This window comes from Rattus norvegicus, chromosome 7 (assembly GCF_021556685.1).
Source record: "Rattus norvegicus strain SHRSP/BbbUtx chromosome 7, alternate assembly SHRSP_T2T, whole genome shotgun sequence".
Lineage (NCBI taxonomy): Eukaryota > Metazoa > Chordata > Mammalia > Rodentia > Muridae > Rattus > Rattus norvegicus.
This window is the reverse complement of record NC_141540.1, coordinates 142354723-142426811: the sequence shown is the minus strand read 5'-3', so window position 1 is coordinate 142426811 and position 72089 is coordinate 142354723. Positions and strand designations below refer to the sequence as shown.

General features: G+C 43.3%; 2 protein-coding genes and 2 pseudogenes across 3 annotated transcripts; 3 read left to right on the top strand and 1 right to left on the bottom strand.

Annotated features, from left to right (window-relative positions):
- Positions 1 to 4395: 4395 nt before the first annotated feature.
- Positions 4396 to 8841, top strand: Krt6a (keratin 6A). Its single transcript, NM_001427490.1, is given in 9 exon segments — positions 4396 to 4961; positions 5486 to 5700; positions 6009 to 6069; positions 6243 to 6338; positions 6461 to 6625; positions 7031 to 7156; positions 7295 to 7515; positions 7939 to 7973; positions 8078 to 8841. Coding segments are annotated over 9 exon segments (1659 nt in total). The 5' UTR covers positions 4396 to 4454; the 3' UTR covers positions 8311 to 8841.
- A 7853-nt stretch (positions 8842 to 16694) lies between these two features.
- On the top strand, positions 16695 to 21183 carry LOC102553726 (keratin, type II cytoskeletal 6A-like). Its single transcript, XM_087559565.1, has 9 exons — positions 16695 to 17301; positions 17843 to 18057; positions 18363 to 18423; positions 18580 to 18675; positions 18805 to 18969; positions 19376 to 19501; positions 19640 to 19860; positions 20280 to 20314; positions 20419 to 21183. The coding sequence occupies exons 1-9, from the start codon at positions 16795 to 16797 to the stop codon at positions 20649 to 20651; spliced, it is 1659 nt and encodes a 552-aa protein (XP_087415691.1). The 5' UTR covers positions 16695 to 16794; the 3' UTR covers positions 20652 to 21183.
- Positions 21184 to 37737: 16554 nt separating this feature from the next.
- Positions 37738 to 41499, bottom strand: Krt6a-ps1 (keratin 6A, pseudogene 1; annotated as a pseudogene). Its single transcript, XR_015624423.1, has 9 exons — positions 40903 to 41499; positions 40016 to 40230; positions 39718 to 39778; positions 39467 to 39562; positions 39171 to 39335; positions 38640 to 38765; positions 38281 to 38501; positions 38083 to 38114; positions 37738 to 37971 (listed from the first exon to the last, which is right to left on the bottom strand). The product of XR_015624423.1 is annotated as a keratin 6A, pseudogene 1 (transcript).
- A 14081-nt stretch (positions 41500 to 55580) lies between these two features.
- Positions 55581 to 60089, top strand: Krt6a-ps2 (keratin 6A, pseudogene 2; annotated as a pseudogene).
- Positions 60090 to 72089: the final 12000 nt, after the last annotated feature.

Below are 72089 nucleotides of genomic sequence, written 5' to 3'. Positions count from 1 at the left end.
TCCGTTGACCAGATACAGAACCACATCTCATTGGAAAACAGAGACTTCTTCAGTCGTAGTAGGATCTACTCAGGTTTTTTGGTATGTAACCTGGCTTGATTAGAAAATTAAGCAAAAAAAAGTGTGTGTGTGTGTGTGTGTGTGTGTGTGTGTGTGTGTGTGTGTGTCTTTCTGTGTATGTCTGACTGTTTCTGTGTGTATGTTTGTGTCTGTCTCTCTGTGTCTGTCTCTGTGTGTGTATCTGTCTTTGTCTCTTTCTCTCTCTGTGTCTCTCTGTCTGTGTCTGTCTCTGTGTATGTGTGTGTGTGTGTGTGTCTGTCTGTGTCTGCCATCTGTCTGCCTGTCTCTGTCTCTTTCTGTCTCTGTCTCTCTTTGTCTCTTTCTGTGCGTATGTCTGTCTGTCTGTCTCTGTCTCTCTCTCTGTTTGTGTGTGTGTGTGTGTGTGGTAGTTGGGTGTGTGGTTTCTACTACAAGGAGACTGAAGTTTAGTGTGTATCTGGTGTTGTGACGTCTGATACCCTTGGTATGTAACAGCAACCTGCTCGTCCCACCCCTGGAGCTGCTGAGCTGTGCTCACACATGCCTGCAGCTGTATGTGTATTTCTTTGTCTTGGATACTCCTGTAGGATTGGCTGTGGGATTCCCTGGGAACAGCATCATCTGCCCTGTGGTTTGTGGGATTATGTGCTTAGTCCTAAGCTTTCCATGGTCATTGACGGGCTCCACCCGGGGAGGCAGAAAGACAAGGCAAATCATCTTGAGGCGACTTTCCCTGAGCCCAGGCTTCAACACCTCCCTCTCACCCACCTTTGTGCTGGGAACAAAGTGAGCAGTGCAGGCTACCATCTGGCCAAGAACTGGGCATTCTACATTCCATGGCCGCCAGAGGCAGCTGCGGGCTGGACTCTCTTCCAGCACAGAAAAGAGACTGGCTTCAGCGGCTTGCCAGGGAGGAGGCATCTGCCATTGAGTTACTCATACCAATGCTTCTCCCCCACATATTTGCCTGAACTATCACCCTTTGTTCTCATCTTATTATGAAAGGTCCTCACCCGACTCCTCTGGGAAACAGAACTGCTTGGGGTGACACTGTGGAGCGTGACTCAGGGCCACCAGGGAGAGCTCAGGCAAGTCTTTATCCATTCAGGAGTCCCTACTGCCTAGAACTCCCATGGATGATAAAGCAGGGGGGTGAAGTCAGGTGTGTTGGCACAGGCCTTTAATCCCAGTATTGTGAGTTCAAGGCCAGCCTGGTCTCTACAGCTTTAGATCAACCAAGGTTACATAGTGAGCTCCTGGTTTTTGTTCTTTGTTTGTTTGTTTGCCTTAAGGAAGGGGTAAAGACTGGAGTCTAGGAAGACAGAGAAACAGCTCAGTTCTGAAACTCAACAGGGCACTCTCAGACAATGAGGGCACAAAGGACCAATGAGAGAGCCAAGTGTGAGAGCATGAAGGACCAATGAGAGCCAAGTGTGAGAGCACGAAGGGCCAGTGAGAACCAAGTGTGAGAGCATGAAGGACCAATCAGAGTCAAGTATGAGCTTATCCTTGAAGGCTTGTGGGTTTGAGAATAATCAGAAATGGAGCTCCTGGTGTGTGTGTGTGTGTGTGTGTGCGCGCGCGTGTGCCTGTGTGCATGCACACGTGCATGTGTCTATGTATGTTCTTTCTTCCCGGAGCCTCCTCTCAGTCTTAAAGCCTTCACCATTGCCCATGAGCCCTCTCAGACAAGGCCCCCAGAACTGGTGCTCAGAGAGCTCTCTAGCAGTTGACTAAGAAAATTTGAATTAAATATTTTCAACAGAATTACTTTATCCTACTTAACCCACCAGTAAAGACATCGTACAGCCGCCAGCTTAAGGGAACCACTCAAACACTCGGCCCACTGATGGGATTTTACATGAGAATTATGCCTTAACCACCAACCAACAGGAAAGATTGTGTCTGGAAACCAAATGGCACTTTACACTTCTAGTGCCATTGGGAGCACATGCCAAGCCTGAAGTCAGATATAAGCCCAAACTTCGATGGGCTCGAGGACTAAAAGTGAGGTTCCTGGTGCAACTAAAGGACATACTTTATTTGAGGACACCACTCTAAAAAAACAATACAAAGTGATGTAGTTGCCTGTGCTGGTCAGTGGTAGCATGTCCCTGCACATGTAGAGACAGAGACCCAGTAAAGGCGAGCAGGTATCCCGGCTCCAAAGGAGGGAACGCAGACTACTAGGGTTGTGCCACACCCACGTTCTCTGTCCACACAACACAGCTTCTGCAGGAATCTTTGTCAGCTGCATATCTGGCAGACACAGGGACATTCTCCTACATGTGGTTTCCAGGTCCACGGTAAATACGGCACAAACTTGCAATCATGGCTTTGATTCTCCCACTGTCTTCCAAAGACCCCTCCCTCCACCCCCTACACATTATACACTGTACCTGTGATCCAGTTCCCGAAGTTTCTGGATTTCTATACATCACACTCCTTCATGCTCCCTTTTTCTAATGATAGTAGCTCATCCCCATTGAGAACGTCTGTGTCAGATGCTACACCAGGACCTTCATGGGAAGGAACTTTCTCACCCCAGCTTCATGACACTGAGGTAGGTCCAGTTCCCATCTTGTTTATGGGCATAAAAGTAAGCATGAAGGGTTGGTTCAGCGGTCTGCATTTGAACACATGGAAACCTGTTCTGTCTGACCCCAGGACTCAAGCTCTGTACCAGGGGTTGGCAAAGGATCTCCACGAAGGAATGTAGAGTGAATTCTCCTGGCTTTGCGAGTCAGTCTTGGTTGGCATGGTGTGGAGCAGTTACAGACACTGAAATAGCCACAGACTAGGGAAGTGGGAAGCCACGTGATGCATCACCTACCTGGCTTCCTCACCTAGCAGCCCCACCACACCTTCAGCCCCTCACCGGGGAGAGTAGAGAATCAGAGCTCCAACCCACAAGGACACTTGTTTCCCAGAACTGGGTGGAAGCACATTCTTGGCGAAGAATTGTGCAACAGGGTGGAGGGAGGGCAGCTGTTTCCGTTGTCTGAGGAAGGTATCTCTTTCCTGCCAGACGCTGAGTTAGCACCTTTGATGGGTAGGGAGCTTCCTACGTTCCTGGATGCTGGGTCCTAGTATGTCTGAGAACTGCAACTGAATTCAAAACAGTAACAGGACCTTACTCAGACTCTGCTCAGTGTGGGAGCTAGCCTTTCCTCCCACAGTGGCTTCTCTAGCTGCATCTTCTCAGAGAACACCACACCTAGAATTGTTCTGTTTCCCTCACGCATGGTTCCTAACACGTAGACTGGAAAAAGTAGAACCTCACTCCCTTGGAGAGCAAGCTTTCCTTTCAAACTTGGCTTTTCAGGAAGCAAGACTAGAAAAATAAATCACGATATAACTTGTGAAATCACCACACCTGTAAGGGCACATCGCAGTGATTCACTGCTGGCTTTTAGGCCCCTCAGCGTTCTCTGCACACCCTACTAGTATTTTCTGATTCGCGATCCCTAAGAAGTGTCCAAATAGATGGTTAAAAAAAGAAAAGCTCCAAGAAAGTCTGGGAACCTGTGGTCCTGATTATTTGGGCCTCTAGGGTTTAAGTGCTAAGGAAACATTGTAACACAGTGCAGAGGACAGTGTCTGTGAATGTGAATGTGGAATGACTACTTTACTGAAGAATCAGACTGATGGGAAAGCAAATATTGGGAGGGAGGCGCCAGCTGGGGCAGAGCAACTACAGAGGTCAGGTGCTGTCTGCCTCTGTCCTCTGGGAAAAGTCAAGAGAAGCTGAACACTTCAGACACAGACAATGCCAGTCTTACAGTGGGAAAGGATCAACTGCTCTACTCTTATACCTTAGAGAGGAGGACTACATGGGCATTGAGTGCCTCCTGGCCATCTCAGACCATCGGAAAGGGCAGCCGAGAGCTAGACAATTAGTTCCGAGCAGCAGGCAATTTCTAGATTGGGATGTTGGACAAATGCAAGTGTGACTTCAGGGAGAGATTTAGTGGCTGGGGAGGGAGAAGCAGGTGGAAGGGAAAACTTGTGTGGTGAGGGGGCACACAGGGAGTGTCTACATGGGCAGAGGAAGGGACAATTATCACAGATCAGCTCCTTGTGTCTTTTGTTTGAGAAGATGACTAACTCATGACTTAAGAGAATTTACGTCCAGGCTCATTGTGTTTGGATCAAGTCAAGGCTGGAAGGCAGGAGAATTTGCTCCGTGACTAAAGGAATCCAAAAGCAATCTTCATGTATCATGCCTTTCTAGAACTTGGGGGTGATCTCATTATTTGTAAAGCCCTGCCCTACCCACTCTGCAAGCTCACCTTCAGGACCCAGCCCAGCCCATTTGTACCATATATAAGCCACTACCTGAAGCTCAACACAATCATCTCTTGAGCTCTGCCCTGCCATATCTCCACATCCCAGCCTTCTCAGCACAAGGAACCATGTCTACTAAAACCACCATCAGGAGCCAAACCAGCCACCGTGGCTTCAGTGCGGGCTCAGCCAGACTGCCTGGGCTCAACCGCTCTGGCTTCAGCAGTGTGTCTGTGTGCCGCTCCAGGGGCAGCGGTGGCTCCCGTGCAGTGTGTGGAGGAGCTGGCTTTGGCAGCAGGAGTCTCTATGGTGTGGGCAGCTCCCAGAGGATCTCTGTCGGAGGTGGCAGTTGTGGCATTGGAGGAGGCTATGGCAGCCGATTCGGAGGAAGCTTCGGCTATGGATTAGGAGCTGGAGGTAGCCTTGGCTTTGGTGCTGGAGCTGGCTTTGGTGGTGGCTATGGGGGAGCCGGCTTCCCAGTTTGCCCACCTGGAGGCATCCAAGAGGTCACCATCAACCAGAGCCTCCTCACACCCATGAACCTGCAAATCGATCCCACCATTCAGCGGGTCAGGACTGAGGAGAGGGAGCAGATCAAGACCCTCAACAACAAGTTTGCCTCCTTCATCGACAAGGTGAGACATGGTGCTTCCTAGAGCAGCCTGTGTGTCTGCACTGAATGCTGAACGGAGGTGGGGGGAAGAGGCTTCAGGCTTGGCTCAGATGTTGCCTTTGTTCCTAGTTGATCCTCTGTCTTGTTTGTGCTCCCTTCAGTTACATGGGGATCTGGAAATCAGGGTCAGAGTTCCTCTCCTCCAGAGGTTGCCACATAAAGGTGTCTGATACATTTGGACATAGATGACCTAAAGACTCACAGGACAGATGACAGCACTCCATCTACATGGAGAGCAATGCTAGTTCTACTAAAGCTGCCACACAATATAAAAAGTCACATTTGGCTCCCATCACCCTGCAAGGTGCCTTCCTTAGAGAGATGGTATTTGGAGCTTCAATCTGGATTCTTTGTCTCAGACCCAGGACCAGCTTCTAGCTACACTGAATGGGTTTAAGCAGAGAGCACGAGAGGACATACACACCAGTCAAGGCGTCACAGAAGGAGGAAACTGAAACTTCTTCCTCTTACATTCCACCCATCCAGGTGCGGTTCCTGGAGCAGCAGAACAAGGTCCTGGACACCAAGTGGGCCCTGCTGCAGGAGCAGGGCACCAAGACCGTGAGGCAGAACCTGGAGCCTTTGTTTGAGCAATACATTAACAACCTCCGCAGACAGCTGGACAGCATCCTTGGAGAGAGGGGTCGCCTGGACTCAGAACTGAGGAACATGCAGGGCACAGTGGAGGACTACAAGAGCAAGTGAGTTACAAAGAAGGAAGAATCCAGTCTCCAAACTTTATAAAGATAGAAGTCCAGATGTAGACAAGGGCTCTATAATTTAAGAAATCATACTAACAGAGGAAAGTTATAATTTATTGGGAGGGAGCAAAAGCCTTGGACCAAGGTGTGTTAGAGCACACTGGGGGACAGAAAAGGAATGAAGTATTTAATAAAAACACACCTTTTAATCTCAATTGGATATGTGATAGAAATGGCATCTGTGTGAGGGGCCGCCATTGATGCCATACACGAACTGGTTCCAACGTGATGCACCTTTCCTCTTGTAGGTATGAGGATGAAATCAATAGGCGCACAGCAGCAGAGAATGAATTCGTGACCCTGAAGAAGGTGAGCTCACCAATCACAGGGAGGGCTTTCTCTCCTAAAGGACAGACATGGCCTTGCCTGTCCAGGCCATTCCAGAGGAATAATGAAAGGTCTTTAAGAGAGAGGTGAATGAGAAGACAGATGTGAGGTTAAGAGGGTTGACCTGATTCTAATGTTGTTGATGGTTTCTTCAGGATGTAGATGCTGCCTACATGAACAAGGTTGAACTGCAAGCCAAGGCAGACAGTCTGACAGATGAGATCAACTTCCTGAGAGCTCTCTATGAAGCAGTAAGAGCCCTTATCTCCCCAGCTTCTCTCCCCTCTCCACTCTTTCTTTCTTTTCCACGTAAAGCATTGGACCTCAGTGGTCTTCAAAGACAAAGATGACCTCATGTCTTTCTGTTCTGCAGGAACTGTCTCAGATGCAAACTCACATCTCAGACACATCTGTGGTCCTCTCCATGGACAACAACCGCAGCCTGGATCTGGACAGCATCATTGCTGAGGTCAAGGCCCAGTATGAGGAAATTGCAAAGAGAAGTCGGGCTGAGGCTGAGTCCTGGTACCAGACAAAAGTGAGTCCTGGGTTAGAGGCAGATCAGGATGTGTGGGAACCATCCTGGACTCCATAAGTTTCTGATTTAATATTGGACACCCATGGAAGAGAATCTGGGGTGTTCTCACAGCAAATGTACTATACTTGGGTTATAGAATGATGATAAAGAACACAGAGAAGAACTGAAGTTCCCATTAATGCGTTCAATACTCTCTCTTTCTCTGCTTGAGCTGTTCTCTGAACACCAGTCCTCAAGAGACACTAGAAAACATTTCCTCTTCCTGAGGGAGCTATGGAGTCTGAGGTCTCCTAAAGCTTCTCTTGAGGAAAAGTCAACTCATCCACGAAAGTGCGTGACACTTAGAGGTGGATTTGCTTCTGCATGTGACAGTCACACAAATGTTCTCTCTTCCATTGACTTCAGTATGAGGAGCTGCAGATCACAGCTGGCAGACACGGGGACGACCTGCGCAACACCAAGCAGGAGATCTCTGAGATCAACCGCATGATCCAGAGGCTGAGGTCTGAGATCGACCACGTGAAGAAGCAGGTGGGTACTCAGAGAAATGGAGGGGACGCTGGCCCTGTTGCTGTCCTCTAGCCCTTGCTCACTGGAAACCGATGGGTGTGGCTCAGGCTCTGTAGAGATGCGCTCTCCACGATTGCATTTGTTGCTGTCTCTGCCCAGATTGCCAACCTGCAAGCTGCCATTGCTGAGGCTGAGCAGCGTGGGGAGATGGCCCTGAAGGATGCCAGGGGCAAGCTGGAAGGGCTGGAGGACGCCCTGCAGAAGGCCAAGCAGGACATGGCCAGGCTGCTGAAGGAGTACCAGGACCTCATGAATGTCAAGCTGGCCCTGGATGTGGAGATCGCCACCTACAGGACGTTGCTGGAAGGAGAGGAGTGCAGGTGAGTATGGACTCCAATCCCTGAGGACTCCTCCATGATGCCATCACTGAGCAGGAGAGGAGGGAGCACTGGCTGTGGCCACCCTGGTCCCTTCAGGAAACCGTTTGCTGGGCTGGAGAGTTGGGCCAGTGTTTAAGAGCACTGAGTGCTCTTCTGGAATTACTGAGGGAAATTCTCAGCTCCTACAGGGTGGCTCACAGCTGTCTCTACTGGGATCCAATACCTTTTCCTTGAGTATCTGAAAACAGTCGAACTCAAATGCATAGAATCAGTAAAGAAATATTAAAAAGAAAAACCAAAACCACAGCCACAAAAAGCTCTTTCTAAGGGATTCTCCCTGAATCTTCACCAGATTGAGGTTTCCCATTGGGTCTAAGGTGATGTCTGCCCATTTCTCACTTGCCTGCTGCTTTCCTCTCCTAGGTTGAATGGTGAGGGCGTTGGACCAGTCAACATCTGTAAGTATCCTCCATACCAGCCCCCACTTTCCCATCCTTTGTGACTGCATCAGCTGGTCACACTGTGCTCACCATATCTGTGGTTTCCTCTTCCTCCTTCACAGCCGTGGTGCAGTCCACCATGTCCAGCGGCTATGGCAGTGCAGGTGGTGCCAGCAGCAGCATAGGCCTGGGAGGAGGCAGCAGCTTCTCCTATGGTGGTAGCCACAGCATTGGAGGTGGCTTCAGTGCTGGCAGTGGCAGAGGCATCAGCAGTGGACTCAGCTCCTCTGGTGGCAGCTCTTCCACCATCAAGTACACCACCACCTCCTCCACCAGGAAGAGCTACAGGCCATGAATTCTGTCTCTAAGAGCTTTACCCTGATCCCAGACATCATGGCTGCAGAGCCCTGTGCTCAGAGCCCTGTGCTCAGGGCCTTCTCCTTGCTAGACACCAACCTCTGCTGTCTTCTTGTGCTGAGGAAATTGTGTCCTTGTGCCCATCTCTCTGTCCCCACTGCTCATCCCTTGATAGTCATGCTCTGAGCTCACATCATGATTCACACACACTTGGTGTTTCATGTTGTATTTGGTTTCCAGGCTCCTGCCTCTCTACCTCTAACACTGAGGCTGCCTGTGAAAGGGTGTCTCTGTCATTTTAATTCTTGGAATCATTGTCTGGGTCCTACTCAAGAAATGAGCACCTCTTTTTTAGTTTTCAATGGCCTGTGAAACCCCATTTTTCAACATCATAAACCTTTTTGTAAGTAACTGTGACTGCCCAGTCACTGGTCCTGTGATGTAGAATCTGTGCTCATGTGATGTCTTTGCTTTTCTTGATGCTCTTTGTTTCCTTATATTTGCTAAATAAAGCAGATTTATAAACAATGACCTCTTGTGTGTGCATTTTTGTTGTCAATATTTTGTATACACAAAATCTGTGGCCTTTCTAGACAAGGTGCCTTCACGGTTCCCTGTGCTAGCCGTGTATGTCTCCATTTGTTCACACATTGCTGTTTAAGTTCACACCTTAAATTTATTTTAATATTCTTTTAAATAAAACAGTATTTCATCACATTCCCCCTTAAGTTTCCACGCACTAGTCCATCCAAAATGTCTTCTCTCCAAACCCTCACCTATTCCTCCACTCTCGAATCGAAAGACTTTTGGTGGAGCCTTTGTTTCCTTCATTTACCTATGGATAATTTTAATGCATCCATTTCCAAGGTGTTTAACTCCCTTTCTTTAGAGATTTTCAACAAATGTCAGTTCAGCTTGCCTTGCCCCATGAGTAGCTTTCTCTCAGTGAGAACATAATCTCCAGCTGTGACCGGACCCTCCTTCCTAGCCGCCCTTAGGAGGAATTAACAGGGAGGATCCTCTGATGTGATCACCAGCAGATCACAGAGCCACTGCATGTGGGTGGAGAAGCTTACAGCAACCGCGAGGGCTTTGACAAGAGAATAAGGCATTTGTTTTAGAGTAAAAGTTTCCTCCATGATGAAGAAACTTGCCTGACATGCAGCCACAATTGCAGGAAACATTTCCTCCTTCTGACCTGAAATAGCATTTCTGGAAAAATGCTCTAAAAAGACAGCAGAAAGTCAAGGAAGTGTTCAGGCGCTGCTAAGCATTCCAACAATAACATCTACAACTAGGAAATACTGCAAACACACAAGCTAGTCAAAATCAGGGAGGTCAGACGCTTTCAAACCTGAGATTCTCATTTTATAAATTGTACATGCATCACGATATTATTGTCTTCCTTCTAATACATTTAGTCCCCCATCATGGATATGCACAGTATTTTGGTTTGCATGAGGCTGACCAGGTGTGTTAGTTTCACTCCTGGTTTAACTCCTGAGAGAGCAGGTCAACCTCAGCTCTAGTGTGAGGTTTTCTGCTTGAATCCTTCGCAGGACTCCTTCAGCACATTGTCCCCTCAAATATCATCCAGCATCTGACCCACAAGTACACAGACCAATAGATGTTTTCCTTGGTTTGCTGCTGTTTCTGAAGCCGTAGGCATCAATCTCTGCTTGTTACAATGTTCACTGCTCTGCTAACAGCACTGGAAGCTTCCCACCCTGGTTTCTCTTCACTCTCTCCCAGAATTCCTCAACATAAACAAAAATAGTTTCCATATCTGAAATCTAAGCCTTCTTATGACAAGTGCATACATGGGAGATAACAGAAAAATCACTGACAGGGAAAATAGTATATAGAAAAGAGCACAACAGGACCATGTGTAGAGTGGGTTAAATAAAATTTAAATCATGTAGTATGTGTGCATTACATATGAAATAAATGAAAATGTAAATGTAAAATATAAAGGGGCTGTAGTTGTGGTTCAGTTGCATGACTATTAAGTTCACAAAGTGGACTCTTATGGTGGCCCACACAGTATTCTATCCTTCTGGAAATAGAGACAGGACTACTTGGGGCAATGTGCAAGAAGATTAGCCCAACTGCTGCGCTCTTATCATGTGTACAATGGTCCTATTACGTCGAGCAAACATGTTTCTGATAGAAATATTCATAAATTTTAGCTATTACAATCTTACCTCTCTTCTCTGCAATGATAGCTGAGCCTTGTGAATATTGAGGAGTTGTGATATAGAGTTTCACTTAGAGCTGAATATTTCACAGTCCCTTGCTCTCTAAGAGATGACTAGCTGTGGGTGTCTGTATTAAGCATTATCTGAAATAGAATACGTTTCTCTGGTTTGGTTTGAGACATGAATTAATCTTAAAGTTAATAACTTAATGAACAGCTTATTACCATGTCCATAGCAAATCATAGTATTAGTTTCTCCCCTAAGGCCTGTGACTGAGGCAGTCACCTGCTTTTAGCTGTTTAAATACCAGCCATGGGTTCTATCTTTGGAGTCTTAGATGCAATCAGAGGTAGAAATGCCTCAGTAACAAATAAAGTCAGGACTGTCAGTATTTCACCTGATTTCTCAACAGAAGCTCTAAAAAACCAGAAGGCCCTGGGAAAAGGTCTTGCAGAATCTAAGAGATCAAAAATATCAGACCCAGCAAAACTTTCAAATACCATATGTGGACAAAGCAAGATATTTCACAATAAATTCAAGTTAAACAACGTGTTTCCACTATTCTAGGCCTACAGAGGATACTAGAAGGGAAAGTCCAACTCAAGGAGGGTAACTACATCCAAGAAAACAAGAAATCTATCATTTCTCAACAGCAAAACAAAAAGAGGAGAATCATACAAACACACAATACACTACCATTACTACCAGCACCACCCCCACCAAGACCAACATAAAAATAACAATATTTAACAATCACTTGTTACTGATATCTCTCAACATCAGTGAACTCAATTCCCCAATACAAAGACACAGGCTAACATAGTAGATGCATAAATAGGCTCCACCATTCTGCTGGATATTAGAAACACACCTCAGCACAAAGGTAGACTTTACCTCAGAGTAAAGATCTTGAAAAACATTTCCCAAGCCAATGGATCCAAGAAAGAAACTAGAGTATAAACGGGAAACTTAAGAGTTCTTTGGAAAGTGTTGGATGGTATTTTGTTTGGGTAAACAATTGGAGTGTTTTCCTGAAGCAGACACATATGAAAGGATGTCTTACTAAAATCAGTACATGAAAGGAAGCACGATGAAGGATTTTATGGTAATGGTACACACATATATTGGTCAGCCTTACATTATTTAATTTAGCTCTATTTGTTATGACTTCATATCAAAAAAGACCAAAAAATTTATGGTTGTATGCTATAGTTTCTTGCTGCTTCCATGGAGTCAGGCTGTTTGGCAGATTGATGTTGGCTGAGACAGACTCCCATGCTGAAGCAAGACCTAGGAGGACACATGATGATTAGAGGGAGTATAAACACTACTTCACAGACATGACAGAGGTTGGGTTAGACTTCCATATGGAGAAAGTTGTGCAACGCTTGTTGGTCTTGCTTCTTTGCTGATCCTCACTTCACTGAGAGACGTATCGCTGAGAACGTCAGGCATTTCCAATGGTGCCTCCTGTTGACTTGGGCCAAGGTTGAGGCTTGGCTGACTGTGCTACGCAGTGCCACTGCTGCTGAATTATATTTGCTATCCTGACTCCACTGAACTGGACTTCTTGTATATCTGAGAAGTGTTTACACGTAGTTCAAGCCGCCTCTGCTGACCTGAAAATTGAAGTGCTGAGTCCCTGACAAAAGAAGTGGGAGTTGTTCCAAAAAACAAAACAAACAAAAACAAAAACAAAACCCCATTTCTAAACAGATTCTCTTCCCCCACATCCTTCCTTTTCCTCTACCTGTGGTGGGTGGTTGCATTGGAGGGAAGTCAAAACATTTAAAAACCATAATTAACGATAGCTCTTGAAAAAAATTAGTTACTGGGGTAGCCATTCTAATATCTAGTAAAACAGACTTTCAACAAAAGCAATTATTAAAGATGAGGAAGGACACTTAGACTCATCAATGGAAAAATCCACCAGGTTGACTTCTTAATTCTAAACATATTTGCCCAAAATTCAAGGGCAACTATTTTTGTAAAAAGCAAACAAACATACAAAACAAAACCGTGGCCAAAGCCTAAAGTGTACAACAAACCCCACACGTTACTGGTGAGAGAGTTCAACACCCTACTTAACAGATCAGAGTTTATCAAAACAGAAACTAAACAGACAAGTAATGCAACTAAAGACATTATGAATCAAATGGACCTGAAGATATCTACAGAATATTTCACCAAAACACAAAAGAATACACATTCTTCTCAGCACTTCATGGAACATTCTCCATAATTGACCATATTATTGGTCCCACAGCAACCCTAAATGGATACAATACAATTGAAATATACCCTTGCATCTTATCAGATAATCATGGATTAAAGGTAGACTTCAACAACAACAGAAACAACAGGAAGCCTACAAGTCAAGGATACTGAACAACTCTCTATTCTCTGACGACTGGTTCATAGAAGAAATAAATGAAGAAATTAAAAACTTTTTAGAATTTGGTGAAAAAGAAGGTCCAGGTTCCTTAAACTTACAGAACACAATGAAATTATTGCTGAGGAAATTTCATAGCAATAATGCCTTTGTAAGAAAATCAGACAGATCTCATACTAGCAACTTATCAGCATACATGAAAGCTCTAGAAGAAAAAGAATCAAAAACACCCAAGTGGAGTAGACTGCAGGAAATACTCAAACTCAGATCTGAAATCAATAAATTAGCAGCAGAGAGAACAATAAAATGAATCAACAAAAGCAAGAAAGGATTCTTTGAGACAATCAACAAGATAGACAAACCTTGAGCAAAGTAACTAAAAGGCAGAGAGACAATATCCAGATTAACAAAATCAGAAATGAAAGGGAGACATAACAACAGACACTAGGGAAATTGAAAGAAACATTAGGTCTTACTTCAAAGGCCTTATTCCATAAAAATGGGAAATCTCAATAAAATGAAAATTTTCTGGTAGATTCCACTTACCAAAGATCAATCAAGATCAGGTAAACGATACAAATAGTCCTATAACTTCTAAGGAAATACAGTTAGCCATTAAAAGTCTCAATCTACCATCCATGACCCCAAAAAGGGGAGGGCCAGATGGTTTTCAGGGCCAGATGGTTTTACCATAGAATTCTACCAGACTTTCTAAGAAGACCTAATACCAATACTCTTCAAACTATTCCACAAAATAGAAACAGAAGGAATATTGCCAAACTCATGCTATGAAGCCACAGTCAGCCTGATACCCAAACCACACAAACACTCAACAACGAGAATTTGAAAGCCATTTCCCTTATGAACGTTGGAGTAAAATACCCTGTAATAATTGCAAACTGAGTCAAAGAACACATCGAAAACATCATCCACCATGAACATGTAGGCTTCATCCCTGGGATACAAGGGTGGTTTCACATATGAGAATCCACCAAAGTAATCCTCCACATAGCAAATTTAGCTTAAAGATAGAATGATCATTGCATTCAATGCTTAAAAATGCTTTTTGATAAAATCCTATACCTGCTCATGTTTTGGAGAGATCAGGGGTACAAGGCACACACACACAATAAGGGCCATGTGCTGCAAGCCATCAACCAACACCGAATTAAATGGAAAGAAACTTAAAACATCTATAGTAAAATCAAGGACAAGACATGGCTGTCTTTGCTCTCTGTATCTATTCAGTATAAGACTTGAAGTCCTAGCCATGGCAATAGGATAATTAATGGAGATCAAGTGGGTACAAATTGGAAAGGAAGAAGTCAAGGTATTGCTATTCAGAAATGATATGATAGTCTACATAAGTGACCCCCAAGACTCTACCAGACAACTCCTACACCTGATAAACACTTTCAGCAAAGTAACTGGATGCAAAATGAATTAAAAACAAAAAGAATCAGTTGCCCACATTTGTACAAATGAGTAAGCTGAGAAGAAAAAAAATCAGGAAAACATTACCCTTCACAACAGCTACAAATACAGCAAAATATCTTGGTAAATCTCTAACAGGCAAGTGAAAGGCCTCTATGAAAAGAAGTTCAAGTCTCTGAGGAAAGGAATTATAGAAGACATTAGAAGAGGGGAAGGTCTCCCACACTCAGGGATAAGTAGGCTTAACAGAGTAAAAATAAACATCTTACCAAGAGCAATTTTCAGATCAATGCACTTCCCATCAAAAGCCCAATACAAGCCTTTACAGGCCTTGAAAGAACAACTTTCACTTCATATAGAAATACAAAACAAAAAAACAGAAAAAACCCCAGCCTAGTTAAAAACAATCCTGCACAATAAATGAACTTCTGTAGGCATCACAATCCCTGGTTTGAATCTCTACTACAGAGCAATTGTAGTAAAAATGTAGGTTATTCACATAGAAACAGAGAGGCTGATCAAAGGAAATGAATCAAAGACTCCAAAACAAACCCACACACCTATGGATACACGATTTTTTGCCAAAGAAGCCAAAACCATGCAATGGAATAAAAGAAAGCATCTTCAACAAGTGGTGTGGCTGTAACTGGATTTCTGTGAATAGAAGAAAACTATCAGATCTGTACTTATCACCCTGCACAAAACTCAAGTCCAAGAGAATCAAAGAACACAACCAGATACACAACATCTAATATAAGAAAATTAGGGAATATTCTTGAGCACATTGATACAAGAGACAACCTCCTGGGGGGAAAAAAGGAAAACAGAACAGTAATAGCTCAGGCACTAGCATGAACAATTAGTAAATGGGACCTCAGAAATGTAAATGCTTCAGTAAGGCAAAGGCCACTGGACATATGGGAGCCTGCAGAGTGTTAGAAGAACTCCCCAGGAAGGGAGGGGATCAGACTAGGAAGAGTAGGGGAGAGAGGACCAGGAGTGTGGAGGCAGGCAGGAATGGAGGTGGAGCATGAGGGGGGGTACATCTCTAGGACAAGCCAGAGACCTGGGTTGGGGGAGCTTCCAGGAAGCCTACGAGGGTGAGTCTAGCTGAGACTCATAGCACTGGGGGATATGGAGCCTGAAGTGGCCCATTCCTTCCTGTAGTCAGGCAGGACTCTCAGTGGAGGGATAAGGACACCAAAACACCCACAAAAGCTTCAACCCCAAGTGTGTGCTGTCCACATGAAGGGCGTGGACAAAGAAGGAGCAGAGATGAGACATTGGCCAGGCAGTGACTGGTCCAACCTGAGACCCATCCCGAGGAAAAGACCAATCCCACCTGCGATAGAAACTTTAAGGTGCTGAAGTCAGAAAGTGAAGGAGACATCAGAGGATGAAAAGACCTCCCAGGCTAGGGAGTCAGTAGGATTAACACAGTCAAAAAAGAAGTCCTACCAAAGGAATGAACAGATACAGTGCAAGCCTTGTCAAAATCCTGACACAGTTCTTCACAGATCTTGAGAGGAAAACTTTTAGTTTCTGTACGGAGACTCAAAAAGCCCGGGCTACCTACAAGAACTTCTGTCAGTTCACAACACTTGAAAGGCTTGCGTAGTTTGTGATTTAAGGAAAGTCAGTTTACAGAAGATGTTGGAAACACAGTGACTTCCAAAAGCAGCCAGCAGCAAGGAGAAAGCAAAGGTAACTCAGTGGAAAAGCAGCAGCTGATGCACTAAAGACTGGATCTGGATTAAAGCTGATCTGGATTCCTGGACACAGAAGGTACTAGCAGAGGGGTCAGAAAGATGGGTCAGTGGTAAAGAGCACTGTCTGGTTTCCAGAAGTCCTGGGTTCAATTCCCACTTCCCACACTATGACTCGGAGCACACAAATCCCTCTCTACGGGATCTGATTCACTCTGCAACCTCCAAGGGATCCAGGTGCACACATGGTTTACACTATTCATCCAGCCGAAAGACCCATGCAAATTTTTTTAATCATACGAGGAGAAAAATATAGAACTAAAAATTACAGTGAATTTTTCAAGATCTATGACTAAAATAGAACAAGAATGAAATGTATCTTCAAAACTGAACAATCAAAACATTAAAGTCAATAATGCTTAATAGGTTCTAGAAAAACCAATTATTTCTGTTGTTACATTTATTTGTATATTTTATGTGTAGGAGTATTTTCACGAAGGTCAGAACATGTACTGCAGCTGTCTTTGCTGCAAAACTGCAACCTGAGTATTTCATAACATTTTCAAGTAATCGAGGTGTGACCTCACTGTCTGTAAAGCCCTGCCCTACCCACTCAGCAACCTCACCTCAGGACCCAGCTCAGACCATGTGTACCATATATAAGCCGCTGCCCGGAGCTCAGCACATTCATCTCCTCAGCTCTGCCCTGCCTCTCTCCACTTCTCCTCTGCTTCCTCTCATCTCACAGAACCATGTCTACCCAAACCGTCATCCGGAGTCAAACCAGCCACCGTGGCTTCAGTGCGGGCTCAGCCAGACTGCCAGGGCTCACCCGCTCTGGCTTCAGCAGTGTGTCTGTGTGCCGCTCCAGGGGCAGTGGTGGCTCCCGTGCAGTGTGTGGAGGAGCTGGCTTTGGCAGCAGGAGTCTCTGTGGTGTGGGCAGCTCCAAGAGGATCTCCATCGGAGGGGGCAGCTGTGGCATTGGAGGAGGCTATGGCGGCCGATTCGGAGGAAGCTTCGGCTATGGATTAGGAGCTGGAGGTAGCCTTGGCTTTGGTGCTGGAGCTGGCTTTGGTGGTGGCTATGGGGGAGCCGGCTTCCCAGTTTGCCCACCTGGAGGCATCCAAGAGGTCACCATCAACCAGAGCCTCCTCATACCCATGAACCTGCAAATCGACCCCACCATCCAGCGCGTCAGGACTGAGGAGAGGGAGCAGATCAAGACCCTCAACAACAAGTTTGCCTCCTTCATCGACAAGGTGAGACTGGGTGCTTCCTAGAGCAGCCTGTGTGTCTGCACTGAATGCTGAACGGAGGTGGAGGGAAGAGGCTTCAGGCTTGGCTCAGATGTTGCCTTTGTTCCTAGTTAATCCTCTGTCCTGGTTTTTTGTTCCCTACCATTAGGCCTACTTCTGGAAATCAGGGTCAAAGTTCCTCTCCCCAGAGGTTGCCACATAAAGGAGTCTGATCCCAATGGACTGAGAGGACCTAAAGACTCACAGGACAGATGACTGTACTCTATCTCTACAGAGTTCTGTGGGGAGCAATGCCAGCTTCATTAAGCTGAAGTTCACCCCAACAACACACCATTAGGCTGCCAGGGCCTTGCAAAAGAGCTCTACACTCCTTAGAGAGGTGGTGTTAGGAGCTTCAGTCTGGATTGTTTGTCCCAGACCCAGGGCCAGGTTCTAACTACACTGAATGGGTTTAGTCAGAGAGCCTGAGAGGACATACACACTAGTAAAGGCGTCACAGAAGGAGGAAACTGAAACTTCTTCCTCTTACATTCCACCCATCCAGGTGCGGTTCCTGGAGCAGCAGAACAAGGTCCTGGACACCAAGTGGGCCCTGCTGCAGGAGCAGGGCACCAAGACCGTGAGTCAGGGTCTGGAGACTTTGTTTGAGCAATACATCAACAACCTCCGCAGACAGCTGGACAGCATCCTTGGAGAGAGGGGTCGCCTGGACTCAGAACTGAGGAACATGCAGGGCACAGTGGAGGACTACAAGAGCAAGTGAGTTACGAGGAAGGAGGAACCCAGTCTCCCAACTTTATAACGATGGAAGCCCAAATGTAGACAAGGGACAAGGGCTCTATGACTTAAGAAATCATACTAACAGAGATGAGAATGCTAATTTATTTGGAGAGAGCAAAAGCCTTGGACCAAGGTGGGTTATAGGACATTGGAGGACAGGAAAGGAATGAATTCTTTAATAAAAGAACACTTTTTAGCCACATGTGGACATATTATAGAATGGTATCTAGGTTGGAGGCACATCCGTTTGATGGCTCCAATGTGGTGCACCCTCCCTCTTGTAGGTATGAGGATGAAATCAACAGGCACTCATACGCAGAGAATGAATTCGTGACCCTGAAGAAGGTGAGTTAACTAATCACAGGGTCCTGTTTCTCTCCTGAAGGACAGAAATGGCCTTGTCTGTCCATGCCATTCCAAAGAAATGGTTGTCATGAAGACAGAGGTGGTGGTCTGGGCAAGAGAGTTAACCACATTCCATGTTGTTTATGGATTCCTCAGGATGTAGACGCCGCCTTTATGAGAAAGGTTGAACTACAAGGAAATGCAGACAGTCTGGCAGATGAGGTCAACTTCCTGAGAGTTATTTTTGAGGCAGTAAGCACCCAAATTCTCCCCTTCTCTCTCTCTTCGTCCTTCCCAGTCCTGTTATTTTTTTTTTTTATCCTTTATAAATTGATAGGATCCTCACAAATAGAGCTGACCCTGTCACTTTCTGTTCTGCAGGAACTGTCTCAGATGCAAACCCGCATCTCAGACACATCTGTGGTCCTCTCCATGGACAACAACCGCAGCCTGGATCTGGACAGCATCATTGCTGAGGTCAAGGCCCAGTATGAGGAAATTGCAAAGAGAAGTCGGGCTGAGGCTGAGTCCTGGTACCAGACAAAAGTGAGTCCTGGGTTAGAGGCAGATCAGGATGTGTGGGACCCACACTGAACTCCATAAGTCTCTGACTTTAGTATTGAAGTCCCATGGAACAGAACGTGGGGTGTTCTCACAGCAAATGTACTATACTTGAGTTATAGAATGATGATAAAGAACATAGAGAAGAACCAAAGTTCCCATTAATGCGTTCAATGCTCTCTCTTTCTCTGCTTGAGCTGTTCTCTGAACACCAGTCCTCAGGAGACACTAGAAAACATTTTCTCTTCCTGAGGGAGCTATGGAGTCTGAGGTCTCCTAAAGCTTCTCATGAGGAAAAGTCAACTCATCCACGAAAGTGCGTGACACTTAGAGGTGGATTTGCTTCTGCATGTGACAGTCACACAAATGTTCTCTCTTCCATTGACTTCAGTATGAGGAGCTGCAGATCACAGCTGGCAGACACGGGGACGACCTGCGCAACACCAAGCAGGAGATCTCTGAGATCAACCGCATGATCCAGAGGCTGAGGTCTGAGATCGACCACGTGAAGAAGCAGGTGGGTACTCAGAGAAATGGAGGGGACACTGGCCTTGTTGCTGTCCTCTAGCTCTTGCTCACTGGAAACCGATGGGTGTGGCTCAGGCTCTGTAGAGATGCGCTCTCCACAATTGCTTTTGTTGCTGTCTCTGCCCAGATTGCCAAGCTGCAAGCTGCCATTGCTGAGGCTGAGCAGCGTGGGGAGATGGCCCTGAAGGATGCCAGGGGCAAGCTGGAAGGGCTGGAGGACGCCCTGCAGAAGGCCAAGCAGGACATGGCCAGGCTGCTGAAGGAGTACCAGGACCTCATGAATGTCAAGCTGGCCCTCGATGTGGAGATCGCCACCTACAGGACGTTGCTGGAAGGAGAGGAGTGCAGGTGAGTATGGACTCCAATCCCTGAGGACTCCTCCATGATGCCATCACTGAGCAGGAGAGGAGGGAGCACTGGCTGTGGCCACCCTGGTCCCTTCAGGAAACCGTTTGCTGGGCTGGAGCGTTGGGCCAGTGTTTAAGAGCACTGAGTGCTCTTCTGGAATTACTGAGGGAAATTCTCAGCTCCTACAGGGTGGCTCACAGCTGTCTCTACTGGGATCCAATACCTTTTCCTTGAGTATCTGAAAACAGTCGAACTCAAATGCATAGAATCAGTAAAGAAATATTAAAAAGAAAAACCAAAACCACAGCCACAAAAAGCTCTTTCTAAGGGATTCTCCCTGAATCTTCACCAGACTGAGGTTTCCCATTGGGTCTAAGATGATGTCTGCCCATTTCTCACTTGCTGCTTTCCTCTCCTAGGTTGAATGGTGAGGGCGTTGGACCAGTCAACATCTGTAAGTATCCTCCATACCAGCCCCCACTTTCCCATCCTTTGTGACTGCATCAGCTGGTCACACTGTGCTCACCATATCTGTGGTTTCCTCTTCCTCCTTCACAGCCATGGTGCAGTCCACCATGTCCAGCGGCTATGGCAGTGCAGGTGGTGCCAGCAGCAGCATAGGCCTGGGAGGAGGCAGCAGCTTCTCCTATGGTGGTAGCCACAGCATTGGAGGTGGCTTCAGTGCTGGCAGTGGCAGAGGCATCAGCAGTGGACTCAGCTCCTCTGGTGGCAGCTCTTCCACCATCAAGTACACCACCACCTCCTCCACCAGGAAGAGCTACAGGCCATGAATTCTGTCTCTTAGAGCTTTACCCTGATCCCAGATATCATGGCTGCAGAGCCCTGTGCTCAGAACCCTGTGCTCAGGGCCTTCTCCTTGCTGGACACCAACCTCTGCTCTCTTCTTGTGCTGAGGAAATTGTGTCCTTGTGCTCATCTGTCTGTCCCCACTGCTCATCCCTTGATAGTCATGCTCTGAGCTCACATCATGATTCACACACACTTGGTGCTTCATGCTGTATTTGGTTTCCAGGCTCCTGCCTCCCTACCTCTAACACTGAGGCTGCCTGTGAAAGGGTGTCTCTGTCATTTTAATTCTTGAAATCATTGTCTGGGTCCTATTCAAGAAATGAGCACCTCTTCATTAGTTTCCAATGGCCTGTGAAACCCCATTTTTCAACATCTTAAACCTTTTTTAAGTAACTGTGACCGCCCAGTCACTGGTCCTGTGAGGTAGAATCTGAGCTCATGTGATGTCTTTGCTTTTCTTGATGCTCTTTGCTTTGTTGTAATTGCTAAATAAAGCTGGTCCATAAATGATAAGCCTTTCCATGTGTATTTTTTGTTACTATTTGTGTCATATAGAAAGTCTGTAGCTTTGCTATGCAAGGTGTCATTACTTTTCCCTCTCCCAGCTGCATATGTCTCCATTTGTTAGTATTCTGTAGTTCACATTTAAGTTCACATTTTTATTTTATTTCAATACCTTTTAAAATACATTGAATTTCATCACTTTACCCCTTCTTTTTCCACCATCCAGCCCTGCCCTCCCTTCCTCACTTCACACCCTCACCTGCTCCTTCCTTCTCAAATTGATAGTCTTTTTGGGGGAGCCTTTATTTCCTTCATTATAAATAAATTTAATGTATGTTCCCTTTGTGCTTTTCTCTCCCTTTTGAAATAGTCAACAAATGTCAGTTCAGTGTTCCTTCCACATGAGTTATCTTCCTCAGAGAGAACACGAGTCTGCAGCTGTTGGTGTCCCCTCCGTGCTAACAGCCTTTGTTAGGAATTAGTGGTGAGACCCCTCTGACGTTATCACCACAGATCACTGTGTTTGCCCAAAGCATTCAGGTGTAGAAACATTCTTGGACAGGGATAGCCAGAGCCTTTTTAATAAGATAATAAGGTATTTGTTTTAGAATTACAGTTATTTTCATGACCAGTGGTAACCATTGACACATCACCTGCACATCCCTGGAAGCCTAGGCCTTCTTTCTGGTTTATATTTAGAAAAAGCATTGCCTTTAGAGAAGCCTTGTTCACAATTTTGTTGCAACTGACAGTATTTCTCACAATTACAGCACTGAACATTTTCATATCTGAGGCCTTTAGCAGCTTGGTCCCGGTCTCTTTGCAAATGACTGTTCTTCCTGCGATTGAATACCACGAAATTTTATGTTGGAGACGTCTAGCCATAGCACGGCCTATGATATTATCAATGGTACACATTACAACCAATATTGGTCATATCACTTATCCAACCATCCATAGGTGCTGCCTGTACCTTTAATGATCTAATAACTTTTTCACATTTAGTATTTGCGTTTTTAAGTGCCAAGGACTCTAACAACATCTGCTTTGCATCTGGGTCTGATATGGTTTTCTTCCTAGCTGAGATGAATCTTTGAAAATAAATCAATGATGTCTTCTCCAGAGCCTAGTATAATCTTTGTAAATGAGGTGGACCTTTTCCAGGGCTGCTCAACTTTGTTCCAAGTTCTTAAAGCTGCTAAGCATCACTGTCCTAGAGTAGTGCTATCAAATTGAATCTGAGTGGGACCAGAGAGCCATGGGAGTGGAAGAAGCCAGTCCAGAGGTAGAGTGGTGTTGAGGTCTATCCAATCCTGAGATCGGCATGAGTAGGACAACTTGCCTCCTCCCCCTGCCCTGGGCCTGCATGTCCTGGTGCAGGTAGTCCTGTCTTCCCCTCAACATTGCCACACCCAAGGAGGTCATCTAGCGGGTAGCTAGATTAAACTTCCTTCCCCTTACCCAGCAGCACCTTGATTTTCTCCTTATGCAAACGAGACATCCCCAGCACCCTGGGCCTGGCCAATGATGAACACTCACTTCATATCCCCTACTCATCTCTAAAAGGTTTAAATAGCCTTTGTCTACCCCCATTCCCCAATTAAATGAGCTGTCTCACCGAAGCCTGCCTTCTGAAAGTCTGTTCTTGGCCAGGCACATTTGCTGCCTGAGGTCTCAGTTGGCAGTTCCCACCTCACTTTCTCTCCCAGGCCATTGGTCATGAACCCAGGAGATTATGATGTTACTGACAGAGGAGCAGACTGGGAAGGACAAATATGTTCTTGTGTATCACAGTACCACCCTTCACCCAGCAACTGATACTTTACTATATTTAACCCCTTGCTCTATTTCACTGTTCAATATGCTCAACTTCTTCCCTCTACCATGTCAACCATTGCAACTGCGGACCAGCCTCTAGCATAGCTGTCAACAATCCCTTCTAGCTCTGGGGAATAATTCTATTTTGAGTAGTTTGTTATTTAGAATTTGTTTGACATAAGGCGAGTGCATCCCATATGAAATCATGGGCTCTCGAAAGTGATTTAGATGCATCGTTTCTATAGGATGCCAACCTATCTTGTCATAATTGAGTTCCACACCATTAGCAGGCATAGGACTCTATGACTACTGAAAGCTGATGGTGATCTTGTAATCCCGGGCCACCCCTCCTCCCACTCTTGCATCACAGGTTTCTTTCCCTCCTTCATCCTTTGGGAAAATCACACTCTCTTGCTCTGTCAACAGGACTGAGCATTTCCGTTCCCTGCTCTCCCTCTGGCACTCCTTGCCTCCCAAGAACTCCACCCATAACTTTTCCAGTTGCATGGCCAACTCTGGAACATATTCATAAATGAGATTTTTCATTTCATGTATATATATAGTTTCTTGGGCCCTTCCATTTTCACCCACAGTTTTGTTTTTCTGGGTTTTTTTGTTTTGTTTTGTTGTTTTGTTTTGTTTTTTTGAGCTGAGGACCGAACCCAGGGCCTTGCGCTTGCTAGGCAAGCGCTCTACCACTGAGCTAAATCCCCAACCCCTCACCCACAGTTTTTTAACTGCTCAGCCATTCTCCCAACATTTTTGAAACAGAATATAGGATGAAAAAGGAACAAAAAGAAAACTCCCTTCAGGAAGCAAAGTGGGAGTTATCTTTTTGCCATCATCTTTAAAAAAAAAATCATCCCTTCATCCTCTCCTGTTTTCTCTGTGGCATTGTAATCAAATTTCCCTTTGGGCCCAGCCCCCTATCTGGATGCCACTTGTAGCCAATGCTTAATACTTTTTGGTTTCTGCCTTTTTCCACCCTTCTCTTTTTCCAGCCCTATAATGTTGGGTAGGAGAGAAAAAGAAGATAGAAAGGAAAGGATCAATGTGATCATTAGACTAATTCCTGCTGATTAGGGGGTTTCAAATTGCTCGGGGCAAGTTCGATATTCACCATCAGGATATTTAATTTCTACTTTTTTTGTTGTTGTTTCTTCTTTGCACACAACTACTTCATAAACCATGAGCAACAACAGGCAGCAGCAACCAACCAACAGCTAGCAGCCTGCCCACATCCATACCTTCTTCCTAACACCATCAGTCTGTTTTGTTTTGTTTTTGCCTTGGGACCAATGAGATTCAGCTTCCAAACTTACGTGAGCCTGTTCCTAACTGCTTTCTCTCTCTGGCTCTATCTCATCTGTCTGTCTATCACGTGTGTGTGTGTGTGTGGTGTGTGTGTGTGTGTGTGTGTGTGTGTGTGTGTGTGTGTGTGTGTGTCCATCCTCTGGCCCTTCTCCTATATTTTTGTCTCTATTTCCCTTTATGTTTGAACAGTTTTAGGTTTAGCGCAGAACACATGTGTTTTGGATTCAAAAAAGTGCTACTTTGTTTACAGAGCATTTTCAGAATTGTTAGTCACAGCTCCATAGGAACCAGTCATGTCAAGTCAAGTACAGCTATCACAATGTAGTTCTTTGCCCTTAAAGGCTCATATATCATACTCATTCACTCCAGGGCTGCTCAGTCAGCCTTTTGATCACCCCTCCATCCTATACTTTAATAAAGTGGCTCCTTTATCTGTAATCTGCTAACATCTTTTGTCTTGTCTTAGTTGCTGTCCTAAGTTACCTTGATCATATAAAGTATTGGTTTTGCTTTCAAGAATTAAGATTCGTTCCAGTGTATAAAACTCTGTGAAGGCTGTGTGCAGGGAATCTTTGGGGGGTCAAGCTACAGACCAGGCAAATGCTGGCATGGAACTTATCTCATAAATGACATAGATTGATAAAATGTACAAAGAACTTTCTCTTTCCTTGAAAATAGATTCTTTATCTCATACAATATATTCTGATTACATGGTTTTCCCTCCCTCTATTCCTCTACGTTCCTCTCCACTTTCCTTCCCATCTGGATCCATCCCTTTCCTGTCTCTCATTAGAAAACAAACAGGCTTCCGAGGGATAATAATTAAGAAAAGCATAATAAGATAAAGTAAAATTAACATATCAGAACAAACCAACAAACAGAAGGGAAAAAAAGAAAAAGCACAAGAAATAGCTTGAGAAATGCAGTCATTCACATACTCAGCAATCCCATAGAAACACTAAACTAAAAGCCAGAATATATACCCAAAGGACACTTTTTTTCGGCTCTTCTTACACAGGGTTCTATAAGCCCCCAGGGGAAGGATTTGATGGAGACATTTTGTTTTGCAATGAAGTTCCAAGATCTCTCCCTCTCTACATATTATCTGGCTTTGGGTCTCTGCATTTGATCCCACCAGCTTTGCTGGTGATAACTAAACATGACATTGAACTATACATGAAGCGGAAAACCATTAGTAGTCATTTTATTACTATGTACTTCTAGTAGGACAGTAATTTTTGGTATTACCCTAGGTCTCCTAGGCTATCTAGTCTCAGGTTTTTGGTTACCCAAGTAGTGCTGGGGATAGATTCCATCTTGTGAAGTAGGCCTTAAATGGAATTAAATATTACTTCACTTTTACAGCATTGTGCCACCAATTGCACAAGCACATCTTGCAGGCAGGACATGGAGATTAAAGTAGCTGTTGCTGGTTTGGTGTTTATATCTCTCCTTTGGGAATCGTGCAGAGTACTTGCCTAAGTAGCATACAGGGGTGAGAGCTCTCTGTGTAGGCACCAGCTGGAATTCTTCATGTTCAATGATCTGCATAGGTGTTGTCTTTAGCATTAGGGCCTTGCCATTGGTTTGTGTAGAGCAACCTATAGTTTTGACAACAAGCTGTGCTGTTTGGGGGTTCCCATGGAACCTCTTTGGATACACACACAATTAGATGTCACTCAATCCTGGCATTGAAAACTTCATTTTCTGATAGGATGTCTAGTGGGGGCTCTGTCTCCCCCATTATTTGGTGATTTAACATCTCTCTCTCTCTCTATATATATATATATATATATATATATATATATATATATATATATATATATAAATATGTATATATGAATTAATTAAATTATTTATTTATTTACATTCCAAAAGTTGCCCCTCTTCCCTGTCCCTCCTCCCCAAGTTCTTCACCTCTTTCTCCCACCTCTCAAAAGATGCTGTCTCACCCATTCACCCACCATCCCCTCACCCCCACCAGCATCCCTCTTTCCTGGGGCATCAAGTTTCCACAGGATTAAGCACATCCTCTCCCACTGAGGTCATACAGGGAAGTCCTCTGCTACACATGCCTGGGGCCATGAATCAGACCATGTATGCTCCTTAGTTATTGGCTTAAACTCTGGGAGCTCTGAGGGGGTCCGGGTTAGTCAACACTGTTGTTTCTCTGGGGTTGCAATCCCCTACAGCTCCTTCAGTCTTTCTTCTAACTCCTCCATATTGATCCCCAACCTTGACTGTGATCCAATGGTTGGCTATGCCCTCATTTGTCTCAGTCTGTATTGGTTTTTCATGCTACCCCACCAATGGCACTTACATTTAGGTGTTTCTCCCTATATCTCTTAGCTCAACTGCCTGTTCCATTGTCCTCCCAATTAAATCCTCCCATTCATACCATAACTGTCTTATCTTGTTTTCTCAGTCATTCTCACAGATGTAAGGTAAAATCTCAAAGTAGTCTTGATTTGCATTTTTCTGACAACCAAGGATGCTAGATGTCTCTTGGTTTACTAACCATTTGAGTTTCATCTTTTGAGGATCCTCTTTTTAGATGTATACAGTTTTTCAACATGATATTTTTATTGGATATTTGGGCACTTCACATCATATAACCTGATCGCAGTCATTTCCCTGCCCTTTTATGTCCACTCTCACCCTTGTGACCTTTCCCCCCCCCCAAAAAAAATTAAAAATAAAAAAAAAAGGAAAAAGAAAAACAAGTCCAATTTATATTATCTAGATACCCAAGAAACCACGGTCAGACTGTCAGTTGTCTTCCCCTTAAATAGAACTGAGTCATACCACTCCCCACCCCCAAAAGCCATTAATTGTGGGGAGCTAAGTTCAAGATCCTTATTACATTTTATAAGAGTTTAAGCATTCTTTGTAATGGCTTCCTGCTACTTTTTGGGAGGGTAGGGGTTGGGGTGGGGTAGAAGTTGTCACAGAAGCCTTCCATGTCTCTTTTTCTCAACTATGCACCTGCATGTTGTTGTAAAAATCTATAAAATAGAAAGAGTATAGTTGTCTTTTACCCTGCTAGGTCCGCACCTCGATGCCCCAAGATATCTGCTAGATATCTTGGCGGAAACACATCCCAGTCGCACACTTTCCTACACTCAAACCCTCACATAAAAGAACACACAACACAATAATCTTTGACCCAATTGGTAAGATATAATTGCCCACTTAAACATACAAAGCCCAGTACTATCCTTCCCTTGAGAACATTAATAACAACCTGTAAATAAACAGAGCAGAATCTTAACATCACCTGCCATCTTGTCCTGCCAAGGCTTCTCAGCCCCTCTCTCCCTCTCCTCTCTCCTCCTCTCTTCTCTTCCTTCAAACTTCTCTCCTGCCCATCCTTCCTTCTCCTCCAATGACAGGCCTCCTTCTATCCTGTACCTGCCCCTCACCTCTACTTTACACATTCAATGGGATGGTGGTTCTGGTGAAGTCACCTGAGTTCTGAGTCCTTGACTAGGCAGCTGTCCTTGGGGCAGTGGAATTAGCATCAAAATACAGATAACTTCAGGGCAAACCACAACACCTGCACTCATGTATATCACAGCAAAAGTACCCTCCTTGTTCTTCACAACCACCAGGAGCATGGATCATGGACTTCCACATGGTATCTGGTGAAAGCACAGACTATGAACACAACATACAGCTGCAATAGGACCTTGAACACAGATATGACAATTGGTGTAAGCATAGGTCACTCACATCAGCCTGGTCCTCACCACTGTCTTGTCTCCAGTTCTACCTCTCTCCACAGTGCACATCCTGCTCTGCCTTTCTATTTTTCTGATCTCTCCATCACATATTTGTGCATCACATTGGTACCCACCTCCCATGCACACACTATGAGGTAGGTGACCTGGTTGGCTTCTGTGTCTGCACTAGGGCAACCTCTATATACATTTTTAAAATTGGTTTATTTGTTTTCTTAATGTGTAATTTCTTGAGCTCTCTACATTTTTGGATACTAGCACTCTATCAGATGTATAGATAATAAAAACATCTTTTCTCATTTGGTGCTTCTTTTGGTGTGATTTCTTCTTTCTGTTTTAGAGTGCTGAGGTGTATTGTTATGAGATCTCTCCAATTTTATTATATAAGCACTTTGTTCTATTCACTTGCCTTCAATGTGCCCCACAAGTTTGAGTATATTGTGTATTCACTTTCATTCAGTTCTAGAAAGTTTTAAATTTCTTTCATAACCATTTTTTAATTCCTAATGGTGACTTATTTCCCAATGAGTTTGTAAGCTTTCTATTGTTTCTGAAACAGTTTGCTTTGTATCCAATAAGTTGTCAGTTTTGGAGAAAGTTACATGAGGTTCCTAGAAAATTATATTCTTTTGTGTTCAGGTAAAATGTTTTATAAACATCTGTTAGGTTCATTTGATTTATAACATTAGTCAGCTCCGGCACTTTTCACTTTAGCTTTTGTTTGGATGGCCTCTCTGTTGGTGAGAGTCAGGTAATGAAGTTTCCCACTAACAGTGCGGATATACATGGCTTAAGTTATAATAATGTTTCTTTAACTAACCTGGGTGCCTTTATGTTTGGTGTATAGATGTTAAAAATTGCAATATCCTTCTAGTACATTTTCCTTTGAGGAGTATGTAGTTTCCTGACCAGAACTACAGAATCTTAAATCAAAATAGAAAATGGCCTGGATAGAGTCTTTAATCTTCCCTCTGAAATGTCACAAGGTGACCAACCGTGTTCTGCACTGCTCTCAAAATTCTTTCCCTTTTCCCATGAAAAGGGGTTAATTGGGGAGAAGCAGGGGAGAGAAGAGGAAGAAGGGAGAAAGGGGGAGGAAGAAGGAGCCTGCTCTCAAATTCTAATCTCCAAAGTTCCTAAAGAACTTCTCACAGAAGTCTCAATCCTCACTGGCTTTTCTAGATCAAAGTTCCAAAGTCTTTTTACAATCCTCTCCAAACATGGTCAGTTATGTCACAGCAATACCCTACTACATTGGTACCAACTTCTATCTAGTTGGGATTATTCTATTAGTTGGAATTTCAATTGCTGCACCAAAATACCATGACCATAAAAAAAAGTGGAGAAGGAGTTCATCTGTCTTATACTTCTGTACTATAATACTATTGAAAGAAGTCAGGACAGGAACTCAAACAGGGCAGGATCCTGGAGGCAGGAGCTGATGCAGAGGCCATGGATGGATGCTGCTTATTGGCTTGCTCCCTATGGCTTGCTTAGCCTACTTTTTGTAGAACCCAGAACTACCAGCTCAGAAAAGACACCACCCACAATAAGCTAGGCCCTTTCTTATTGATCACTAATTGAGAAACTGCCTTGCAGCTGGACCTCATGAAGACATTTCCTCAAAGGAGTCCCTTTTCTCTCAAATGACTCTAGTGTGTGTCAAGTTGATGCACAAAACCCACCAGTATACCAGGAAAGACACACAGAGATGAAATCATAATGCCTGCCCAGTGACATAGAAACCCAAATTCTTTGAATATTCATGAGGGGAATAAAGGTATGAGAATGGAGGAATATTCTCCTAAAGCCATTACACGTCCCACAATAAGAATTTCAGGTTTTGAATGAATCTTGAGTTCCTCAATTTTCAGTGTCTCCAGTATTTCCCAGTTGTAGATGTTACAAGTGGTATGCATAGGCATTTTTGAATAAACTGTTGTGTTTGGGCTGTTTCTTTGAGACACAGTTTCAGAAATGCAGTTTGAGTTCAGGAGAAAGGAATGTTTACTCTATTGATACTGGTTGTCAAGCAAGTTTCTTGGTCATGAAGGCAACTGTAATTCTATAACAAACACCATATTCTCATGTCAAAGGCCCTTGCTAGAACTGTTCAAGAATATATTTCTCTGTCTGAATGCTTTGGCTGAGTACCGTGATCTGCTGATGATTACATCAGTGGTGCCTCACCACTAATTCCTTACAAGGGCTGTTAGTACTGGGTGGACACTAACAGCTACAGATTCTAGTTCTCACTGACAGGAAGGCAATAAATGTGGGAAGGAATGCTGAACTGACATTTGTTGACAATATCTAAAGAAAGGCAGAGAAACACATGGGAAATCTATACATTAAAAATTTTTATGGGAAATAAGCCTGTGCCACAGCTCTCCATACCCAAATCCTGCCTGGAGAGAGCTGGTCTCCCAGGAGTGCTGACACCCTTAAGATCACAGGCTTACAGGCTCACAGGAAGGACAAGCTCCAGCCAGAGGCAGCAAGACCAGCTAACACCAGAGATAACCAGATGGCAAGAGGCAAATACAAGAAACTAAGCAACAGAAACCAAGGCTACTTGGCATCATCAGAACCGAGTTTTGTACTATTGCAAGACCTGGATACCCCAACATCCCAGAAAAGCAAGATTTTGATTTAAGATCACATCTCATGATGATGATAGAGGACTTTAAGAAGGACATAAATAACTCCCTTAAAATAATACAGGAGAACACGGGTAAACAGATAGAAGCCTTTAAAGAAGAAACACGTAAATCCCTTAAAGAAATACAGGAAAGCACAACCGAACAGGTGAAGGAATTGAACAAAAGCATCCAGGATCTAAAAATGGAAATATAAACAATAAAGAAATCACAAAGAGAGACAACCCTGGAGATAGAAAACCTAGGAAAGAGATCAGGAGTCATAGACGTGAACATCACCAACAGAATACAAGAGATAGAAGAATCTCAGGTGCAGAAGATATCATAGAAAACATTGACACAACAAAGAAAATGCAATATGCAAAAAGCTCCCAACCCAAAACATTCAGGAAATCGAAGACATAATGAGAAAACCAAACCTAAGCTTAGTAAGAATAGAAGAGAGTGAAGATCCTCCACTCAAAGGGACAGTAAATATCTTCAACAAGGGAGGGAGTGGGGGTGCATGGGGGAGCACCCTCACAGAAACAGGGGAATGGGGGATGGGATAGGGGGTTTCCGGAGGGGAAAACCTAGAACGGGAATAACATTTGAAGTGTGAATAAAGAAAAGCAACAATCACTGGTCCTTAATATCTCTTAACATCAATGGACTCAATCCCCAATAAAAAGACAGACTAACAGACAATATATAAACAGGACCCAGCATGCAGGCAAATTATCTAGTGACAAAGGCAGACACTATCTTTGAAATTTTTTCAACAAATGATTCCAAGAAACAAGCTGGAGTAGCCATTCTAATATCAAATATAATCGACTTTTAACCAAAAATTAACATAAAAAGATAATTAAGGACACATCAATCAAAGGAAAAATCTACCAAGATGAACTCTTAATTCTGAACATTTATGCTCCAAATGCATAAATGAAACCCACATTCATAAAAGAAACCTTACTGAAGCTCAAAGCCCACATTGCACCTCACACAATAATAGTAGAAGACTTCAACTCCCACTTTCATCAGTGGGAAGATCATGGAAACAGAAACTAAATAGAAACACAGTGAAACTAACAGAAGCTATGAACAAGTAGATTTAGCAGATATCTATAGAACATCCTAAAACAAAAGAATATACTTTCTTCTCAGCACTTCATGCATGGTACCTTCACCAAAATTGACCATATAATTGGTCACAAAACAGGCCTCAACAGATAACAAGAAGATTGAAATAATCCCATGTGTCCTATCAGATCACCACAGACTAGGGCTGTTTTTTCAATAACAACGAAAACAACAGAAAGCTCGCATCCACATGGAAGCTGAACAATGCTCTACTCAATGATAACTTGGTAAAGAAAGAAATAAAGAAATTAAAGACATTTTAGAATTTAATGAAAATGAAGGCACAGCACACCCAAACTTATGGGACACAAGGAAAGCAGTGCTAAGAGAAAAACTCATAGCTCTGAGTGCTTCCATAAAGAAATTGAAGAGATCATACATTAGCAGCTTGACAACACATCTGAAAGCTCTAGAACAAAAAGAAGCAAATACACTCAAGAGGAGTGGATGGCAGGAAATAATCAAACTCAGGGCTGAAATCAACCAAGTAGAAACAAATACAACAAATCAACAAAACCAAAAGCTGTTTTTTTTTTTTTTTTGAGAAAATCAACAAGATAGATAAACCCTTGGTCAGAATAACCAGAGGACACAGAGACAGTATTCAAATTAACAACATCAGAAATGATAAGGGAGACAAAACAATAGAAACTGAAGAGATTCAAAATATCATCAGATCCTACTACAAACTCCTATACTCAAAAAACTGGGAAATCTAGATGAAATGAACAATTTTCTAGACAGATACCAGGTACCAAAGTTAAATCAGGATCAGATAAACTATCCAAAGAATCCCATAACCCCTAAGGTAATAGAAGCAGTCATTTAAAAAGTCTCCCAATCAAAAAAAGCCCAGGACCAGATGGTTTTAGTGCACAATTCTATCAGACCTTCAAAGAAGACCTAATACCAATACTCTTCAAATTATTCCCCAAAATAGAAACAGAAAGAACACTACCTAATTTGTTCTACAAAGTCACAATTACACTTATACCTAAACCACACAAAGACCCAAGAAAGAGAATTTCAGACCAATTTCCCTTATGAATATCGAGGCAAAAATACTCAATAAAATTCTCACAAACCAAAGCCGAGAACACATTAAAATGATCATTCACCAAGATCAAGTAGGCTTCATCCCAGGATTGCAGGGATGGTTCAATATATGGAAATGCATCAACATAATCCACCATATGAACAAACTCAAAGAAAAAAACCACATGATCATCCCATTAGGTGCTGAGAAAGCATTTGACAAAATTCAACAACCCTTCATGTTAAAAGCTTAGAAAGATAAAAAAAAAAATCAAGGCCCATACCTAAACATAGTAGAAGCAGTATACAGCAAACCAGTATCCAATATCAAACTAAATGGAGAGAAACTTGAAGTAATCAAAGAACTAGACCACTAAAATCAGGGACTAGACAAGGCAGCTCACTCTCTCCCTATCTATTAAATATAGCACTTGAAGTCCTAGCCAGAACAATTCAACAACAAAAGGAGGTCAAAGGGATACAAATGGGAAAGGAAGAAGTCAAAATATCACTATTTGCAGATGATATGATAGTATACTTAAGTGACCTCAAAAATTCTACCAGAGAACTCCTACAGCTGATAAACAACTTCAGCAAAGTGGCTGGATATAAAATTAACTCAAACAAATCAGTAGCCTTCCTCTACTCAAAGGATAAACAGGCTGAAAAAGAAAATAAGGAAATGACACCCTTTACAATAGTCACAAATAATATAAAATACTGTGGTATGACTCTAACCAAGCGAGTGAAAGATCTGTATGACAATAACTTCAAGTCTCTCAAAGAAATAGAAAATCTCAAAAGATGGAAAGATCTTCCATGCTCATGGATTGGCAGTGTTAATATAGTAAAAATGATCATCCTGCCAAAAGCAATCAACAGATTCAATGCAATTACCATCAAAATTCCAACTCAGTTCTTCACAGAGTTAGAAAGAGCAATTTGCAAATTCATTTGGAATAACCAAAAACCCAGGGTAGCAAAAACTATTCTCAAAAATAAAAGAACTTCGAGGGGAATCACAATCCCTGACCTCAAGTTGTATTTCAGAGCAATTGTGATAAAAACTGCATGGTATTGCTACAGAGACAGGCAGGTAGATAGATGGAATAGAAATGAAAACCCAGAAATGAACCCACACACCTATGGTCACTTGATTTTTGACAAAGGAGCTAAAACCATCCAGTGGAAAAAAGACATTTTCAACAAATGGTGCTGGTTCAATTGGTGGTCAGCATGTAGAAGAATGTGAATCAATCCATTCTTATTTCCTTGTACAAAGCTCAAGTCCAAGTTGATCAAGGACCTTCACACATAACCAGATACACTGAATCTAATAGTAGATAAAATGGGGAAGAAACTTGAACACATGATCACAGGGGAATATTTCCTGAACAGAACACCAATGGCTTACACTCTAAGATCAGCAATTGACAAATGGGAGCTCATAAAATTGCAAAGCTTCTGTAAGGCAAAGGACACTGTCAATAGGACAAAATGGCAACCAACAGATTGGGAAAATATCTTTACCAATCCTACATCTAATAGAAGACTAATATCAAATATATACAAAAACTCAAGAAGGTAGATTCTAGAGAACCAAATAACCCATTAAAAATGGGGTACCGAGTTAAACAAAGAATACCCAACTAAGGAATATGGAATAGCCGAGAAGGACCTAAAGAAATATTCAACATCCTTAGTTATCAGGGAGATGCAAATCAAAACAACTCTGAGATTCCACCTCACACCAGTCAGAATGACTAAGATAAAAAACTCAGGTGACAGCAGATGCTGGCAAGGATGTGGAGAAAGAGGAACACTCCTCCAATATTGGAGGGATTGCAAGCTGGTACAACTACTCTAGAAATCAGTCTGGTGGTTCCTCAGAAAATTGGACATGGCACTACCTGAGGAACCAGCTATACCTCTCTTGCACATATACCCAAAAGATGCCCCAACATATAACAAAGACACGTGCTCCACTATGTTCACAGCAGCCTTATTTTTAATAACCAGAAGCTGAAATAACTCATATGTCCCTCAACAGAGGAATGGATACAGAAAATGTGGTACACAATAGAGCACTACTCAGCTATTAAGAACAATGACTTCATGAAATTCACAGGCAAATGGATGGAACTAGAAAATACCACCCTGACTGAGGTTACCCAGTCACAAAAGAACACACATGGTATGTACTCACTGATAAGTGGATATTTGGCAAAAAGCTCAGAATACTCATGATACAACTCACAGACTATATAAAGCTTAAGAAGGAAGGCAAAAGTGTGGATGCTTCAGTCCTTCTTAGAAGGGGAAACAATATCCTCAAAGGAAGTAGAGAGTAGGAGGGACTTGGGAGGAAGAGAGGAGAGGAGGGGAAAATGGGGCAGGATCAGATATGTGAGGAGATGGGGATGATATACAATGTCAGAAAATTTAAAAGAGGTGTGTAGCAATGGGGGATGGTGAACTGGGGGTAGCCACCAGAAAGTCCCAGATGCCAGGAAAGCAAGAGTCTCCCAGGACCCAACAGGGATAAAATTAGCTGAAATACCCAACAAAAGTGAGGAAGAACCTGTAGAGACCAGATTCAGAGGTTAGGCAAGACCCCTGATTAGGGGATGGGGCCACTCACTCATTTCTAATTGTTTAACCCAGAATTGCTCCTGTCTAAAGGAAATGTGGGGACAAAGTGTGTAGCAGAGACTGAAGGAAAGGCCATCTAGAGACTGCCACACCAGGGGATCCATCCCATATGCAGACCCCAAACCCAGTCACTATTGTAAATGCCAAGAAGTGCTTGCTGACAGGAGCCTGATATAGCTCTCTCCTGAGAGACTCTACCAGAGCCTGAAAAATACAGATGTGGATGTTCAAAGCCAACCATTGAACTGAGCATAGGGATCCAAATGGAGGAGTTAGGGGAAGAACTGAAGGAACTGAAGGGGTTTGAAATCCCATAGGATGAACAACAATATCAATCAACCAGACCTTCCACGTCTCCCAGGGACTAAACCACCAACTGAAGAATACACATGGAGGGAGCCATGGCTCCAGCTGCATATGTAGCAGAGGATGGCATTGTCAGGCATCAATGGGAGGAGAGGCCCTCGGTCCTGTGAAGGCTGAATGCCCCAGTGTAGGGGAATGCTAGGGTGGTGAGGTGGGAGGGAGTGGGTTGGTGGGTGGGTGGGGGAGCACCTTCATAGAAGCAGGGGGAGGGGGAACGGGATAGAGGTTTGTGGAGAGGAAACCAGAAAAGGAGATAACATTTGAAATGTAAATAAATAAAATATCCAATAGAAAATTACTGGAAAAAAATAAAAGAAAGAAAGAAAAAAATTGTAACCAATGGTGCTGGGTTAATACCTCACAAGTTGATCAGATCTTGAAGAAAAATTATTTAATGAAAATGAAGGAAATAAGGGCTCCCCAAGAGACCATCAATTCAGAATGGAGGGTGAGGGGAGGGTTTGAGGTGAGGGCACCTGGGAGGTGCCGGTGGGTATAAGATAGAAAGTAATGAAATTCTATTTTAATTGTAAAAGTTTTCAAATGCAATAAAAACATGAGCTTACATTTAAATTATAGTGTAAGAACAAATGAAGATATACGTAGTTGGGAGAGGGAGCAGTAATGATACCTAAACAGACCTTGTATAGCTGCAGACTTTCTCCACGAAAAAATATTTGCTAGCAAAACACACATGGAAAAGGTTCACATGTTGAAAGCTTGCTTTATTTAGCAGTTTCCAGAAAGCAAAGAGAAGAGACTACATCACATGAGCACAGACTCTACTTGTGACTGTGCTGTCATAGTTACTAACAGGGAGGCTTATGACATTGAAAGGTGGGTTTTCTCTGGCCATTGGAAACTAAAAGGGAGGTGCCCATTTCTCTTTTTTTATATTTTATTTTATTTTTTTATTATCTTGAGTATTTATTTACATTTCGAATGTTATTCCCTTTCCCGGTTTTCGGGCAAACATACCCCTAATCCCTCCCCCTCCCCTTCTTTATGGGTGTTCCCCTCCCCACCCTCCCCCCTTTGCCGCCCTCCCCCCAACAATCACGTTCACTGGGGGTTCAGTCTTAGCAGGACCCAGGGCTTCCCCTTCCACTGGTGCTCTTACTAGGATATTCATTGCTACTTATGAGGTCAGAGTCCAGGGTCAGTCCATGTATAGTCTTTAGGTAGTGGCTTAGTCCCTGGAAGCTCTGGTTGCTTGGCATTGTTGTTCATATGGGGTCTCTAGCCGCTTCAAGCTCTTCCAGTTCTTTCTCTGATTCCTTCAACGGGGGTCCTGCTCTCAGTTCAGTGGTTTGCTGCTGGCATTCGCCTCTGTATTTGCTGTATTCTGGCTGTGTCTCTCAGGAGAGCTCTACATCTGGCTCCTGTCGGCCTGCACTTCTTTACTTCATCCATCTTGTCTAATTGGGTGGCTGTATATGTATGGGCCACATGTGGGGCAAGCTCTGAATGGGTGTCCCTTCTGTCTTTGTTTTAATCTTTGGGGAGGTGCCCATTTCTTGAGAAGGAACCAGACAATATTTCCAGAATGGAGAGGACAGAGACACCCTTTCACAGGCACCTCAGAGACAGAGGATAGGGAGGCAGGAGCCTGAAGACCAAAGGCAACGTGAAGCACCAAATATCAGTGAAGTGTGATGCGAGCTCAGAGGGTGACTATCAAAAGCTGAGCCAGGTGAACCCATGGAGACACAAGGAAGAGCAAGAAGACGCAGGTTCCTCAGACACAAGCAGAGAGCAGAGGTGGGGTGCAAGAAGTCCCTGTACACAGAACTCTGAGCCCAGGGCTCTACAGCTAGGGTATCCAGGGCGAGTGACAAGCTCTGATGGTTGGGACTTCATTGCCTGTAGCTCTTTCTGCCTGAGGATGTGTTGATGGTGGTTTTGGTGTTGTAAAGGCTGCTACAGGAGCCAAGGCCAACCCTGTTGCCTCTGCCACTGCCAGCACTGAAGCCGCCTCCAATGCTGTGGCTACCACCATAGGAGAAGCCACCTGCCTCCTCCCAGGCCTACGCTGCTGCTGCCACCACCTGCACTGCCATAGCCATTGGACATGGTAGACTGCACCACAGCTGTGAAGGAGGAAGAGGATACCACAGAAATGGTGAGCACAGTGTGACCAGCTGAGCCAGTCACAAGGGCAGGAAAAGGGGTGTGCGGGGACTGGCGAGCAAGATGCTTACCGACGTTGACTGGTCTAGTGTAACCATGCACCCTAGGAGAAGAAAGCAGCAGGAGAGAACCAGGGAGGCATCTCTACAGTCTCTATGGAAACCTTCCATCTGATAAAGGTTCAGAGAATTCCTTGCCAAGAAACCACTGTGGCCACAGCCCGTGATCCCTCATCTTGTCCACAGGAGTTGGAGGATATAATTACCCACCTGCACTCCTCCCCATCCAGCAGCCTCCTGTAGGTGGCGATCTCCACATCGAGGGCCAGCTTGACATTCATGAGGTCCTGGTACTCCTTCAGCAGCCTGGCCATGTCCTGCTTGGCCTTCTGCAGGGCGTCCTCCAGCCCTTCCAGCTTGCCCCTGGCATCCTTCAGGGCCATCTCCCCATGCTGCTCAGCCTCGGCAATGGCAGCTTGCAGCTTGGCAATCTGGGCAGAGACAGCAACCAAAGCAATCGTGGAGAGCGCATCTCTACAGAGCCTGAGCCACACCCATCGGTTTCCAGTGAGCAAGGGCTAGAGGACAGCAACAGGGCCAGCGTCCCCTCCATTTCTCTGAGTACCCACCTGCTTCTTCACGTGGTCGATCTCAGACCTCAGCCTCTGGATCATGCGGTTGATCTCAGAGATCTCCTGCTTGGTGTTGCGCAGGTCGTCCCCGTGTCTGCCAGCTGTGATCTGCAGTTCCTCATACTGAAGTCAATGGAAGAGAGAACATTTGTGTGACTGTCACATGCAGAAGCAAATCCACCTCTAAGTGTCACGCACTTTCGTGGATGAGTTGACTTTTCCTCAAGAGAAGCTTTAGGAGACCTCAGACTCCATAGCTCCCTCAGGAAGAGAAAATGTTTTCTAGTGTCTACTGAGGACTGGTGTTCAGAGAACAGCTCAAGCAGAGAAAGAGAAAGCATTGAACGCATTAATGGGAACTTCAGTTCTTCTCTGTGTTCTTTATCATCATTCTATAACTCAAGTATAGTACATTTGCTGTGAGAACACCCCAGATTCTCTTCCATGGGTGTCCAATATTAAAGCAGAAACTTATGGAGTCCAGGATGGTTCCCACACATCCTGATCTGCCTCTAACCCAGGACTCACTTTTGTCTGGTACCAGGACTCAGCCTCAGCCCGACTTCTCTTTGCAATTTCCTCATACTGGGCCTTGACCTCAGCAATGATGCTGTCCAGATCCAGGCTGCGGTTGTTGTCCATGGAGAGGACCACAGATGTGTCTGAGATGCGGGTTTGCATCTGAGACAGTTCCTGCAGATCGGAACGACCTATTGTCATCTCTATCTGTGTGGACTACAGAGGTTTCCAACACTTTGCACAGGAGAAAAGAAAGGGTGTGTGGAGAGGGTAGAGAAGGAGAAATTGAGGAGAGGAGCGCTTACTGCCTCAAAGACTGCTGTCAGGAAGTCAATCTCATCTGTCAGACTGTCTGCCTTGGCTTGCAGTTCAACGTTGCTCATAAAGGCAGCATCTACATCCTGAAGAAACCGTCAACAACACAGAATCTGGTGAGCTCTCTTGCCCAGATCATTCACCTCTGTCTCATGACAACCATTTCTCTGGAATGGCATGGACAGGCAAAGCCATGTCTGACCTTTGCAGAGAAACCCCTCCCTGTGATTGGTGAGCTCACCTTCTTCAGGGTCATGAATTTATTCTCTGCTGCTGTGCGCCTATTGATTTCATCCTCATACCTACAAGAGGAAGTGGCCACTACATTGGAGTCAGTTGGTGGATGGCATCAATGGTGGCCTCTGACCCAGATGCCACCTGGATATGTTTTTCCTTTGTCCTAGCCTTTATCTCTTTGCCAATTAGTTGTCATTTTCATCTCTGTGCCCACGCTTTCTTAATTCAGGGAGTCCATGCTTATCGTTGTGCTTCTGTTTTTATAGTTTAAGAAACTGGATTATTCCTTCTGTGTAACTCACTTGCTCTTGTAGTCCTCCACCCTGTTCTTCATGCTCCTCAACTCTGAGTCCAAGGGGCCCTTCTGCCCAACAAGTCCACCTAAATTCTCAGAAAAGGAAGTCGACATAATAGGCGAACAGAGCCTCCAGTACTGGACTTATGACATCAGAGCCCAGGTCCTGCAGCAGGGCCCACTTAGTGTACAGAACCTTGTTCTGCTGCTCCAGGAACTGTGCTTGAAAGGGTCAAATGTATGGGGGAGAAGTTTGCGTGTCAGCCTTCTAGGACCCAACACTGGTTTGGTTCCCCTCTCCCGCTCTCTGCCTAAACCCATTCTGTGTTGTACCTGACCCTGGACCTGAGAGGGACATCCAGAGTGAAGCTCCCAACACTACCCCTCTACAGAATGTGAGCACTCATGCAGGGCACTGGAAGCCTAGCAGTGGCTCATGCGAGTGTGATTCAGTTTAGTGAGGTGGGCATGACTCTCAACTGCACTATATAGATATATATAGATAGATGATTATAGGTATATAGATACATTGATGATAGAGGTATAGAGGCATAGATGGATGGACAGATAAATAGATATATGATATATAGATACACAGATACACATATATACAAAGGTAAATACACACACACACTTCCATCTCACTACAATCTACTGTTGTGTGAAACCTCATGTCATCTCATTCCACCGGGCTTGCACACCTTTATAGGACAACCTCTGGAGGAGAGGAACTCTGACCCTGATTTCCAGATGCCCATCTAACTGAAGAGGACCACAAAACCAAGATTAAGAATCAACTGGAAACCAAGGCAATATCTGAGCCAAGCCTGAAGCCTCTTCCCTCCACCTCCGTTCAGCATTCAGTGCAGACACACAGGCTGCTCTAGGAAGCACCCAGTCTCACCTTGTCGATGAAGGAGGCAAACTTGTTGTTGAGGGTCTTGATCTGCTCCCTCTCCTCAGTCCTGACCCGCTGGATGGTGGAGTCAATTTGCAGGTTCATGGGTGCGAGGAGGCTCTGGTTGATGGTGACCTCTTGGATGCCTCCAGGTGGGCAAACTGGGAAGCCGGCTCCCCCATAGCCACCACCAAAGCCAGCTCCAGCACCAAAGCCAAGGCTACCTCCAGCTCCTAATCCATAGCTGAAGCTTCCTCCGAATCGGCCGCCATAGCCTCCTCCAATGCCACAGCTGCCACCTCCGACAGACATCCTCTGGGAGCTGCCCACTCCACAGAGACTCCTGCTGCCAAAGCCAGCTCCTCCACACACTGCACGGGAGCCACCGCTGCCCCTGGAGCGGCACACAGACACACTGCTGAAGCCAGAGCGGGTGAGCCCAGGCAGTCTGGCTGAGCCCGCACTGAAGCCACGGTGGCTGGTTTGACTCCGGATGACGGTTTTGGTAGACATGGTTCTATGAGATGAGAGGCAGTAGAGGAGAAGTGGAGAGAGGCAGGGCAGAGCTGAGGAGGTGAGTGTGCTGAGCTCCGGGCAGCGGCTTATATATGGTACACATGGTCTGAGCTGGGTCCTGAGGTGAGGTTGCTGAGTGGGAAGGACAGGGCAATGAGAACACCTACATTATTTGAAAATGTTATGAAACATTCAGGTTGCAGTTTTGGCTTCCTTTAGTCAAGGACAATGCATCTGTGTCTAGTGTTGACCTGATCTGAGTGCAGTAAATCAGTTCTTTATTCACTATGTCTCAGAGTTAGTCACCAACTCTAAGAAAAGTTTTGCATGTTCTGTTGAATGTCCTGCCAGCTCTGTTTTCTGCCTGCCTGCTCTTCTCTCCCAAGAAGATGCTGGAGACAACTGTCATCTTATGCTAACAGAAAGACCATAGCTGATGTGATGGTTTGTATATGCTTGACCCAGAGAGTGGCGCTATTAGAAGGTGTAGCCTTGTTGGAGGCAGTGTGTCACTGTGGGGGTGGAGAATATCTGAAAGCAGATCTCAGAAATCATGTAATTCCTCCAGTATATAATTCAATATTACATCTAAAACTAGGCTTTGTTATACATATGTAGAAATGATCTTATGTCTTAAAATATTTGCATATATATTCAGTTACCTTAAAAATTGTTCAAAGGGCTTTAAACGTTCAAGGTGGCTCACTGGTGAATAGCACTTGTTGCTCTTGTAGAAGACCTGAGTTTAGTTTCCAACACCCACATGGTGAGTTGCAACCATCCATAACTCCAGTTCCATGGAACCCCGTGTCTGTTTCTAATCTCTAATGGCACCACAGCTGTGTTACACATACTTACTTTCATGAAAATACTCCTATACATTAAAAAAAAAACAGAAATGGTTGATTTTCCAATACCCTAGTTAGCATCATTCATTTTACTATTTTGATTGTGTGAATTAGTAAATACTTTTCATTTTTGTTTTATTTATATATCAGATATTAAGTAGCCTAACAGAATTTTTAATTCCCCTATAATCGTTTTTTTTATTCCAGTAACTTCAAAATGTGAATGTTTCTTTTGTCTGCATGAATAATGCAAACCATTTATATGCCTGGTTCCATTAGAGGCCAAAAAGCCAGATTCTCCTAGAGCTGGAGTTACCAGAAGGTTGTGAGCTCTGAGCCATCATGTGGGAACTGGGAATTGAACCCAGGTCCTCTGGAAGGGCAGACAGTGCTCTTTACCGTCTCTCTGTCCCCTCTGCTAGTAACTGTGATACGGAATCCAGATTAACCGTCCTTAATGCTTTGGCTGCTGCTTTTCCACTTAATTGCCCCTGCTTTTGTTTTCAGCAATCACTGTCTACCACATCCTCTGTAAACCATCATTACTTAAATCGTGAATCTTACGATATACTTAAGCCTTTCATGAATGGTGGTACTGTCGGCTTTTCTTTTATTATTGAGAATAGTTATAGCTATCCTGGGCTTCTTATGTTCTGTATGAAGCTAAAAGTTTTCCTCTCAAATTCTGTGAAGAAGCGTGTTGAAACTTTGGTAACTTTGAATCTGTACAGAGCTTTTGGTAGGGTGGCCATTTTTACTGTGTTACTCCTACCCACCCATGTGCATGGAAGATCTTTCATCGTTTGATATCTTCTCCACTTTCTTTCTTCAGCCTTGGAAAATTTCTATTCTTTGCTTAGTTAGAGTTACTCCCAAGATATTTTATGTTATTTGAGGCTATTTTGAAAGGTGTTGTTTCCTTGACTTCTCTCTCAGTCAGTTTTTCATTTGTGTATAGGAAGGGTACTGATTTGTGAGGTAATCTTGTATCCAATACTTGCTGAAGGTGTCCATCAGCCATAGGTGTTTCCAAGGGGACTTTTTAGGGTCACTCATGTATATTGTCATACATTCTGCAAATAAAGATACTTTGACTTCTTCCTTTCCAGCTTGTGTCCCATGACCCACTTCAGTTGTTTTATTGCTATAACTAAGACTTCAAGTTCTGATAGGTATAGAGGGAGTGTACAGCCTTGTCTTGTTTCTGATTTTAGTGGAATTGCCCTGAGATTCTATACATTCAAGTTGATGTTGTCTATGGGTCTAAATAAAAAAAAAAACACCTTTGTTAAGTTCAGGTAAGTTCCTTGTATTCATAATACACCAGGGCTTTCATCTTGAAGGATGTATTATTTTGTCTTTTCTGCCTCCGATTAGAAGACTCTGTGGTTTTTATCTCTCAATTTGTCTATATGGTGGATTCAGTTAATTGATTTACATATGTTGATCCATCCCCCTCATGTCAGTGGTGTAGTGTACTTGATCAAGATGCATCCATCCATGTTTTTGGTGTGGTCTTGGAATTTGTTTTCAAGTATTTTATTAATAAATTTTCCATCTATGTTCATAAGGGAAATTGGTCTTTAATTCTCTTTCTTTGTTGGGTTTTATGTGGCTTGGGTGTCAGAGTTACTTTGGCCTAGTACATGAATTAGGCAATGTTTCTGCTTTTGTATTTTGTGGAATGATTTTAGGAGTATTGGTGCTAGGTCTTCTGTGAAAATCTAGCACAGTTCTGCTCAAAAACCATCAGGGCCTTATGGGTTTATATTTGTCAAAACCACTGAAATAAGGGCACTTAAAGACTTTAACATCCCTTCTAGCCCACCACTCTCCAGAGGATGGGGAAAGGAAAGATTAATGGGACAAAGGCATAGGTGGACCTGTTTAGGAATAGTTCTTTCAAGCAAATCCTATCTGCATTGTCAGGACATCAGCAGTTCAACTCACACAAATCAGCAGTGGTAGCTCGGCCCACTCACAAACACCATTCACGAATCAGCAACTACATTTCAGTCCAGAAGATACTGCAAGGCTCTGCCATTAGGCCACAGTCAGCAGAAGAACCAAGGAGCTGCTGGAACACCACCAGAAGATCTTTGGTGCATTTTCTCTCTATGAAGTCCTGAAAAAAGACGGTCAACAAAAAGTGGCAAGGAGAACCAACACCACACAGTTCCGTCAACTGCCCGTTGGATTATATTTATTTATGCCTTTTCCTAACATGATGTGTTCTTCAAGCGTCCACTCTAGAAAAACATCACATGCCCTTTTACCACGCAAAATAAAACAAAACAAAACACATCTCACCTCAGTAAAACAGCTTCTCATGTGTCTGCTTTGGCAAAAATCATCCTCTCCTAAGACAGTTTCCAAAAATCATGACACAACGGAGTCTCCAAAGAAACCAAAAATTTCCACTTGATATGTGTGCAAGTGTACACCTGTATAAATGCATATGTGTGTATGTGCATATTTGTATACATGTATACATGTATATGTGTATACATATATGGGTGGATATATGAAAATATCATATATTGTAAGCTAAATACTTGCCCCCAGGGCCTGCTGGCTCTCGGGAACAAGAGGATTTGCACATATACCAAGTGATGTTATGTGACCTTGTTCTTTAAAAGTATTGATTGAATAAAGATGCCAACAGCCTATAGCCGGACACAGGAAAAGTAAGTGGGGTTTAGTTTCCTGGGCTTGGGGTGTGAGGAGGATCACTGGAGAGAAGGTGGGGAGGGGAGAAGATGGTATGGGGTAACTTAGTCCTGAAATCATGACTAGTAGGGCCAATCGGCATTAAGATCAGCCCAGAGCGAACATGGCAAGTTATAACTTGGGGTTATTGGTGGGGAAGTAGATTTTAATAGTTTAGGGGAGAGATATCTTCCCAATTATAGTGCATTAAAGGCCTATTATGAGTACAAATGTTGTGCGTCTTTTATCTGGGAACTGCATGATCGAAGGCTGGACAGAAACCCACGACTGAGATTAAGCATTTACAATGTCATATTGGTGACCCAACATGTGGCAAAAACTTAATTGTAACAAGTTGATTTTTAGATTCCCGGATTTAAAAAGAAAAGCACACTGCCCATTTAAGGCTAGGGAGGCAAGGAGAAATGGTTCCATAACAATGTTGACCTTTCCTCAAGCCTTGCAGGGTTCTGGCAAGGATTGGAAAACATGCTGGTTTGGCACAAATAATTTGGGGGGGGGGTGTTTTCAGGAGTTAAGGCATGAGCTAAAATACAGCTATGCCCCCTGAATCCATTCAATCAATGCCCGTGAGCTACAAACAGGCAGGCTAATATCCCAGCCTGGGCTCTGCTGGGTGTTGCTCTACACTGCCAAATATGCAGCATTGGCCACTTGGAATGGACCGAAGCCTAATTGCTAAGATACTGAGAGCCCTGGTTACACAACACAGCAGGCAACGTCCTGCCTCTCAGGGTGCTGAGAGCAGGGCTGCATGCCTCCCATGGTCAAAAAATCCTAGAGATTAACATGGATTATGGCGCCACACCACATTGAACAGATGCTCTCCATGAATGTGAACTCCCACAGGGAAACTGGTAACTGCTCAGCCTGGTGATGGCACATCACAGACAAACAGTGGATGGAACCTGGTGACTCTTATGGAAGAAGAAAAGGAGGAAGGATTGCAGGCCCCAAAAGGGATAGAAACTCCACAGGAAGACCAACAGAGCCAACTAACCTGAACCCTTAGGGCTCTCAGACATGGAACCACCAAATAAAGAGCACAGAAGGGCTGGACCCTAGGCCTCCCTGAAGACATGCAGCAGATGTATAGCTTGGTTTTCATGTGGGTCCTGAACAACTGGAACAGGAGCTATCTCAAAAACCATTGTCTATATGTGTGATGTGTTCTAGCTGGGCTGCCTTGTCTGGCCTCAGTGGGAGTGGAAGTGCCTAGCCTTGCAGAGACTTGAAGTGCCAGGTTAAGGGGGTAACCACTGTATCCTCACCTCCTCAGAGGAGAAAGGAATGGGCTGATAGGGGAAGGATTGTGGGAGGGGGCTATCAGAAGTGGGGCAGTGAGTGGGATATAAAGTGAACAAGTAAAACGCAAATAAATTTAAAAACTGTTAAAAAACAAAACAACCCCCCAGGCCCCCAAGACTCTAAAATCCTGAAAAACATCATATTTATACACCCATATATGCACACATGTGTGTTTTCTTTCATATGTATATACATTCATATTTTATATATGCATATATGCATTTTAATGTTTATATATGTGTGTGTATATATATATATTTGTTGAAGTAGGTTATCAGTGAATCCCAGGCTGATCTGGAAATTCCTGTGTAACAGGTGACATCCTTGAACAGGATCCTGAACCTCCTGCGTCCACATCCCAAGTGTTGGAATTTTAGGGTGTGTGCCACCATGCCTGACTAGAATATTATATTGAAAGCCCTGAAAATAAGTACCTGCCCACTACGGTCAGTATAGCCATAAAAGTTAGCTTTCACTGGTAGAGAAATAAAGACAGCTTAATTCAGTTTATAACCTATAAGTTAATATCCAAGAGGACACTTCAACGGATCATACAAAATAGAAGTAAGGCAACCAGAAACACAAAATCTTAGAAGATAAAAAAAAAAAATCACCAAGCAGAAGCTTGAACAAATGAGAAAAAGGAAAGAATCAAACATGTCCAACTCAGTAAATAAGCATTGCCTCAAAATGAATAAAGAGTTTTAAAGAAGAACAAATCCTAATAGGTCAGTCAGGAAAATAACATCAAACCATCGGTATGAGTAAATATGTCTTTAAAGTGACCCTAATTCCCTGGTTAAAAGATGTAGAGACATTTATTTTAAAAAGTACGACTTACAGAGATGGGTCAGTGGTCAATAAAAAGCACTGCTCTTGCAGAGCAGACGTTCAGTTCCCAGTGCCCACATAGGGCCCCACTATTACTACACTCGCATGTGCATATTTCACTAAAATTAACAAGGAACATTCCTCAACGTAATAAAGGTGGTTTACAATAAGCCCATAGCCAACATCAAATTAAATATATAGAATCTCAGGACAATTCCACTAGAATCAGGAACAAGGACAAGGCTGTCCACTCTTTCCATACCTATTCAATCTAGAACATGAAGTCTTAGTTAGACCAATAAGACAGCTTCGGGAGATCAAGGGGACATAAATTAGAGAGGAGGAAGTCAAAGTCTCTTAACTTGCAGATGGTATGACACTATACATGAGTGACCTTAAAAGGCCACATGGAAACACTTACGGCTGATAGGCACTTTCAGCAAGAATTGGATATAAGATTAACTCACAAAAGTCAGTACCCTTCCTATATACGAATGAAAAACTGAGAGAAGTCAAGGAAACATCACCTTTCCCAATAGCCTCAAATATTATGAAATATCTTGGGGTAACTCCTAACCAAGCCAGGAAAGACTCCTGGAATAGAAACTTTAAGATGCTGAAGAATGTGAAGGAGATATCAGAACACAGACACATCTCCTATGCTAGTGGGTGGGTAGGATTAACACAGTCAAAATGGCCATCCTACCTAAAAGAATCTATAGATTCTATGCCCACACAATCCCCACGAAAATTCTAACACAATCCTTCACAGATTTTTAGAGGAAAACTTTTAGCTTCTGAAAGACACAAAAACCCAGAATAGCTATAACTATTTTCAATAGTATACAAAATTCTGGCAGTTTCACTCTAACTGAGTGTCTTGAGCATATCTTAAGATTCATAATTTCAGTAATTTCAGTGTATAGACGACATGGTGGGCACAGTTGAGGCGGAACTTCTGGTTACATTGGAAAGTCAGTTGTGTCAGATAATGTTTTGCTGGGGAAACACCCGAAGGGCTGTTTTTCTGAAGCAGACACAGGCAAAGGATGCTTTGCTGTAGAAAGCACTGAAAGGACATGTGATGAAGTATTCTTCGCTAATGACGTGAACGTATTGCTTCACCTTACATGCATTGTTGAGCTCCTTTTGCCATGACTCTGTAGAAAGAAACACACAACAAAACACTTCTGGTGGTGTGACGGCAGCCTCTTGCTGCTTCCAAGGACTCAGGTTGATTGACAGAGGGAGGATGTCAGGTGATACAGACTCAAGTGGAGTTTTGCTAAGACAGATTCACATGCTCAGGCAAGAAACATGGCGAGGCCAGAGTCTTAGAGGACACAAGATGCTTGGAGGGAGTATAAATAGGACTCAACAAACTGTGAGAGTGGGCTGTATAGCTAACTTTGCAAGTTTTTGGTCTCCCCACTCCACTGGTCTTTGCTTCATTGACAGAGGCAGAACAAAGAACTCCTGACATCCCTACTAGTCCTGTTCCCTCCTGCTGACTTGCAGTGGTTTGGATGAAGCCAAGGAATCTCTGCTAGGTCATGCCACTGCTGCTGATTCCTATTTGCTATCCCAACACTACGGAACTGGGGTGCTGGTGTATACATGAAGTGTTTGCAAGTGGATCGAGCTGCTGCTTCTGATTCCTGTGAGCTGAACTGCTGACTTGCTAACAGCACAGATAGGATTTGCTCCGAAGAACAATTTGTAAACAGGTCCACTTCCCACATATCCTAATAACCTTTCTTTTCTACTACCTCTGGTGGGTGATGGGCTAAAAGGGAGGTTAAAATGTTTAAGGATTGGGGCTGGGGATTTAGCTCAGTGGTAGAGCGCTTGCCTAGGAAGCGCAAGGCCCTGGGTTCGGTCCCCAGCTCCGAAAAAAAGAACCAAAAAAAAAAATGTTTAAGGACTGTTACTACAAGTAGGGTTGAGAAAAACTACTTGGATTAGTCATAATGGTTAACTCTAGTTCTAATGTAGAGGAAATAGCAGATTGTGAGAGTTTACATTCTTCTTATATTAAAGAAATGCTAAATAGCATACCGACAGCCTTGCCCCTAAAATGGTTATCAAATCAGCCTCTCCAGCAAGAGCAGTGGCTGATAACACCAAAAGAAATATTGCAGGCCCTTGGGCAAGAGCAGACAGATAGTCTACCAGCCCAAGGATTTCCCCCACGTTTGCTGTAAAAAAGAAATCACGTAAATAAAGCATGATGAATGGATTTAAGAGCAATGAATAAGGTCATTCAACCAATGGGTTCTTTACAGCCTGGATTTCCTTTACCATCTTTGTTACCAAAATCCTGCTCTGAAATAATAAGAACTGCTCTGAAAGATTGTTTTTTTCTCAATTCTCTTGGATGAGGAAGACGGGGAAAGGTTTGCTTCCTCAGTACGTACTCTGAATAATAACCATCCACTAAAGAGATTCTACTGGAAGGTATTTCCATAGAAAATTACACAGGCCAATTTTATGTCAGTATATAGTGCAACAACCATTAGAAACCATCTGTGAGCCATTTCCTTGATCCATCATTTATCATTATATGGATGATGTTTTGTTGGCCGACTTTGCCAAAGATGTTTAAGGGGATATGTTTAAGGTGACACAAAGAATTCTGCCACCCTGGAGATTACAGGTTGCTCCAGAAATAAATACAAAGAATGGATTCACTTAGTTATTTAGGTTATAAAGTCAATCCACAAAAAATTCAACCACAAATGGTACTGGTCTATAGGGACCAATTTCAAACTTTTGAGGTTTTTCAAAAATTAATGGGAGATATTAATTGGCTAAGACCTACAACTGGATGAAGTTCACAGGAATTAAGTAATGTTTTCAAACATTACGCAGAGATTCAAATTTAAACAGTCCAGGATGTCTAACAGCTGAAGCAGAAAAAGAGTTAACTATGGTAGAAGAAAGTCTACAATACGGATATGTGGATAGAATTAATCCTAAGCTTGATTGTATTCTGGTCATCTTACCTTCAACACATTCTCCTATTGGCTCATTATAGAAAGGGAAGATAGTATTATGGAATGGATTTCCTTAGCTAATAAACAAAGATAAACAAAGTAAAAAAATTGAAGAACTATATAGAAACGATTTGTAAATTAATTATAAATGGTAGAATAAGCCTACGTTAACTGTCAGAAACAGATGCAGCCATTTTACAAATGCTGAGATTATGTCATTATGGGTGATCAGTGAAGATGGGCAATGAACTTGTAGTAACTACTTGGGTGAAATTAATGGCAAACATCCAAAAAGCAAACATGTATAGTTTATAAAAAGAACTTATGGAGAAGCCATGGCAGGTGATATTAAGATTCTGATCTGTGTATTTGCATGTTGTTATCAATGTTCTTAAGGGATGGATGATACTGGGCTTTGTATGTTTAAGTGGGCAATTATATCTTATCAATGGGGTCAAAGATTATTGTGTTGTGTGTTCTTTTATGTGAGGGTTTGAGTGTAGTAAAGCGTGCGGCTGGGATGTGTTTCCGCCAAGATATCTAGCACATATCTTTGGGCTCCGCAGCGCGGACCTAGCAGGGCAAAAGACAACAATACTTTGATTATGTATATATTTTTACAACAACAGATGGTGAGTCAAAGTGATGGGCAAGAATCCACTAGTAATCCTACCAGTTGAGAGAAAGTTTTTATTTTCTAAGTAAGAGGAGGCTGGCGCCATGTTAAGTCATGTGATATCTTAATTGAGGGAATTCAAACAAAGAAAGGGGAACCACCCGGGCTGGCAGGCTGTAGGTCCCCTGCAGTGTGATAAATAATGACAGATCAGAGAGTCAGAGATTAAAAGCTGCTTTTTAAAGAAGGTTGTTTAGAAAGACTTTCAGGATTCTCATATTCTTTTTAACGTGGGCTCCACGGGAATTTTGGGTTGAAATCCTAGTTAGACAAGCTACTTCTTAATTACAGGTATTATTAAAAGGTGATTGAGTTTGTTTTTAGAAAGAAGAGAGTAAAGAGATTACCTGAATCAGGTGGGGATTTTCATCCACGGTTCAGAACTTAGATAGGGAAAAATTAGTCACTACCTCCAAGTAGAGAGTTGTGATCAATGTCTGTAACACCAGGGAGAGTGAATGCAGGCATATATTATAGAAGTTATTAAGGTTAAAGAAAAATCTGTGGCTCCGGGTAGAGAGCTTAACAGATTGAGATATTTTGGGCAAAAGTCCTGGTTTGATGTATTGCTTATTGGTATTGGAATTGATAAAAGGTGTTTAGTTTGTTTTATGAATTACCCTGCTAAAGGCCATATGGCTCGTTGATGCCGGCTAGTGAGGGTTTGTGGTTACTTTTGATATCTACCACCACAGGAAGCTCAGATTCTCTTAACAAGGGCTCCACGGGAATTTTAGGTTAATTTCCTGATATCATAGAGTACAAAAGCCTATCAGGCTCATTGTTTAGCTTACTTCCTTTTTAAAAAATTGTTTAGTCTTCATGATGGGTGTGACTTTGAGTTTTATGGTTATATTGTTACTCTGGGAGAGAGTGTAAGATACAAGCTTTTCTGGTTTCAGACTAAGGAACACAGTATTTTGGGAGAAAGATTTTGTCTTTGTGTTTTTAAAAAGTGTGATTAGGCTCTGGAAATCTCACAGAGTCATACTGATCAGATTTGATAGAGGTAGACTGCCTGAAAAATGTATTCAGGAGAATCAAACAAAAAGATATCTGTATTCTAAACTTTTGACTTGAGAGTTGTATTTTACAGAGTGTGCCTACTTGGAATCCTGGTCTCAAGGACTTTCAGCTGGGTCCAGTCAGGACACATCAGCTACAGCATTTGCTTCATTCTTCCTACCCCCTACCCCTAAGGATATCTCAACGCCCATGTACAGCTTGAAGAAGTTATGGAGGAGTCGTCGCCCCAATTCCCTGGACTTTGGGGGGCTGAAAGTGGTTATTCTAAAATTGTTTTTATGAGGAATTTAAAACTGGTTGTAATTTAACCGGGAGGAATTAGCTAGATTGAATTGTACAGTCATAATCTCATTTGGTAACTAAACTAAAATCATATCTTTGCTTTGATGTAGAATTTATTTGTTAAAAGTTTAAAAGTACAAGGTTTAGAGCCAGTTTTTCTATTGTTGTCATTACAAACTTCTGAGTTGATTACACCTGTGAGTTAAGATTCAAATAGCAAAGTCATGGCTCTGAGTTTTTGAGAGTGCTTTCAAGATAAAATTTAGGATATGGGGACAACAGTCCAGATTGTCTTATATAGATAGATGGTTTTCAAAAACATCAGAAATCCATACAATTTGAGATTTAAAGTTATTTATCTTTTGTTGAGACATATCTGCCCCTACAGTTCCCCTTTGGTGGATTTAATGAAGAATGTGAACATCTCTACATCCAGGTGAGGCAATACTTTGTGGCTGGGCAGCCACCACACAAAACTGCCTGTTTCATTTGCAGACTAATACTGTCCAGAAAAGGACAAATTGTGCAGAATAGTTGACTGATAAACTCTGCCAAGACAGAGTGATCAGCCCTTCAAAAATCTGCATTTCAAGAGTCTGTCAGTTGATTTTGGGCCAGAAGGCTGAAGACTTGCGCTCACATGTTGCTAACAGGGGACTGTGCTAGTGGAGATTTGTCTCTACAACCTCTCAGTTCTGGAAGCTGTGTTAGGCTTCCTTTGTGTATAGATATTTGGTCATTCCCAGATTTCTGACGGGGTTGAAGACATTAAATAGCAGATCAGGCTGTTTAACTCTAAATATACATATTTTATTGGATAGTTATCAGGTAGTATGCAAGCTAGCCAAGATATAGATTCTAAGCCTTTCTTAAGCTGGAATGGAATGTTCTGTTTAACTGATATAGTGATGGACTGGGCGTTGAGTATATCATATGCTTTATAAATTGTAGAATGGTAATTGTACTCAATATATAAGTGAAAAGGCTTTTTAACTGGACAAAAAGGGTGAAATGTTGTGGTTTGCCCTGAAGTTACTGTATTTTGATGCTAATTCCACTGCCCCAAGGACAGCTGCCTAGTCAAGGACTCAGAACTCAGGTGACTTCACCAGAACCACCTCTCCATTGAATTTGTAAAGTACTGGTGAGGGGCAGGTACAGGATAGAAGGAGGCCTGTCATTGGAGGAGAAGGAAGGATGGGAGGGAGAGAAGTTTGAAGGAAGAGGAGGAGACTAGAGGAGAAAGGAGAGATGGAGAGAGGGTGAGAAGCCATGGCAGGTGATGTTAAGATTTTGCTGTGTGTATTTACAGGTTGTTATTAATGGTTCTCAAGGGATGGATGGTACCGGGCTTTGTATGTTTAAGTGGGCAATTATATCTTACCAATTAGGTCAAAAGTTATTGTATTGTGTGTTCTTTTATGTGAGGGTTTGAGTGTAGGAAAGTGTGCGGCTGGGATGTGTTTCCGCCAAGATATCTAGCCAAGATACCTTGGGCACTGCGGTGCAGGACCCAGCAGGGTAAAAGACACCTACACTTTCTATTTTCTATTTTCTATTTTTACAACAGATATGAAGTGGAAACTTCTGGCTTCCTTGGAAAAACAGCAATGTTGGGTGGTGTTTTGCTGGGGCACACATGAAGGAATGTTTCCCTGAAGTGAACACACGTAAAAGGATGTTCTGCTAAAGCAAGCATGTGAAAGGAAGCATGATGAAGGATTCTTTGCTAATGACATGAGTGTATTGGCTTACCTTACATGCACTGCTGAGCTCCTTTTGTCATGATTCTAAAGAGAGAAACACACCAAGAAACTTCTGGTGCTGTACTAGTGGTTTCTTAACATTTCTGTGGACTCAGGCCAATTGGCAGAGTGATGTCAGCTGATACAGACTCATGTGAAGTTTTTGCAAAGACAGACTCATACGCTGAGGGGAGACAAGTGTTGAGGCAAGCAAGACCAGTGGAGGATGCATGATGATTGGAAGGAGTATAAATAGGACTCAATAGACTGTGAGAGGGGCTTGCATGGTTGGCTTTGCAACAGTTCTTAGTTTCTTGTCTTTGATGACCTTTGCTTTGTTGAGAAAGGCCCAGCGGAGAACTTCTGGCATCCCTGCTGGTCCTGGTTCCTCCTGCTGACTCACACGGATTCTGCTGATGCCTAGTGGTCTCTGCTAGGTCTTGCCACTGCTGATTCCTGTTTGCAACCCTGACACTACCAAACTGGACTGCTGGTATATTTGTGAAGTGTTTACAAGTGGATGGGGCTACTGCTACTGATTTCTGTTTCACTGTTGCTTTCCTTACGGTGCAGATGGGATTTGTTCCAAAGAGCCATTTCTAAACAGGTCTACTTGCCCTATATCCTAATAACCTTTCTTTTCCAGTACTTGTGATGGATGATGGTGTAGAAGGGAGGTTAAAGCATTTAAGGAACATGATTAAAAATAGGGTTGAGAAAAATCTAAGCCTACATACAGTGGCTTTCCAAAGAGGAAATCAGGAACAATTAAGTAGAAAAGCATCAGCTGAAGCATTGAGAACAGTTGATCTGGATTCCATAGCACAGGAGTTACTAGCAGAGAGGGTAGAGAGGCAGCTCGGTGGTAAAGAGCACTGCCTCCTCTTGCAGAGGTTCTGGGTTCAGTTCCCACCTCCCACATGATGGCTCTGAGCTCACAACCCTCTGCTAACTCCAGCTCTAAGGGATCTGACTCCCATTTCTGGCCTCTGAGGGAACAAGATTTGGAAGTGGTTTATGTTATTCATGCAGACAAAACATATTTTCAGCATACCATGAGAAAAAAATTGTAGGAGAATTACAAATTATATTGGACTGTTTAAGATACATGACTTAAATAAAACAAGAATGAAATGTATTTACAAATTTGAACAATCGCCATTTTAAAGTCACTAATGCTAACTGGGTTACAGAAAAATCAATTACTTCTGTTGTTATATTTATTGCTTTTTTAATGTATAGGAATATTTTCACAAAGGTAAGTATGATACTGGAGATGTGTCTGATGCCCTCAGACATCAGAAACAGACATGGGATTATCTGGAACTAGAGGAATACATATGGGTGCTGGGAACTAAACTCAAGTCTTCTGTCAGAGCATTTGCTTTTCAGCAGTGAGCCAACTCTGCAGTCCCTTAAATAATGTTTTAAGGTAAACGAATATATATGTGAGAATTTTAAGACATATGTCATTTCTACATACGTGTAAAACACCATAACTTACACTGAAATTTTCATGTTTTCTGAGATCTACTGAGTGAGTTGAATGGAAACAAAGAAAAGGCTGGCTATGAGCTGCTTGTTTAAAAGCCAGTCACACAAGTGTGGGACAAATGCGTTGTTGACTTTTCCATCAATTGGAAAGGGGATCTATAGGAAAACAGGTTATATTTCCTAATCACTGATAGTCAGCTACAGTCTTTCTGTTGGCGTAGGATGACAGTTGGTCTACGGTATCTCCATGAGAGAGAAGAGAAGGCAGGAAGCAGAGTGGGCAGCTCATTCAGCAGAACATGGAAAATCTGTGTAGAGTTGGCTACTAATTCTGAGATGCAGTGACAGAATGACATACTGTACTCACATCAAGTTAACACCAGAGGCAGGAGCATTGTCCCTGACTATAGGAGGCCAAAACTGCAACCTGAGTATTCCTTATAAGTTTCAAATAATCTAGGGGTGATGTCAGTGTTTATAAAGCCCTGTCCTTTCCACCTTCAGGACCCAGCCCATCCCATCTGTATCATATATAAGCCACTGCCCAGATTACAACACACTCATCAGTTCAGCCCTGCTCTGCCTCTCTCAACGTTGGAGCCTTCTCACTTCAAGGAACCACATCCACCAAAACCACCATCAGAAGTCAAACCAGCCAATATAGCTTCAGAGCAGACTGCCTGGGCTCAACTTCTTTGGCTTCAGCAGTGTGTCTGTGTGCCGCTCCAGGGGCAGCGGTGGCTCCCGTGCAGTGTGTGGAGGAGCTGGCTTTGGCAGCAGGAGTCTCTGTGGAGTGGGCAGCTCCCAGAGGATCTCCATCAGAGGTGGCAGCTGTGGCATTGGAGGAGGCTATGGCGGCCAATTCGGAGGAAGCTTAAGCTATGGAGGAGGAGCTGGAGGTAGCCTTGGCTTTGGGGCTGGAGCTGGCTATGGGGGAGCCGGCTTCCCAGTTTGCCCACCTGGAGGCATCCAAGAGGTCACCATCAACCAGAGCCTCCTCATACCCATGAACCTGCAAATCGATCCCACCATCCAGTGGGTCAGGACTGAGGAGAGGGAGCAGATCAAGACCCTCAACAAAAGTTTGCCTCCTTCATCGACAAGGTGAGACATGGTGCTTCCTAGAGCAGCCTGTGTGTCTGCAGTGAATGCTGAATGGAGGTGGAGGGAAGAGGCTTCAGGCTTGGCTCAGATGTTGCCTTTGTTTCTAGTTGACCCTCTGTCTTGGTTTTGCGGTCCTCTTCAGTTAGATGGGCATCTGGAAATCAGGGTCAGAGTTCCTCTCCTCCAGAGGTTGCCCCATTAGGGTGTCAGATCCCAATGGACTGGGATGACCTAAAGATTCACACACAGACGAATGTACTCTATCTATATGAAGTGGGAGCCATGCCAGCCTCAGTAAGATCAACACAGTCCAGCAACACACAGTTAGGCTGCCAGCGCCCTGCAAGGGTGCTTTGCCCTCCTTAGAGAGCTGGCGTTGGGAGAGTCAGTCTGGTTTGTCCATCTCAGACCCAGGGCCAGGTTCTAACTACACTGAGTGAGTTTAGGCCGACAGCCTGAAAGGACATACACACTAGTGAAGGGGTCACAGAAGGAGGAAACTCAAACTTCTTCCTCTCACATTCTACCCATCCAGGTGCAGTTCATAGAGCAGCAGAACAAGGTCCTAGACACCAAGTGTGCCCTGCTCACCAGGAGGCCTGACCTGGAGCCCATGTTTGAGGATTACATCAACAACCTTTCAAGAAGGCTGAGCCTCGTCACTGGTCAGAAAGGCAACCTGAACTCAGCTGAGGAGAATTCAGGATGTACTGAAGGAGTACAAGAACAAGTGAGTCGTGGGGAAGAAAGACTCCAGTTTCCTAAACTTTATAAAAATGGGAACCCAAATGTAGACATGGGCAGCAGGAATCAAGAAAACTTGGCTATGGAGATGAACAGGACAACTCATTGGCAAAGAGCAAAAGCCTCAGACCAAGTTGGGTTATAGGGCATTGAGGGACAGAAAAGGAATGAACTATTTAATAAAAGTGTATCTTTTAATCACAAGTGGATATGTTATAGAAATGGCATCTGGGTCAGAGGCCACCATTATGGCACCTACACACTGGCTCCAATGTGGTGCACCCTTCCTCTTGTAGGTATGACGATGAAATCAACAAGCGCACGGCAGCAGAGAATGAATTCGTAACCCTGAATAAGGTGAGCTCACCAATCACAGGGAGGGGTTTCTCAGCTGAAAGAATGAAATGGCCTTGAATGTCTGGGTCATTACAGAGAAGTGGTGGTCTTAGAGACTAAGGAAAGTTGTCTGGACAAGAGAGACAGCCTGATTCCATGTTCTTGATGGTTTCTTCAGGATGTAGACACTGCCTACTTGAATAAGGTTGACCTGCAAGCCAAGGCAGACAGTCCGGAAGATGAGATCGACTTCTTGAGGACTTTCTTTGAGGCAGTAGGCCCCTCTCTTCTCCCTTTCTCCACCTCCCCACTCCCTTTCTTTTCCCCTGTGCAAAATGTTGGAAACCTCTGTGATCCACGCAGATAGAAACGACAGTAGTTCTTTCTGATCTGCAGGAACTGCCTCAGATGCAAACTCACATCTCAGACACATCTGTGGTCCTCTCCATGGACAACAACCGCAGCCTGGATCTGGACAGCATCATTGCTGAGGTCAAGGCCCAGTATTCGGACATTGCTCAGAGAAGTCAGGCTGAGGCTGAATCCTGGTACCAAAATAAAGTGAGTATTGAGGTTAAGGTTAATAAGAATGCCTCGAACTCACCCTGAAGGTCATAATCTCTGAGTTCACTCATGGAGGTCCATTAAAGAGAAATTGAGGTTTTTCTTAAAGCAAATGTACTGTGTACTTGTGGTATAGAATGATGTTCTAATCTAAGAGAAAAAGAACCCAGAGATAGATGCAAAGTTGCCATAAATTCTGTGCTTTCTCTGCTTGAGCTGTATGCTAAACACCAGTCCTCAGGAGACACTAGAAAACATTTCCTCTTCCTGAGGGAGCTATGGAGTCTGAGGTCTCCTAAAGCTTCTCTTGAGGAAAAGTCAACTCATCCATGAAAGTGCATGACACTTAGAGGTGGATTTGTTTCTGCATGTGACAATCACACAAATGTTCTCTCTTCCATTGACTTCAGTATGAGGAGTTGCAGATCACAGCTGGCAGACACGGGGACGACCTGCGCAACACCAAGCAGGAGACCTCTGAGATCAACCGCATGATCCAGAGGCTGAGGTCTGAGATCGACCACGTGAAGAAGCAGGTGGGTACTCAGAGAAATGGAGGGGACGCTGGCCTTGTTCCTGTCCTCTAGCTCTTGCTCACTGGAAACCGATGGGTGTGGCTCAGGCTCTGTAGAGATGCGCTCTACATCTCTACACGATTGCTTTTGTTGCTGTCTCTGCCCAGATTGCCAACCTGCAAGCTGCCATTGCTGAGGCTGAGCAGCGTGGGGAGATGGCCCTGAAGGATGCCAGGGGCAAGCTGGAAGGGCTGGAGGACGCCCTGCAGAAGTCCAAGCAGGACATGGCTAGTTGGGTGAAGGAGTACCAGAAAGTCATAAAGATCACGTTGTACCTTGATGTGGAGATCAACACCGACAGAGAGTTGCTGGAGGATGAGGAAGGCAGGTGGGTAATTACATATTCCAACCCCTGAGGACACTTCCATGGTGCTAATCACTCAGCCCAAAGTAAGGGAACACTAGCTGTGGCCACAATGGTAGCTTCCAAAAACTCCTGGACAGGAGATTATCTGTGAACCTCCACCTGATGGAGCGTTCCAATGAAGACTGAAGCATGGCTACCTAGGTCTCACCTGCTGCTTTCCCTCCTAGGTTGGATGGTGAAAGTGTTGAACCAGTCAACATCTGTAAGTACTCTGCTTGCGGGCATTCCCTTCTCCTGACCTTGTGTCTGGTTCAGCTGATCACAGGGGCCTCACCATTTCTAATGTATTCTCTCTCCTCCTTCACAGCTGTGGTGCAGTCCTCTATATCCAGAGACTAAGGCAGTGCAGGTGGTGCCAACAGTATCTCTGGCCAGGGAGGAGGCAGCAGCTACTCCTACATGAGTAGCCATGACCTTGGAGGTGGCTTCAGTGCTGGCAGAGGCAGAGACAGAGGTATCAGGAGTAACCTCAGCTCCTCTGGTGGCAGCTCTTCCACCATCAAAAACACCAACGACACCTCCTCATCAGGAACAGCTACAGGCACTGAAGTCCCAGCTACCATAACTTCTCCTGTTTCCCAGATGCCCTGGCTGCAGAGACCTGTGGTCAGAGGCATCTCCTTGCTGTCTTCTGACCTCTGCTCTCTGATTGGAGCCGAGGAGGCTGGGTTCTGTTGCTCCTCTTCCTTTTCCCATGACTGCCATTGATCACCTTCTGATTGTCACCCTCTGAGCTCACGTCGTGATTCATTCACATTTGCTGCTTCATGCTGCCTCCCTACCTCTGTCTCTGAGGTACCTGTGAAAGGGTGTCTCTGTCCCCTTCACTCTGGAAATCATTGTCCTCCTCAAGAAATGGGTACCTCCCTTTCAGTTTCCAATGGCCAGGGAAAACCCATCTTCCAACATCATAAACCTCCCTGTCAGTAACCGTGATAGCACAGTCACTAGTCCTGTGATGTAGATAGAGTCTCTGCTCATGTGATGTCTTCTCTACTGTCTGCTTTCTGGAAATTACTAAATAAAGCAGGTTTATAACATAATGACTTTTGCCATGTGTATTTTTTTTTGTTGCATGTAATATTAAAAAGCAATCTACACCACTGCTAGCTAGATACTGGCCTGTGGTCTAGGTCTGTTTCAACTGGTACCTAAACCGCATATTTCTACCTTACTCCAGAGCTCAGTTGAATCAACACAGGATGGAAAACACCAGACAATCTGAGTTTAGAATCAACAGATATCACAATTGCTGGGTGCAGAATCTAGAATTCTAATTGCACCAACTATTTTATGTTAGAAATCTTCCCACTGGCAGATCCTAGTAGATCCACCACCCGAGTTAACAGTCGCCAGCCTACATGTTGGTTGCCTTGCTTCCACGGTCCAAAAGGAAGTCCCCTCCTCCTGCCTTCCTTTTTCCTCTTGGAAGTAGAAGTCCTGTCTCCTTCTCGCCCAGTGATTGGCTTCTTGTATTTATTATTTAATCAATTAGGGGGAAATTCCACTACATTTTTAATAGCAAATACATTGCTATAGAAAGTCTGCAACCTTGCTGTACAAGGTAATTTTAGGGTATCATTACTGCTCCCTCTCCCAGCTATATATATCTTCATTTATTCTTATACTCTAATGTAAATTTAAGTTCTTATTTTTATTGTATTTAATATTTTTCATTAAAATAGAATTTCATCACTTTCCCACTTACGCCCACCAGTCCCTCCTCACCTCAAACCCTCACCTGCTCCTCCATTCTCAAATTGATGGTCTTTTGGGGATCCTTTATTTCCTTCATTTTTATTAAACAATTTTCACTGTACCCATTCCCCCATGTGTTTCTCTCTCTTTCTGCAGAGATTTTCAACAAATGTCTATCCAGAGTTCCTTCCCACATGAATGGCCTTCCTGTCAGTGAGAACAAGAATCTGCAGCTGTTGGCATACACTTTGTGCTAACAGCACCTTGTTAGGAATTAGTGGTGAGGTTCCTCTGATGGGATTGCCAACAGATCACAGTACTCAGCCAGAGCATTTGTGTAGAGAAACATATTCTTGGACAGGTATAGCCTGGGCATTTGACAAGAGAATAAGGTATTTGTTTTAGAATTATAATTGCTTTCATGACCAAGAAACTTGCCTGACAACCAGAACTAATAGCAGGGAACATCGCTTTCTCCTGAGCTCAAACTTCATTACTGAAACTGCATCTTAAAAAAACCGCTTGCTCTTGTCTTCTTGTTCCTGCTCTGTCCTCTCGCCCCTTTCCCCCCTCTCTCCACATGCTAATGGCCAGTCTCTACTTCTCTATTCTCTGTCTCTCTGTCTCCATCTCTCTGTCTCTCTCTGTCTCCATCTCTCTGTCTCTCTCTGTCTCTGTCTATCTGTCTCTCTCTCTCCCTTTCTCCTCCCCTCCCCATGCCCTGAATAAACTCTATTTTATACTAAAAAACAAAAGAAAGGAAGAAAGAAAGAAAAGAAAAAGAAAGAAAGAAAAGAAAGAGTTCAAACACAGCAGGCTATTCAAAAATGACTGTGCACCCCACTTATAACACCTACAACTGAGAAATACTGGAGGCATTGAAGCTGTTCAAATTAAGGAACACAAGACTCATTCAAAACCTGAAATTCTTATTGTGGGATGTGTAAAGACTTTAGGAGAATATTCCTCCATCCTTATAACTTTATTGCCCCCATGAATACTCAATGAGTTTGGGTTTCCATGTCATTGTGCAGGCATGATGATTTCAGCCCTGTGTATCAATCCTGGTATACTGGCTGGTTTTGTGCATCTACTTGACACGCAGTAGAGACATCTGAGAGAAAAGAGATTCCTCTGAGGAAATGCCTTCATGGGGTCTAGCTGTAAAACAGCTTCTCAGCTATGGGTGGTGTCTTTCCTGGGCTTGTAGCTCTGGGTTCTAAAAGAAAGTAGACTGAGCAAGTACACATGGCCTCTGCTTCAGCTCTTGCCTCCAAGATCCTGCTCTGTTTGAGTTCCTATCCTGACTTCTTTCACTAATGAATGATAATCCAGAAATATAAGACAAATGAACCCTTTCTTCTCCGATTTGCTTTATTGCCATGGTGGTTGGGTGCAGCAGTTGATAGATGTTGGTACCAGTGTGGTGGGGGTATTGCCGTGGCAGCCCTGGCCATGTTTTAGGGAGGATTGTAGAAAGACTTTGGAACTTTGATCTAGAAAAGCCAGAGAGGATTAGACCTCAGTGGGAACTTCTTTAAGAACTGTGTACGCAAGAATTTTTGGAGTAGTGCAGAAGATGGAGGCCTGGCTTGTGACATTTCAAAGAAAAGATTTAAGAATTCTACCAGGGCTATTATTTGCTACTTTTATTTAAGATTCTGTCGTTCTGGTTAGAACACTACATACTTCTCAAAGGAAAATGTCCCAGAGGACATTGCAATTCTCAACATTTATACAGCAAACACAAAGGCACCCAGGTTAGTAAAAGAAGCATTATTACAACTTAAGTCATCTATATACCCTCACACACTGAGAGTGGGAGATATTAGTACCTGACTCTCATCAACAGACAGGCTGTCCAGGAAAAGACTAAAGGGAGAAATGCTGTAGCTGATTGATATTCTAAACCAAATGAACCTAACAGATATTTACAGAATATTTTACCCAAACCCAAAGTAATATAATTTTCTAAGAAATTCATACAACGTGCTCCAAAATTGACCACTTATTGGATACAAAGCAAACCGTTTCAGAAGCAACAGAAAGATTGCAAATTCATTGGAAAATAAACAAGTCACTACCGAAAACAATGACTAAAAAAGAAATTTAAAACTTTCTAGAACTGAATGAAAATGAATACACAATATACCCGGACTCGTGGGACACAATGAAAGAAAGTTCATAGAACTAAGTGCCTATAATAGAATTGCAGAGATTTCATAACAACACAGCTCCAAGCTCTAGAACAGAAAGGAGAAATTATACCCCCCCAAAAAAGTAGATGGCAAGAAATAATCAAATTTGGGGCTGAAATCAATAAATAGGAACAAACAATGCAAAAAATGAATAACATAAGAGTGGGTTCTTTGATAAAAAAAGACACATGCTCCGCTATGTTCATCGCAGCCTTATTTATAATAGCCAGAAGCTGGAAAGAACCCAGATGCCCTTCAACAGAGGAATGGATACAGAAAATGTGGTACATCTACACAATGGAATATTACTCAGCTATCAAAATCAATGACTTTATGAAATTCGTAGGCAAATGGATGGATCTGGAAAATATCATCCTGAGTGAGGTAACCCAATCACAGAAGAACACACATGGTATGCACTCATTGATAAGTGGCTATTAGCCCAAATGCTTGAATTGTCCTAGATGCCTAGAACAAATGAAACTCAAGACGGATGATCAAAATGCGAATGCTTCACTCCTTCTTTAGAAGGGGAACAAGAATACCCTTGGCAGGAAAGGGAGAGGCAAAGATTAAAACAGAGGCAGAAGGGACACCCATTCAGGACCTGTCCCACATGTGGCCCATACATATACAGCCACCCAATTAGACAAGATGGATGAAGCAAAGAAGTGCAGGCCAACAGGAACCGGATGTAGATCTCTCCTGAGAGACACAGCCAGAATACGGCAAATACAGAGGCGAATGCCAGCAGCAAACCACTGAACTGAGAATGGGACCCCCGTTGAAGGAATCAGAGCAAGGACTGAAAGAGCTTGAAGGGGTTCAAGACCCCATATGAACAACAATGCCAACCAAGCAGAGCATCCAGGGACTAAACCACTACCCAAAGACTATACATGGACTGACCCTGGGCTCCAACCTCATAGGTAGCAATGAATGGCTTAGTAAGAGCACCAGTGGAAGGGGAAGCCCTTGGTCCTGCCAAGACTGAACCCCGAGTGAACGTAATTGTTGGGGGGAGGGCGGTAATGGGGGGAGGATGGGGAGGGGAACACCCAAATAGAGGGGGAGGGGGAGGGATTAGGGGTATGTTTGCCCGAAAACCGGGAAAGGGAATAACATTCGAAATGTAAATAAGAAATACTTAAGTTAATAAAAAAAAAGAGTGGGTTCTTTGATAAAAATAAATACAATCACAGACCCTTATTCAAGTTAACTAGAAGGAAAAAGTACAAATATCCAAATTAATGAAGAGAAAAGCCTGACATAACAAAAGTCACCATGGCAATCCAGAGAATGCAAAGACATATTGAAAAACCTCTAGCCCACCAAATTGGAAAAACTAAAAGAAATGGTTAATTTCTCTCTTATACTTACCATTTACCAAAGTTAAGCTCTGATAGCCACTGAAGCCAGCTGTGACCCCTACTGAAAGAGAAGCTGTAATTAAAAGTCTCCAACCAAAACACGCTAGGCCTGATGGTTTTTTGAGCCAAATTTTACCATATTTTAATGAAAATTTAATGCCAGTACTCCTCAATTTCAAAAACTAGAAACAGAAGGAACATTGTCTAATTCATTCATAAGGTCACAGTAACCCTGACATGAAAACCACATAAAAATTCAACATAGAGAATTACAGACCAATTGCCCTTATAAGCATAGAAACAAAACTTCTCAGTAAATACTTGAAAACCAAATCCAAGAATACATGGGCAAGATCATCTATCATGATCAAATAGGTTACATCTCTGACATGTAGGGATTGGTCAACATATGTCCTTTAATTAATATAATCCACCATATAAATAAACTGAAAGAAAATTACATAATCATCTCATTAGAGGCAGAAAAAAAAAACCGTTGACAGAGTATGACACACTTCAAGATAAAAGCCCAGGTGTGCTATGAATCCAAGGGACATAACTCAGCATAATACGTGGCGGTTTACACTAAGCTCTTAGCCAACATCAACTTGAACAGAACCACAGGGCAATTCCACTAAAATCAGGAACAAGACAAAGTTATCCAGTCCCTCCATAACTATTCAATATGGAACTTGAAGTCTTACCTACACAAATAAGACAACTGAAGTAGGTCAACATGCCCAAATTGAAAAGGAAGACCTCAAAGTATCCTTATTTGCAGGTGGTATAAGATTATATATGAGTAACCCTAAAAAGTCCACTCGGAAACCTCTACTGCTGATAGACACTTTCAGCAAGTAGTTGGATATAAGATTAAGTCACAAAAATCAGTACCTTTCCTATACACAAATAACAACCTGACTATGAAAACATCAGGAAAAACAGACCTTTCACAACAGCCTCAAATCATATAAAATAGTTTGGGGTAACCCTAACCAAGCAAGAAAAAGACTCCTGTGATTGAAACTTTAATATGATGAATAGATTGAAGAAGGTATCAAGATGTGAAAAGATCTCCCATGCTCGTGGATCAGTAGGATAAACATAGTGAAAATGGATAAACTACCAAAGCACTCTACAGATTCATTACAATCTATAAGTTTTCAATTTTATAGAAACACATGTGTGCACACGCGTGTGTGCGCACGCACACGCGTGTGTGCGCACGCACACACACACATACACACACACACACACACGGGGGGGGGTCTACCACAATTGCCATCCTTGACCTCAAATTGCACTATAGAACTATTGGGTTGCACAGCATTGGCATAAAACAGACATAGTTGATGAATGTAATTGAACTGAAGAAATAGACTTGAATCTACACACCTACAGACCCAGTTTTTTTGTTTTTTGGTTTTTTTTTTCCCAGTGGAGAAGCCAGAAATACACACTGGGAAAAAGAAGCAGCATCTTCAACAAATGGGGATGGTGAAACTGGATGTCTGCATGTTGAGGACTCCAAATATGCCCATACTTTTTACCTTGCTAAAAATTCAACTCCAAATGGATCAAAAATCTCAACTAAAATGAGATTCACTGAACCTGATATAAGCAAAAGTGAGAATAGCTTTGAATCATTGGCACTGGAAAAGACTTTCTGAACAGAACACCATTAATACAGGCTACAAAAGAGCTACAATTTTTGGAGGGGACCCCATGAAACTGTGAAGTGTTTGTACAGCAAAGGATGCAATCTTTTGAAAAACGCAGGAGCCTGCCTAGTGAGTAAAGATGTTTTTATCATCTGTACATCTGATAGAGGGCTACTATCCAAAAATGTAGAGAGGTCAAGATATTAAGAAGACAAATAACCCAAATTTAAAATGGATATAGATGCTGCCCTGGTGAAGCCAACCAGGCCACTAGTCTCACTGTGCGTACAGGGGAGTTGGGTACCACTATGATGAATGAGTATGTGATGGAGAGATTGGAAAAACAGAAAGGCAGAACAGGATGTGCACTGTTTGGATAGATAGAAAGACAGAGCAGGATGTGCACTGTGGAGAGAACTGGAGACAGGACCGTGGGGAGGACCAGGCTGATGCAGCTGACCAAGGCCCAACTACAGCTGGGTATTGGGTTTACGGTCTATGTTGTCACCAGAAACAGTGTGGAAGGCCATGATCCATGTCACTGCTGACTGTAAAGAACATGTAGGCTATTTTTGCTATGATATACTTGACCTCAGATGCATTGTTGAGAAAAAGGGACATGTAAGGCTTGTGTGACAACCTCTACCCAACCCCAACCCCCCAAAAGTAGCAGAAGGCCACTAAAGAGAAGTCTTTAACTCTTAAGAAGTGTTAATAAGGATGCTGAAGTTAGCTCCCCACGATTGATGGCTTCTGGGGATGACTCAGTTCTATTTAAGGGGCAGACAGCTAACGGTCTGACCATGCTCTAATGAATATGTAGATAACACAAATTTGAGTTCTTTTTCATTAATTTCTTTGTCTTTTTAATTTTTAAATTTAGGGGGGAGGTGACAAGGGAGGGGTGGAAATGGAAGGACAGGGAAGTGAGTGTGATCAGAGTGTGCGATGTGAAATTCCCAAATATTCAATAAAAAATTCTGCTAAAGAATATTTTAAAAATGGGGTATACATCTAAAAAGAGGAACCTCAAAAGATAAAACTCAAATGGCTAAGAAACACTTAAAGAAATGTTCAGCATCCTGGATCATCAGAAAAATGGAAGTCAAATCTACTTTGAGACCTCATTTTACCTCTGTCAGGATAATTGAGGAAACAAGATAATATAGTTATGGATGGACATTGGGGGACTGGAAGGGGAGGAACAAGCTTGGAGGAGGATGGCAGAGGTAGGTGAGCGAGGAGATATGGGGAGAAACTCCTAAATGTAACAGCCATTTGGGGGGCAGCATGGAAAACCAATAGAGTAAAGCTCCTTAAAATATATACATAGAATATGATCTAACTGAAATAAAAAATAATGGGGAACACAGAGCCCCCACTGGACATCTTGTAACCAAATGAGACTTCCAGTGCCAGGATTGGGTGGCATCTAATTGAGTATACGTCCAAAGAGTTCACAACCTCTACCCCAAACAACCCAGCCTGTTGCCAAACTTCTAAGTTGCTCTACACAACATGATGGCAAGGCTCTATTGCTGCAGAGAACACCTACACAGGTCATTGAAGATGGAAAGCTCCAGTTGGTGCCTACACAGAGAGCTTTCACCTCAACATCCTAGCATCTTTAGTATGGGCAAGTACTCTTCATTCTTCCAAAGGAGAAATGTAAACAGCAAGACAGCGGCAAGCCCTTTGATCTGCAAAGGTGTCCTGCCTAGAAGATATGCTTGTGCAATATAAAAGCACAATGCTGTAAGAGTAAGGCCCACTTCACAAGGTGGAATCCATCGCCAGCACTACTTGGGTAACCAAGAACCTGAGACTAGGTAGCCTAAGGGACCTAGGGTAATACCAAATACTACTACTGTTCTACTAGAAGAACATAGCAGTAAAATGACTACTAATGATGTTCTGCTTAATTCATAGTTCATTCAGTGCCACACTTAGTTATCACCAGTGAAGCTGGTGGGATCAATTACAAAGACCCAGAGCCAGATCATGTGGAGAGGGAGATCTTGAAACCTCAGTGCAAAACAAAATGTCTCCATCAAATCCTTCCCCAAGAGACTCAGCAAATCCTGTGTAAGTGGAGCATAAAAAGTGTCCTTGTATAAATATTATGGGTTTCAATTTAGTCTCTTTATGGAATTCCTGAGTGTGTGAACAAATAGGTTTCTCAATCTATATCTGCTTAGTTTTGGGTTTTTTGTTTTGTTTTGGTTTTTGCCTTTTTCTTGGGTATTTTCCTTCTGTTTGTTTGTTTTGTCCTATTCTGATGTGTTAATTCTGCTTTAACTTATTATGACTTTTTATTATTATTCATTGGAAGCCTTAGAAAGGAAAAGGATCCAGATGGGAGGGGATGTTAGGAGAAAGTTAGAGGAGTAGAGAGAGGAAAAACCATAATCAGGATATATTATGTGCAATAAAGAATCTATTTTCAATAAAAAGGAAAATTCTTTGCACAATTTGTTAATCCATATCATTTATGAGATAAGCCCCATGCCAGCATTTGCTTGGTCTGTAGCTTGACCCCACAAAGATTCCTTGAACACAGCCTTCACAGAGTTTTATACACTGGAGCAAACCTTAATTCTTAAAAGCAAAACTAATAATCTATGAGATCAAGATAACCCAAGACAGAGAGTAAGACAAGACAGAAGAATCTAACCTTATTAAAATATAGGGTGGAGGGGTGATAAAAAGGCTGACTGAGCAACTCTGGAGTGAGTGAGTAGGATATATGAGCCTTAAGGGGAAATAATTGCATTGTGATAGCTGCACTTGACATGACTGGTTCTCATTGAGCCATGACTAACAATTCTGAAAACACTCCATGCACAAAGTAGTGCTTTTTTGAATCCAAAACATGGGTGTTCTGTTCTAAATCTAAAACTTCTCAAACATAAAGACAAATAGAAACAAAGACATGGGAGATGGGATAGGGACATACACACAGGGGGGAAGGGGAGAGGTAGGGGTAGGGGGAGGTAGACGGAGAGGTAGACAGAGAGGAAGTCAGGAGATGGAGAAGGAGGCTCAGACAGAGATGGAGAGAGAGAAAGGAGTTAGGAACTGACTCACATAAGTTTAGAGGTTGTCAAGGTAAAAACCAAACAACAACAACAATAAACATATTTTGCTGTCTTTCTCCTATGTATACAGTGTGAGGAGCTTCAAATATTTCAGCAAACTGACCTGGGGACAAGAAAGTAGGATATGACAGAGAGCAATCACATGATCCAGTCCTCAAGTTTATAGACTGACAGTGCTAAGAAGGTATGCATGTGGGGTGGGTGTAGTGACTATGTTGGGATTTTGCGTTCTTTAAAAACCAGAAATATTATAAGAATGTGTCGTCCTTTTTTATCCCTGGTGTGGGATATGGGACTGCTTCAGACCTTAGCTCATTATGATTTGTCTCATGCTGTAGCAGGGAAGTGGAGTTACCAGTGGCAGATGGTTTCTGCAATTGTGTGATGTTTGGTATCTGAGGACTTTAGGAGGCAGAGTGAGTTCTTGGTTGTTGGTTGGTTGATGTTGTTTGTTGTTGACTGTGGTTTGTTTAAGCAGTTGTATGGAAAGAAGAAACGACAAGAAGAAGAATTTTAACATTCTGATGGCAAAGATCAAACTTGCCCCAAGGAATTTGACATCCCCTAAACAGCAAGAAATAGTCTATTGATAGCATCTCCCCTTTTGTTCTATCCTTTTTCTCTCCTACCTAATGTTATAGAGCTGAAAGGTGGAACAAAGCAGAAACCACAAATTAGCAACACTGGCTAAAAGTGGCACCCAGATGTGAGCCTAGGCACAGTAAGAAATCTAATTTCAATGCCATAGAGAAAATGACAGAGGATGAAGATGTGATTTTTTTCCAAGATGACAGCAAAAAAAGGAGGAGGAGGAGGAGGAGGAGGAGGAGGAGGAGGAGGAAGAAGGAGAAGAAGAAGAAGAAGAAGAAGAAGAAGAAGAAGAAGAAGAAGAAGAAGAAGAAGAAGAAAGAAGAAGAAGAAAAAGAAGAAGAGAGAGAGAAAGGGAGGAAGGGAGGGAAGGTAGGAGGGAGGGAAAGAGGGGAGGGGAGAGGAAGAGGAGGAGGAAGAAAGAGAAGGAGAAGGAGAAGGAGAAGGAGAGAAAAAAAAGAAAAGAAAATGTATTATGGCCTGGGAATATCTCCCACTTTGCTTCCAGAGGGAATTTTTCATTTTTTTTCTTTTTCTTCATTGTATATTCTGTTTCGGAAAAGGTTGGGAGAATGGCTGAGCTGTTGGAAAAAATGTGGGTGAAAATGAAGGGGCCTGAGAAACAAAAAATGAGAAAACAAAAAGGATCACTCTGTTCTCTCATTTATGAAAGGGTTGCAAAGTTGGCTATGCAACTAGAACAAATTGTGGGTGAAAGTGGAAGTGCTTGGGAAGAGAGGAGCAACAGAAAGGGGAGGGGGAAATATGGCTCAGTCCCTGTGACTGAGCAAGAGAGTAGGAGTTTCCCACAGGAGGAAAGAGGGAAAGAAACTGTGACAGAGAGCATCTGGGTCGAAGAAAAGCTGGAGGGCAATCTTATTGAACAGCCTATTTCAAGAGAAAGGGTTAATCTCAAAACAACTGCCATGGAAGAGTAGGAGGAGGGGTGGCCTGGGGTTATGAGATCACCATGAACTTTCCAGTGGTCATACAGTCCACGCCTGCTAATGGTGTGGAGCAAGATTACAACAAAATAGGATGGCATCCTAGACAAATAATAAATCTAAGACATTTTCAAAATGCTATGATTTCATATGGGATGCACTCACCTTATGTGAGACAAATTTCAAATAACTGAGTTACTCAAAATAGAGTTATTCCCCAAGACTGGAAGGGATTGGTTAACAGATGTGCCTAAGGCCGGTCTGAAGTTGCAGTAATTTAACATGGTGGAGGGAAGAAGCTGTGAATATTGAAGAGTGAAAATGAACATGGGAATGAATATAGTAAAAGATGAGTTGCTGGATAAAGAGTGGTAGTCTGATACATAAGAACAGATTTGTCTTTCCTGCTCTGCTCCCCTATCAGTAATGGCATGATCTCCTGAGTTCATAACAAATGGCCTGAGAGACAATGCGAGGTGGGAACTGCCAAGTGAGACCTTGGTCAGTGAATGAGCTTGGCAAGAAGACTCTCAGAAGACAGGCTTCAGTTGAGACACCTCAGTTATTGGGGGAAGGGGGACAAAGGCTACTTAAACCTTTGTGGGGTGAATAGGGGCTATGAATTAAGTGTACATCATTGGCTATGGCCAGGGTGCTGGGGATGTCTCATTTGCATGAGGAGGAATTCCAGGTGCTGTTGAATATGACCTTACAAGGAGAAAGGACATTAATGTAGCTACCTGCTAGGTGGCCTCCTCCATTGAGCCAAAGGTAGATGGTGGCACAGGATTACCTGCACTGGGACATACGGGTCCAGTGTGAGGGAAGAGGGAGTGGTTCTACTCATGCCAATCTCAGGATTGGATAGACCTTGACCCCACTCTACCTCTGGACTGGTTTTTTCCAGTCTCCTGGCTCCCTGACCCCACACAGATTCATTTTTACAATTCTACTATAGGACAATGTTGCTTAGCAGATTTAAGAACTTGGGACAAAGTTGAGGATCCCTAGAAAAGGTCCACCTCACTTACAAAGATTATTCAAGACTCTGGAGAAGACTTCACTGAATTTTTTTTCAAATATTCATCTCAACTGTGAACAAAGGCATATCAGACCCCATTACAAGGCAGGTATTGATAGAGACCTTGGCATTTTGTTGTGGTTTGCCCTGGAGTTATCTGTATTTTGATGTTAATCCTGCTGCCCCAAGGACTGCTGCCTAGTCATGTGCTCAGGACTCAGGTGACTTCACCAGAACCTTCTTCCCCTTGAATTTGTAAAATACAGGTGAGGGGCAGGTACAGGATAGAAGGAGGCCTGTCATTGGAGGAGAAGGAAGGATGGGCAGGAGAGAAGTTTGAAGGAAGAGGAAGAGACTAGAACGGATAGGAAGAGATAGGAGGGAGAGGGTGAGAAGCCATGATAGATGACATTAAGATTCTGCTCTGTATTTACAGGTTGTTATTAATGTTCTTAAGGGATGG

What these genes read in the sequence shown, in the direction of transcription:
- LOC102553726 (XM_087559565.1), top strand. Translation starts at nt 16,795, where the DNA reads ATGTCTACCCAAACCGTCATCCGGAGTCAAACCAGCCACCGTGGCTTC. An exon ending in AGTCCTGGTACCAGACAAAA is followed by an intron (nt 18,970 to 19,375) that starts GTGAGTCCTGGG and finishes CATTGACTTCAG; the next exon opens with TATGAGGAGCTGCAGATCAC. An exon ending in TCGACCACGTGAAGAAGCAG is followed by an intron (nt 19,502 to 19,639) that starts GTGGGTACTCAG and finishes GTCTCTGCCCAG; the next exon opens with ATTGCCAAGCTGCAAGCTGC.